Below are 72,089 nucleotides of genomic sequence, written 5' to 3'. Positions count from 1 at the left end.
TATCTTTTGAATCCTCATATTAGTCTTTTTTTTTTTCTTATGTGTATATGTATTTATCAGAATTCTAATTGTGTGGTGTTGTCTTATTATATATATGTATGTATATATTAGGGCTGTCAAAATTTGCGCATTAACGCACGTGATTAATTTTAAATATTTAACGCATAAAAAAATAACGCAAATAACGCAGTTGCAGTTTTTTTTTTTATTCCTGTGTGGCCGACGTGTGTTCAGGGCCGGCGCGAGCATAGAGGCGACCTAGGCGGCCGCCTTGGGCAGCAGAATAGCGAGCGAACCACCCGGTCTTCACTTTCATCCGCTACACCCACCCCCTCCCTTACGGTCCTGGCTAGTTGCCAGTTTAGCTTGCTCCAGCCCTGCATGTATTTAACGCACAAAGAAATTTGGATAAGACCAAGGATGCGCTTTTAGAAGAAAGTTTCAGTATAAATCAATTAATGTCGCATCTTCAGGCTATTCTGCGTTTCCTCCAGAGTTTCATGCAGTTTCTGGTGTTTCATTTTTAATCTTTAGTCTTTTACTGCAGTTCAGCAGTTCACTCTCATTCAGGATGTTTTAATGGAATTTGATAACTCTGTATTTCGGGACTCGCGTGATCCTTTAAGGTAATCAAAAAAATCGCTGTTTACATGGTAGACTCTTAATCAGTGTTATCTTAATCATAAAAGTGGAGTATTGATGTCCATGTAATTGTAGTGAAAGTGGCAGATGAAGTCGCAAACTGTCAAAGACAGCCCTATTCTCTGCCTCTATGCTGCTTCCATGAGCCCCCACATTTCATAAGTTCGACGTCTTTCCCCCCTACACGCAACTTTTGTAAAGCGTCTGCTTCACGTTGCTGTGTCAAAATCCTTGCTTGTAAAATACAGCCATACTTTAGAACGCTTAGTTTAAGCTAATTTAATGAACGCGATTGTGCGTGTTGATGAATGTGAAGGGATCTTTTGTTTGTTATAAGCATGGATTGTTTTGAAATTCAAATGGTACTTACATGCCTGTGTTTTTATTTCTGTAATAAATACGGCGTTTCATGATTAATCATGATTAATCACAAAAAAGTGTGATTAGTTACATTAATTTTTATCATTTGACACCCCTAGTATATATGTATAATATAATCACTTTATTATTTTATTCACTGTTTACGTAATCTGAAATTTTTGGCAATACTTGTCAAGTCATGGCAACAAAGCTCTTTTGAATTTAATTAAAAGAAGACGTTTGCACAGAAAATCTGTATTTAAATGTATTTATTTAAATCTTACTTAAAGCCGAAGATGACCAGTTTGGAGTGGTCATTGTGCCACTCACACACGGTCAGATAGAGATCACTGTAGATATCCTCACCAGCAAATAAACGCACATGATGAACCTGAAAAAGAGAGAAAAATATATATGTACATTATAAAAAGAGGATATATATATATAGAAGAAAATATATATGAAGATATCCAAAAGAGGATAAACAGTTGAAGTCAGCATTATTAGCCTCCCTAAATATTTTCCCCCCAATTTCTGTTTAACAGAGAGAAGTTTTTTTTTTTCAGCACATTTCTAAACATAATAGATTTAATAACTCATCTCTAATAACTGATTTATTTAATCTTTGCCATGATGACGGTAAATAATATTTGACTAGATATTTTTCAAGACACTTCTATACAGCTGAAAGTGACATTTAAAGGCTTAACTAGGTTAATTAGGTTAACTAGGCAGGTTAGGGTAATATGGAAAGTCATTGTGGCCCCGTTTACACTAGTGCGTTTTAGTTTTAAAACGGCGTTGTAGAATGAAAACGATCCGCGTCCACACTCGCGTTTTACCCAGCGTTTCTAAATAGCTCTCCGTCCACACCAAAACGCTGAAAACGCACATCACGTGACCACACACACACTCTCGGGCAAGCGCTCCAGCATTTCTACCCAGATGAGAGCTCTGCTTGTCGGACTGCTCATCACGCATCTCCCGCTGGATCTAATCTCACTATATTTGCTAAACGTGATATTTCATTCATGTTGTTGTCTTTATCTAACGACATAGGGCAATTCCCTGACTTTGGTCATTGGAAACTGTTAAGTTACTTGTTCACGGGTAACATGTTTTGGTTAAGCGCCAAGATAAGTTAATGATTAATCCAGGTACATTGACTGATCGCTTGCCTTTATTTCCTACAATGTATAAACTTATTGTATGTTATACTTTTATAATTATCGATTATTAAAACTGATATTCAGCAAAAGAGAGGGTGCGTTTCTTATTTTCACTGAAATTGAAAGGAGGCAGTTGTTATCGGCTCCGTTTTGTTATAAATATCCACACAGTGAAGATGACGCCCATATATGCAGCACGACGCCTCAACATTTCTGCTGTCTGTTAAGTTGCTAATATTAAAAAGAAAATAGGCAGTTCCTTAAATCATGTTTACATTTTATTGTTGAGAAAGTGAAACAACGTAGCCAAGGTGATGTGAATGAAGTTATAAAGTACACTGTTCCCTTTGAAGATTTACCCGTGTCCTCGGTATGTTTTCCATATCAAACTGAGAAGGGGGAGACTGCAGCCTTGATCAAACTTGCGAAGTCTGAACTTACAAGAAGAGGATGCGAGACTGAACTGTGTGTGGGCTACTTAATATTGAGGAAAAGCCCCAATCAGATAGGCGAACGTTTGCAGCCCCGCCTCCGTTTTCACATGTCTCCGTCTTTCCCCATCCACACTGAGACGGAGCAGCAGCGTTTTAGAATGAAAACGGCCTCTCCAGTGTTTTCGAAACGCTCCGTTTTCGGCGCTCGAGAACTCCGGCGTAGTGTGGACGGATGACATAACCGTAGCAAAACTTATGCGTTTTCAAACTAAAACGCACTAGTGTAAACGGGGCCTGTATAATGATGGTTTGCTCTGTAGACTACTGAAAAAATATATACCCTAAAGCGGCTAATAATATTGACCTTAAAATGTTTTTTAAATTTTTATAGATTTTATTCTAGCTGAAACAAAACAAATAAGACTTTCTCTAGAAGAAAAAATATTATCAGACATACTGTCAAAATTTCCTTGCTCTGTTAAACATCATTTGGCAAATATCTGAGAAAGAAAATACGATTCAAAGAGGAGGCTAATTATTCTGACTTCAACTGTATATACAGCAGATATTTGCAAATCCGCTGATACTTACAGATACATTTTTATCTTTCATTAATAACCATCTGAATCAGCATGAAAAAGATACTGATTTACACCCTATTTGTTATTGCGCATTTGAATTCATTTACCATTTTTTAAACTCTTGCTCTATATAAATGCAAGATTTTATCAGTGCTTTTAGCAGTAAAAAGCATCGCTCAAACAAACCCTTATCATTTAATTAACTTTTTCTTGACAGTCAAATTGCCATTTTAGCTTTTAAATGCCATTTACAATTAAAAAGACACACAAAAACAGAGAAAGTCCTTTAAATTGAAATCCAACGCCCTGTTAGGCTCAGAGTTTGCCCATTTCACCTGTTTGAGGCGGCTGTGCAGGTTAAACTCCCACCAGTACAAGTGATAGGTGTAGAAGGAGAAGTCATCGTCCTCTCCGCAGTCGCTGGTGTAGGACAGAACATACCGGCCACACTTAGTGAAGCCCAAGAAGATGTGCCTGTGACAGCAGAAGAGACAGAACAATCACACACAGCCTTCACATCTCTCGGAGACACTGAGACAGACAGACATACAGAGAGAAAGAGATGGATGGATGGACAGACAGATGATAGGTAGGTAGGTAGGTAGGTAGGTAGGTAGGTAGGTAGGAAGGTAGGAAGGTAGGAAGGTAGGTAGGTAGGTAGGTAGGTAGGTAGGTAGGTAGGTAGGTAGGTAGGTAGGTAGGTAGGTAGGTAGGTAGGTAGGTAGGTAGGTAGATAGATAGATAGATAGATAGATAGATAGATAGATAGATAGATAGATAGATAGATAGATAGATAGATAGATAGATAGATAGATAGATAGATTTTGCATGATTGCAAAAACAAAAGGCAAACACATACAGTGAACAACTGGTTTAAGTTTAAAACCCTCTTCTTAAGAAAACAGACAGACAGACGGACAGAGAGGCAGACGGACACTGCTATAGGACTATGGACGGACAGATAGACAGACGGAAATACAGACAGTTTAACAAAGAGACAGTCAGAAAAAGAGAGAAAGAGAGAAATGGAGAGAGACAGTGAGACAGATGGGCAGACACAGCTAGACAAATAGCTGGACAGACAGTCGGACAGACAGATGCAGAGATGGACAGTCAGAAAAAGACACAGATAGACGAACAGATGGACAGACAGAAAGAGAAGGACAGACAACTGGACAGACACAGATAAACAGATAAATGTACAGACAGAATGACCGACAGACACAGACAGACAGACAGACAGACAGACGCAGAGATGGACAGACAGTCAGAAAAAGAGACAAACAGACAGACAAACAGACAGAAAGAGACAGACAAACGAATGGACAGACAGTTAAACAGACAGACAGACAGACAGTCTGAAAAAGAGACAGACAGACAGACAGATGGACAAGGAAAGACAGAAAAATGGACAGAGATACAGATGGACAGACAGTCAAAAAAAGAGACAGACAGATGGGCGAACAGATGGACAGACAGAAAAAGAGGGACAGATGAATGGACAGACACAGATAAACAGATAAATGTACAGACAGACGGACAGTCGGACAGAAAGACATTTGAGGGAAGGAAAGAGAGGGACAGACAAATGGACAGACACAGATAAACCGATAAATGGACAGACGGACCGACAGTCAGACAGACAGTCTGTCAGACGCAGAGATGGACAGACAGTCAGAAAAAGAGAGAAACAATCAGACAGACAGACAGATAGACGAAACAGATGGACAGACAGACAGAAAGAGAGAGACAGACAAATGAACAGACACAGATAAACAGATAGACAGACAGACAGACAGACAGAGAGACATTTGAGGGAAGGAAAGAGAGGGACAGACAAATGGACAGACAGATAAACTGATAAATGGACAGACGGAATGACAGTCAGACAGACAGACGGACAGACGCAGAGATGGACAGACAGTCAGAAAAAGAGACAATTAGACAGACAGTCAGACAGATGGACGAACAGATAGACAGACAGAAAGAAAGAGACAGAGGAATGGACAGACACAGATAAACAGATAGACAGACAGACAGACAGAGAATGGACAGATAGATGGACAGACAGTCAGACAGACACCGAGATGGTTAGACAGTCATAAAAAGAGAAAGAAAGACAGACAGACAGACAGACAGAAAGACAGACAGACAGACAGACGAACAGACAGAGACACAGATGGACACATAGTTAGTTGGACGGAAGGACAGACAGACAGACGGACAGACATACAAACAGAAAATGAGAAAGACAGAGAGAGAGAAAGAGAGAGAGAGAGAGAGAGAGAGAGAGAGAGAGAGAGAGAGAGAGAGATGAACAGACAGATGTACATACAGACAAAGAGAGATGAACGGACAGATGGACAGGCACAGGGAGAGACAGACAGACAGGCAGATGGACACACAGACAGAGAGCGAGAGACAGACAGACAGACAGGGGGACAAACCAACAAGCAGACAGAGAAAAGACAGACAGAAGGACAGACAGACAGTTGCATGTTCTCCTCACCCGGCTCTGAGAAACTCCTCACTGACGATGGTCTTCAGTGGAACACAAACACGTGGAGGAAGTTTCCGGAAGAGTCGCTGAGAGAGCTGGCCATTCAGCTGACAGACAGACAGGCAGGCATTTCAATACACTTATAAAATAACATTAGCCACAAATACACTTCAATCAGCTTTCAGACTGATTTTGGAGACAGGAATTAAGGTAAGGACTCTGTAATACAATGAACTAAAAAGCCTATTGTGGCACATTAAGCTCTATCAATATACTGTGGTGCAGCACAGTACTCAATTGATGGTCAAACTTTTTTTATCATTTGGATGAGCTCAATCTTATACTAAAGGTAGAAATGTGAGATAAAAGTTGCACGCTTGGAAGTACAGTTGTTTACATTAAGCTTTTTATTTAGCAATATTTTATGTTGGGCCTGTAATCATTAGTTAGACTGGAGAAATATAATCGCATATGAATTGGCAAGCATGAGTATATATTTAAAATGTATTTTTTCCTTTTTAAAAGTCCTTTCCATTTTGGTCAATATATATTAATTATATTATTATATACTAGTTATAATATACTATTAATTAATTGATTGAATTAACAGTAAACATGCTCTATAGTGATATATACAGTCATCAGGAGGTTATGAGACGACTTATTGTGATATTGAGGTAAAGTTTTTATATTCGCACATTCGTTCATTTAACCGTCTCTACATTGTTTACCACGCTGATTTAAATATTCGGTCAGAATTAGCATGTAAATATGACTGCAAAACAACATTAGCACCAATTGACTGTAAACAATGCTGTACTTAGATAATCATTGGATGCTAATATGATTTCCCTATTTAGAATTTGCAAAGAATACTTTTCTAAAATTATATTATTAAGGAGAATGTCTGAATATCTAAATATAAAACCAACTTTACCTCTACTATTGTGATATGATGTTTGTCAGCTCTATTCAAGGGTGTTTTTTTAGTAAATATCACGTCCATGACATTTAGGACAACCAGTTTAAAAACATGTTTGCACTAGTCAACATAACTGAAGCATGTTTAACATTCAGAATATGCATGTTAGTATTAAACGAGATGGCATTTAGCACTGACAGCGCTATGTCATTTGTGAGATAATACTAATTCAATGACATTGATCTTGACAGATTTGTTAACATGACAACTATGTTACTCTCTTGTCATTATTATTGACCTAAAACAAACACATACTTTAAGTAAACGAGAAGTTTTTACAGATACATGTTTAAAATGTGCTTATATACAAATGGTAAACTCTGAAAGACACATAAAGGCGTTTAATGAGGCTCCAGCTAAAATGCTAATAACACACACACAATATTATGTACGTTACGCTATTGGGAAAAGACATTTGACGCTATAAATGTAATTTGCAGCTTGGATTCCCTCGGTGTGCCTACCCGTCCGCGCGTCAGCAGTTTAATGATGTGCTCTTTGTGTTTTTTCGGCTGTTTTTGTTTGTTGTCATCTTTCTCAGATTTCGAGCTGGGCGCCATTTTTGATTTTTGCCAGCTCTTTGGATTTGCCCCCAGTCCAGCCCGAAAAGCTTACCGATTGGCCTCGCTATTTCCTAGGAGAGATTTGATTGGTCAACAGTGTTGTCAATCAAATACATGAGGGCGGGGGTAATATTGATAATATTGTAGTTTCTGATTAGTCAGCTAACTACAACATTACAATGTCAAAGTAGTTTATATTATATTATATTATATTATATTATATTATATTATATTATATTATATTATATTATATTATATTATATTATATTATATTATGTTATATTAATAATAAAGAATAAAACCTCAAAACATTTGAATTAATCAAAGGAATCAATTATTAGTATACCGGTTTCCACCACACTGCAAAGACATGCGCTATAGGTGAATTAAATAAGCTAAATTGTCTGTAGTGTATGTGTGTGAATAAAACCCACCAAACACTAGACGTTGTGCGGACGTGCAGATCACGTATATTTTGCGTCGGTCCGTCCGTGACCATATCTGCACGTCAGTTCGACGTGCAAATCTGGTTGACATATTGACGTCGGACTATGACCACTTTTGGACGTGAATTTAACGTTCAAATCTGACCTATTTTGGACGTATAGCACAAGGTCTAGCGCAGAATACATTTTGTTGAGGAAAAAAAAATCGTCGGCCCACCGGCGTTTTTTTGGGTGGCATGCCACCAGCGGATTACTGTGGGTGGACCGCCGTCTGGACACCAGTGGCTAACCGATGGCCCACCCGGTGATGTTTTTAATGTTGTTGGCTGTTCTGTACCTGATATAAGTACTTTTGTTTAACACTTTTTACATTTTAAACAAATGAGGCACTAAATAAAAATATTATTAATAAAAGCAAAGTTTAGTAAATAAAACTACAAGAGGTTTTAAATATAACAGGTTATTATTAAAACAAAACAAAATTAAGTTTAAAAATCAAGATTTAATATTAAATGTCATTATTTAATATGTTTATGAATTGTTTAAATGTTTATGTAAATGCTGCGTGACTTTAAAGTGTCCATTACAGAGCCCCATTCAAGCACTGCAGCAGAGAGCGTTGTCATGGAAACGGAGCAACGACACGACACCTGACCGTCAACAGCACTTCTCTCATGCGGCAGTTTTCACTAATTTCAGGTAAGTTTAGTCGCTAAAATCACGCAAATGTTACATATAACTGTTTCTGACACTTTTCTTACTGGTAATTGACATATTTCTGTTTAACATGTTTTTTATAGAGACTGTTGTGTCTTTGGAAAAAGTCCGTTAGAGTTTTAGCAGAGGTAACGTTAGCATTAGGCTAGCTATTGTTTATAAAAGTGTTGGCTTTTAATTAACGTTACATTTTATGTGTAGATGAGAGGTTTGACAATGTTTTATTGGAGGTAGTCTACTTTATTAAGCCTAAAATAAGCACTGTACTGTCGACAAGAGCGAATTAAAATGTTAAAGTTAGTACATATGTGTTACTTTGATATTTCACAGTAATGTAAACTAATATTAATTTTAAAAAGTGCTCTGTGGTTTCAGGATTGACAAAATTACCCCAACAACAGAAGAAAAGAGCCAAGATGAAGGGAGCTAATCACAGAGCTGGAAGAAACACAGGTAAGACTATAATTAACTGTTAAATAGATTCATGTGCATTTTTATAAGAAATCCCTACATTATCATGCATCTGATACATGTCTTGATTGCAGTTATTTTAGTTTTGACATCCAAACATAAGTGAGTGGTTTTAAACAATTTTTTACATTGCTTTTCTCAAAGCTGAATTTACAGCGTCAGTGCTCCAGTCCAAAATGTAATATTGTATTCATAATTTGCTGCTGATCAAGCAAGATTTCTTATTTTTATCATGTTTTGTTATTTCAGGATTCATTGTTGAATAGAAAGTTTAAATTGAAAAGTATTTGAATCAGAAATCTTAACTCTCTTCTGATCTGTTTTATGCACCCTTGTTTAATACAAGTATCCATTTCTTAAAATGTGTTAGTAATATATATATATTTTATTACTTCTTTCTAGATTTTGGATCGTCCTCTACTCACTCTACCACTTTGTTTTTCCTTGCCAGACTTCATTCAAGGTAAGTAATATTATAGTGTCACTTAAAAGTGTTCCCAATGATTACTTTTATTAATGTTAATATTAATATCAACTGCATCAAACAAATTAGCCTATTAGAATGATTTCTGAAGGATCATCTGACACTAAAGTAATGATGCTAACAAATCAGCTTTGACCTCACATTAATAAAATATATGGTCACATTTATTTTGATGGTCTGTTTGTTGAATTTAAGCTGCATTGCATCTACATGCCATCTAATTCTCATTAGATTATAAGTAGACTGTTTGGGTTGCGGTTAGGGTTGGTGTAAGTTGACATGTACTTGGTAAATTAAGGGTTAGGGTTAGGGTCAGTTAATGTCTGTTGAAGGAGCAGAATCAACAGATATTAAGCAGACAGTCTATTAATACTCAAATAGACCATTTACAATGTATTGAAATTAAAAATCATTATTTTAAACTGTAAAAATATTTCAGTGTTACTTTTAAACTGTAAATTAATGTTATCGATCAAATCAATGCAGTCTTGATGTCCAATAAAAAGACAATAAAAAATACAAACATTAATGTCCATAATGACCTAGTTACTGATGATGGACAAAAATAATGACTGATGATTCTGTTATTTCAGGATAAGAAAGAAGCCTGCTACAAGAGAGACAGCGGAAGGGAGCCTCAAAGACATTTTTATTAGGATCTGCTAATCATGAGGGGGCAGACAAAAGAACCTGCATTTTCCTTCAGCTTAATATCAGGGGTCGCCACAGCGTAAGGAACTGGATATTACTTTGGCATATGTTTTACATAGCCTTCCAGCTGCAACCCAGCACTGTGAAACACCCATACACTCTCGTATTCACAGACACTTCTACACTATGTTCAAATTCACCTATAGCACAAGTGTTTGGACTGTGGTGGAAACCCACACCAAAACAGGGAGAACATGCAAACTCCACACAGAAATGCCAGCGGACCCAGCCGGGACTCATACCAGCAACCTTTTTGCTGTGAGGTGACAGTCTGAGCCACTGTGCTGCCCCAGTGTAGTTATTAATAACCTCCCAGATGTTTTACAGTTTGATTTTGTAATAATAATGCACGTTTAGATTTATTGTAATATGTTAATATTTATTCGCAATGTAATTTATTCTTATGTTATTTATAATAACGTTAAATGTCATAAGAATGTTATAATTTAATATAATATTATAATAAATAATTATAATAATGTTAAAATATAAACAATACAATTTTTTTAATAGTTTATTTTTATAATGAGAAGTCTCAAAGTTTGTCTTTATTATAGAAAACTCATTGTTGAATGGCTACCACTTTACAATAAGGTTGTATGTATTAGTTAATGTATTTACTAACATATTAAACAATACATTTATTACAGTATTTATTCATCTTTGCTAATGTTGGTAAATGGTAAAAAGTTGTTAATTGTTTATTCATGTTAACTCGCAATGTATTAACTAATGTTAACAAGCATGACTGATTTTATTAATGCATTAGTAAATGCTGTACATAAATTATGCTGTACAGGTATTGTTCATATTAGTTCATATTTAAACCATTAACATTACTTATAAAACTACTGTAAAATGTAACTGTTGTATGTATGTTGTTATATTATATTTGTATGTATTTTATATGTATTTTATATTTATTTTGTTATATTTGTTAACGTATGTGTTTTTGAAACATTTCATTAAGTGTTTAATGTATGTTCGTTATGCAGTATTATAAATAAATGTTATAATGATTAAGTATTTTGTACTTGATTTCATTATTGGACATATTTATATTGAATACAATTGTAAAGGCTAATATAATATTTAAAAATGACATGTGGACTGACCGCGGGCCGCCAGCAGACACTTATTTAAAACCAGCGGTCCGATGGCGGACCACCGTCGGAAAAGCGGCGGGAGCCGATGGTGGGCCGCTGGAATAACGATGAGCAAATTGACGGTGGACCGCGGGCGGCGCCCGCCAGAGGACCGCCGACTTTGCCGCCAGTGGCCCGCTGGTCTTATGTTAGCTGGGATAATACAAATAAATAAAAGTAAATAGACAAAAAAGACGTTAAAAAATACTGTAAAAGGACGTCAAAAAGACGCCGAAAAGACGTCGAAAAAAGACGTTGAAAAGACGTCAATAAAAGACGTCATAAAAACTTTCATTCTGGCTCTTCAGAGGACGTAATTTCAACGTCTGACAGAGACGTAGAAAAGACGTCTTTTGGACGTAACTTTGCTTGGTGGGAACATAAGCTGGAAGTTGGTGGTTCATTCCACTGTGGCGACCCCTGATTAATAAAGGGACTAAGCTGAAACGAAAATGAATGAATGAATGAGTATATATATATATTTTTTTTAATTTTATTATTTATTTTTTTGTGACAATGTTTTTTTTATATATCTTTTCTATCTTCGAGCTTTATCACATAGTGTAGGCAAGATTACCTTAGACCGCTAATCCGATCAGCTCACCGATTGGCCCCGCTATCTCCTAGAAGAGTTTTGATTGGTTAACAGTGTTGTCAATCAAATAAATGTGGGTGGATGTAATGCTACGTTCTCGAAACAAAATCGCTCTTCTTTTTAACGCATACTCACTTTTCGGCTTTGTCCCTTTATTAATCTGGGGTCGCCACAGCTGAATGAACCACCAACTTATCCAGCAAATGTTTTATGCAGCGGATGCCCTTCAAGCTGCAACTCATCACTGGGAAACATCCATACACACTCATTCACACACACTCATACACTCCAGTAAATTTTAGCTTACCCAGTTCACCTGTACCACATATCTTTAGACTTGTGGGGGAAACTGAAGCTCCCAGAAGAAGAAACCCACGGGAACACAGGGAGAACATGCAAACTCCACACAAATATGCCAACTGATCCAGCCAAGGTTTGAACCAGCCACCTGCTTGTTGTGAGGTGAAAGTGCTACCCACTGCTTTCCCTCATTATTTTGTAACAACAGCAATAATAATAATAATAATAATAATAATAATAATAATAATAATAATAATAATAATAATTAACGCATACTCACTGTGTTCAAAATTACAACATATAATTTAATTTCTACTTTTAATTATATACATTTTGTGTTGTATCTTTTACAACGCCCCTTTACACGTGCTGCTGATGATGTGACAATAAAAGTGATTTGATTTTCTTGTACATTTTGCAATAATAATATTCATTCATTAATTTACCTTTGGCTAAGTGTCTTATTTATCAGGGGTCACCACAGTGGAATGAACCACCACAATAATAATTATAAAATAATAATAATAATAATAATAATAATAATAATAATAATAATAATAATAATAACAATAATAACAACAATAACAACAACAATAATAATAATAATAATAATAATAATAATAATAATAATAAAGACCAAACTTCAAACTATTTTAATTAATTAATGTATTTATAATCATTAATATTCACAGTAGTTAAATTCTTTTGTAAAGATCACCATTCTGCGTGTTACAGTTGTTGTTGTCAAGCTTTCACATATTGTAGGCAAGATGACCTTAGACCTCTAATCTGGAGGGTGTGTATGTTGAAATAGCTGATTCATGACGAATGTTTGTGCAAAATCCCTCCCATCCCATTGAATGTGTCATGTTTAGGCATTTACTCTAAATATAAACCTGATATAAACATGCAGAGTTGACAAGTCATTGAGAAGCCTTATTAACATTATTATTGTAAAATAATATTAATATTAATATTAATAAATAATACTATCTAATAATTACATTAGCAATTTAATATAAGAAAAAATACACTTCTAGTGTGATATTTACTCCTCCCCCTAATTATTTACCCAGTGAAGGCGTGTCCACGGGGCGTGTCTTTTACAACGCACAGGCAGGAAACATGGCGTCGCTGGTGGGTCGTCTCTCTCGGGCTTTTTTCGTTAAAAATACAGTAACATTGAGCCGCAATGCTAATCAAAAATCGGTGAATGTGACAGGACCCACTCTCAGCCGAACCGCCGTGTCGTCCACAACAGGACGTGTCCTTCCTAAACCAGATAAGGTACGTTTTTTATATCTAAACACTGCAGCTGGAGGCTCCCAAAGGAGCGCAGTAATTTGAGTTGGCTCTCTTGCTAGCCAATGAAAATTAAGAATGTCTTGATTGACGTGACTGTTGGCCAGTCATATTGTTGGAGCGGCATATAATTTATAAAATGAGGAAGTACTTCGTGTACAGTTGTCGATTTAACGATTGTCAAAAAAAAAAAAAAAACGACAAACGATTGTCAATATTTATTAGTGGAGGATTAAATGTGAATACATAATATTTTTATTATCAGGCATAAATTAATCATTTTTTCTTTAATATTTCTGCAGGTTCCGTTCGGTTTGACCCGTATGACTATAGTAGTGGTCCCGTTCCTCTATGTCGGGACTTTAATCAGTAAAAATTTCGCTGCTCTTTTGGAGGAACATGAAATCTTCGTCCCAGATGATGATGATGATGATGACTGAGTGAAGGTAAATTCAATATAAATAATTCATCTGGTGCTTTACAGTGTAAATGAAGCTTTCAATGTTTGTTGTCCTTTTCTTTCTTCAGTGCATCAGTCTGAAGGTCTTCTGAATGGAGCCTGATGCAGATAAACAGGATATATATATATATATATATATTTATGCAATAATGAAGATTGTCAACACATATTTTTGTGTGTTTACATTCCTGCATTACACTAACCATGTCCACAAGCCAATGTTAAATGCTGTTTTTATGTTTCCAAATATTGTCGACAATATATTTTGAGGCTAACCTCAACTTTTGCCTCTCTTCTATTTAATAAATTGCTCGACTGTTAAGTTTGTAGTGTGTTTTTTCTTGTAATATATGTAACATAAATGTGACCCTGGAGACTTGTGTTGCGCGGGTATATGTGTGGCAATAGCCAAAATGCATTGTACAATATTTTCAATTTTCTTTTATGCCCAAAACCATTACAATATCAAGATCTTATTCAAATAAGATTTTTTATACATTTCCAACAGTATATTCGTTTTTGATTCGTAATTTTCATTGCGAACAGCTAAATTTGCACAACTTTAAAGGTGATTTTCTCAATGTTTACCTATTTTAAACCCTCAGAATACATATTTATATCAAACAGTCGTATCTCAATCAAATATTGTCCTATTCCAACAATGAAAAGCTTATTTAATCAGCTTCCATGTAATTCAAAACTCTAAATTCCCCCAAAAATGGTCTGGATTTGTGTTTATTTTCACATAACGATCAAAATACATACTCTCAACAGAGGCATGTTTATATACATATTTTGCTTTAAGAGTTTCCGATATTTAGCACCATTGTAGTTTCTAACAAAAATGAATTCCTCATAACAGAAAGCGTCCCAGTGCTAATGTTTGCATGTGAAGTGATGCTGCGTTCTCATTGGTTGTCGCTGTTGCCCAGGAGACGGCCCTCCTCCAGAGCCGCGTCAGTGAGTTTGAGGTGTTGTTTGAGTGCGTTGATGTCTCTCTCACTGCGGCCTCTTAACTCGCTCAGCTCCACATAGACCTCTTTATAGCGCTCGCCCAACGCTTCATTCTCCTGCAGGTACAAATATCACATTTATATTGTGTATATAAGATATTTATGTGCGCACAGACTAATCATTTTCAGTAAGCAAGCTCGAGCACTTCAGGTGAAGGGGGGATGCAGTAGTAGGAACAAATGAAAAATACTGTGCAAGTCAAAGGCTGATTTTTTTCTAACATCCTTCATAATATCGTCCTTTGTGTTCCACATTTTTGGATGAACTATCTCTTTAAAATTCAGTAGTTGGGGATCAAAAATATAGTGAAAAGAAATTTTTCTGGTTTTGTTGTAATTGTGGACAGCAGTGCCACTAAGCATGGGTAAGTGAGGATGATCTTAAGGGCCCACACACTTTAGGGGCCCACAGAGAACGGCTTTATTAGTCTTAACAGTACTATAAGGGTGCCCAACCTCAAATATACTCTCATAGAACACAAAATTGCACCCTTGCTTGCGGTCCCCACAATGTAAGGAATATAAGATAGCTCACACACACATAATTTGTACCTTAGTGAGAGTCTGGACCTCTTTCCTGAGACAGCTGATCTCCTTGTGCAGAAACTCCACCTCGCTCTCCTTCACCTTCAGTAACATCTGCACACACACAAACACACACACTTCAGCACTCAATGTGATCAAACGATCCATTCACAACTATATTAGACAACACCTTTATCATTCTGATACATTTACTCATTCATTTTTGACCGCATATTAACCCTTTTTAGGGCACCCTGGAGTGTCAATGGGGGTTATGACAAGACTGAACCTTTCACGACTATATATATTTATATAAAACTTTATATAAAAAAAAATTTGCCTATATATACAGTTGAAGTCAGAATTATTAGCCCCTCTGAATTATTAGCCCCCCCCCCTGTTTTTTCTCCAAATTTCTGTTTAACGGAGAGCAGATTTTTTTTAACACATTTCTAAACATAATATTTATAATAATTAATTTCTAATAACTGTTTTATTTATCTTTGCCATGATGACAGTAAATAATATTTGACTTGATATTTTTTAAGACACTTCTATACAGCTTAAAGTGAGATTTAAAGGCTTAACTAGGTTAATTAAGTGAACTAGGCAGGTTAGGGTAATTAGGCAAGTTACTGTACAACAGTGGTTTGTTCTGTAGATTATCGAGAAAAAATAGCTTAAAGGGGCTAATAATTTTGTCCCTAAAATGGTTCATAAAAAAATCAAAACTGCTTTTATTCTAGCTGAAATAAAACAAATAAGACTTTCTCTAGAAGAAAAATTATTATCAGACATACTGTAAAAATTTCCTTGCTCTGTTAAACATCATTTGGGAAATATTTAAAAAAGAAGAGAAAAAATTGAAGGGGGCTAATAATTCTGACTTCGACTATATGTATGTATATAGAGGCAAACTTTATATTATTTCCTGTCATCATAGCAAGGATAAAATAAATCAGTTATCAGATATTATTAAACTATAATGTAAAAAAATAAACAAGCGGTTTAATAATTTAGGGGGGCTAATAATTCTGACTTCAACTATATATATATATATATATATATATATATATATATATATATATATAGATTAATATTAATAAAGGTACCATATATTGTCCAATAAAGGCCTAAATAAAACCACAACAGCATGTTTGTTGAATAAATAAATAATTTTTTAATTAGTGGCAAAGATTAATCAGATCCAAAATAAGTTCTCGTTTTGACATATATACAGTATATTTATTATGTATCTGTGATATACACACACTTGCATAAAACAACATATAACATAAAAACAACTATAACATTCATTATTTTTCAGCTTAGTGACTATATTCAGCTCAGTGCCTTATTTATCAGCGGAATGAACCAGCAACTTTTTCAAACCGGAGCACCCGGAGGAAACCCAAGCCAACACAGGGAGAACATGCAAACTCCACACAGAAACACCAACTGACCCAGCTAGGACTTGAACTAGCGACCTTCTTGCTGTGAGGTGACAGCGCTAACCACTTAGCCGCCATGTCGCCTAGTTTTTTTGTGACATAGATATTTCAATTTAAATATAATTTGTTTTTTCTATGTAAATATAAACAAACCTTTTCCTAAATATATGCATGCATGTTAATTTATATATATATATATATATATATATATATATATATATATATATATATATATATATATATATATATATATATATAAACACACACACACACACACACACACACACACATAATAAATATATATAGTACATACTTAAATTATGTCAAAACAAACATTTTTATTTTAGATGAATCTAATAGTGATTATTTTACTCAGCAATAAATTTAAAAAATAATTAATTTCCGGGATATTTAAATGATAAAAACAAACAGAAGCTAAGCACTTTATATATACTCTTTCATGGTATACACGGACAAAACAATCCACGTCAACACCCACACAAATGTCATCATTAATCATTTATGAACCACCCACACAAATGATCTTAGACACAAATACAGTTCAGTGCAACACAGGATGGCCAATCCAGTCATTATTAATAAAAAAAATAAATAATAATAATAACAATACAGTATATATATTTAAAGACTAGAGCCTCATTTTGGCTTCTGCATCAAATTAAATACACTAAAACGATTTTGTATACATTAAAAACCTATAATATAATATAATATATTATAATATTAATATAATAAAATTTTATATAATTATATATATATATATATATATATATATATATATATATATATATATATATATATATATATATATATATATATATAAATACAAGTATAATACAAGTTTTCCCAGAGATGGGTTGCAGCTGGAAGGGCATCCGCTGCATAAAACATGTGCTGGATAAGTTGGCAGTTCATTCCGCTGTGGCAACCCCGGATTAATAAAGGGACTAAGCCGTAAAAGAAAATGAATGAATAATCTAATAGTATACATTAATGTGTTTGTCTAAATAAAATTTGGTTGAAATAAAGTTCTATTGTCATTTGGCATAACTTTTAGGGATACATAATTACAGCTGATTGTGCTATATTTAAAATGATCAAAACTTTTTGCTGGAAAATGAACAGAAACCTAGTGTTTTAAAGAATAGGGACAAAGATTAAGGCTTAAGATAAAGACTGTGATCCTTAAATAGAGACTTTTATTATGTCATCAATACAGGATAGCCAATCCAGCCATTATTGATAATAAAAAATGTAACTAAAAAAATAATAATAATAACAACAACAATAAAGTAAATATATTCAAAGATTAAAGCCTCATTTTGGTTTCTGTATCAAATGAAATATACTAAAACAATTTTATATATATGGAAAACATATTAAATATAAGAGTATATATTAATGTGCTTGTCAAAATGAAACGTGGGTGAAATAACTTTTAGAAATAGGTAAATATAGTAGATTGTGCTATAATTTAAATGGTTTAAACTATTTGCTGATATTTTAAATGTATAAAAGTTTTGTTAACTTAGAAGTATAACCGCGGCAAAGATTAAGACTTAAGATTAAGACTGTGATCCTAAAGCAGAGACGTTTGTTGTCAAGATATCTGTTTTAAATGTCTGACAAGATTGTAGTTATTTATTTATTGGTGTGTATGTAAACTAAAACTACTCGAAATAACATTTCAGTGTGCGTCATCTGTAAATCCTGGTTAATAAAAATATATATTATTGATTGTTATTAATAATTATTTTTATTAAAATGCACTATAATGTATGGATAAAAAAAGTGTTACAGTTATTGTTTTGCAGTTTGAAAGCCTCTCTTCATCTCCATCTCGGGCCCACATTTAGCAGCGAGCAGCAGATGGCAGTATTTATCCACATAACACGGTAAAGTCTAGAAGGGATACAGCTACGGATACGCTCAGTATATCATACTTTTTATGACACACTACAACAATAATTAATATTTTAACATTACTGTGAGGTTTAGTGTAGTGGATAGACGTTAATAAAATACAATTTAATGGGTAATTTAATATAATAATGTAAATAAATATCGTTTAAGTTCCTTCCGCTACTGTATCCCTTAAACCCAAACACCTATTGGCATGAGCCGATTAGCCTCTGCTGGTTGTAGTTGAAATTACACCACGTGGACACGAATCAACAACCATTATTACACAATTATAGAGGTTAGATCTTTTTAGACTCTCAAGAGGACTTTTAGAGGTCAGTTCTCAGCATTGTTTGATGTTGTTGTAGATTTATCAATTAGATAATTTATTTTTGGACACTAAATGGTGGATTACAATGGGAAAACCTGTTTTGCTTGTTTCTTTGTTTACTAATTACAGCTTGTGAATCAATTAGTTATTTACCCATTCCAGTAATGAACATCTAATTACAGAGAAATACTGCTAAGATTTCATTTCATTTAATGTTTTTGAGGGGTTTTATCCACTACTTAATATCTAACAACAGAAAAATCTTAATAAGTTTTAATCAATTATATATAATTGATATATATATATATATATATATATATATATATATATATATATATATATATATATATATATATATTTCCCAGTGTTGGGATGCAGCTGGAAGGGCATTCACTGTGTAAAACTTGCTGACAAGTTGGCGGCTCATTCCACTGTGGCGACCCCTGATTACTAAAGACGAAAAGAGGATGAATTAATGAATATATACAAATATGCTTTCAGTTTATTTACTCTGCATTATTTCATTTAAACGTTTAATTACAAATCTGTTCAGAAATGCTAATTAGTGTATAAATGATCAGTGAGATCAAGGGGATTCAGCATCCAGTGTCCCAAATTCTTTGCATGCATTGCACTATAAAGACATGATGCCTTCCTCTATAGCAGTGGTTCTCAAACTGTGGTACACATGTGGAGGAATCGATGAATAATTAAAGTAAAAAAACACTTTTTAACCCTTTTTTAAGTGTATGATAACACTGATGTGATCAGTAAATGGATTTTAATAGGCTAAACCTTTCATTTTATTTTAAATTTTCTAATGTGTTATGTATTCTACCATTTGAAGCTAATTTCCTCTCCATATTTGTAACAGTTGTTGGGGGCGTATCCCGTATTTTTATATCCCAATGTTGACAGGTCACTTGCTTTTCTGACACACTAAGGGCCCTATCATACACCCAGCGCAATGTGGCGCAAGGCGTGACGCAATAGTTGTTTGCTAGTTTCAGCTTGGCGCAAGAGTCGTTTTGAGGCGTTGTGCCACGCTGTTTAAATAGCAAATGTATTTGCGCTCATATGTGCGCCCATAGGCGTTCTGGTCTAAAAAGGAAGGCGCTCTGAGGCGGACCGCTGGCGCGTTGCAATTTTGAGAAACTAAAATAGATTTTTCAATAGACCAAAACTAACCCGGTCTAAAGACTAAAGTTGCGCCTAGCTTAAACACTGCTTAAGATGTAGAGCAATACGCAAATATCTTTACATATGAAAAAAATTAAAATATTAAGGATAGATATAGAATATAAATATAAAGGATTAAAATATTACAAAACATATTATTTTCTAGCCTACATAAATATGAAAAACCGCTGCTTTTATGTCTTCTTCGTCTCGGGAGGCTTTTTCAGTTCATTCAGAACAATTTGCTTTTGTATAATGTTATTATTATTAGCAGTATTATTTATTATATCCATATGTATATTTGTTTTATTAAAAACAAGCTTAGATTTGCCCACCTGCAGGTTTTAGACAGCACAGCATGTGTTCTAGGATATAACTCAGGTTTTTGAACACACTTCGTTATTGTTGTTCATTTATTTGTTTGCTGGAAATTAGAACTGAATTTAGAAATAGTTTTAAAACAAATGTTTGCGCTTAACAAACAAAATTAAATATGTATAGGCTAATTGATGGCAAAGCAGTGGCGCAGTAGGTAGTGCTGTTGCCTCACAGCAAGATGGTCGCTGGTTTGAGCCTCAGCTCAGTTGGCGTTTCTGTGTGGAGTTTGCATGTTCTCCCTGCCTTTGCGTGGGTTTCCTTCGGGTGCTCTGGTTTCCCCCACAGTCCAAAGACATGCGGTAAAGGTGAATTGGGTAGGCTAAATTGTCCGTAGTGTATGAGTGTGTGTGTGAATGTGTGTGTGGATGTTTCCCAGAGATGGGTTGCGGCTGGAAGGGCATCCGCTGTGTAAAAACTTGCTGGATAAGTTGGCAGTTCATTCCGCTGTGGCGACCCCGGATTAATAAAGGGATAAGCTGACAAGTAAATGAATGAATAGGCTAATTGATGTCTGTGCGTAAAGGTTTCCCTATCCAGGAGAGCGAAAGTGAAAGTAGATCATTTGTCTGTCATTCTCGTGCCGTAGATGTTCTGTTTAACTGTTTTCTTGCTAGTGAAATGCTCAGTTTTTCCACCTACAATTACTTTACGTCATGTAAATAGCAAATGCGGTATGGGGCGACGCAACTGACTTTTAAAGGGAATGGGAGAGGAGACTCTGATTGGTTTATTCTCAAAACACACCTATAACTCATTAAGAAAATAAACTCAACCCTTTTAGACCATGAGCCACGGCGCAAAGCAGAAAAAATGCATTCTGACACGCCCTGAAAGCGTTTGCGCCCTGCGTTTTGCGCTCTGCGCATGGGACATCAAAATAGAGCCCAAAATAGAGCCTTTAAATTCTAATGTAAATAGTAAATCCAATTCACATCCATGACGCAAGGTGTATGATGGGTCCCAATAAGAGAATTTTCAGAGCTCACCTCCAATTCGGAGGTGCTTCTTTCGTAGCTGCCAAGGGGAACAACGCCTGACCTTTGACCTGTGATGAAGGATCGCATGAGGCTTATCTCCTCCGTCAGACGCGCCTGCAGTTCCTGTGTGAACAGGAAGAGGAAATGTCATTCTCACACATACAGACTGAAAAACCACACATGAGGTTTTTATCTCATTCAGACACTGACAATGAGTTGATCATTCGTGCTGCATGTCAAACTGAAACATTTGTTTAATGGCAGAGCCGGCCCAAGCCTTCAGGGGACCCTAAGCAGGATTTTATTTGGGGCCCTCTTGGTGCAAACTATATTACAAATTATCATCAATCCTTGATTATTTGTACACTATAATTATTTTTGTTTTTTTAGTGAAAGACTTTCCACTTTTAAACCTTTGTGACAAAACAATAAAACATTTATATATATAAAAAAATGATAAATAGCATGACAATAATAACAGCAACAATATTAAATAAAAAGGAGTAAATAAAATAATAATAAAAAAATAAATAAATAAATAAAAACAAGATAAAAGTAGGGGGGAAGGGGGGGAGGAGGTGATGTCAATGAACTGGAAAAATACAATGAGTGGACAAACTTAGAAGCGACTGGAAGTAAGTTATGAGGGGTTGCCATTTATCATAAAAAGCAAGAGCATCTGATCTTTTCTACTTTCAGAAAGTACATGGTGTCCACAAGCCACTGGTGCACTATATTTCTAAAACATGCGTTACTTAATTTGTGAAGCAAGCACTCAAGCACATCAAATGAGAAGCATTGGGAAGCGGGCAGGGCATGGCATATACTAGAGAGCATTTGATTGGTCAGAAAAATCAATGAGAAACTGAAGTATGAGGTAGTTTTTGAGCACACTAGCTTATAGATTTTTTTTAGACTAACATACTGATATAGACTAACATCTAAATAACTTGATTTTAATTTTACAGGATCTTTAAATACACCTGAAATTTACATACACTCCTCTAATCAGCTTCATCAGTCTACCTGGTTCTCCATGCGGAGCTGCTCCATGTCTCTCTCCTTCTGTCGGATCTGTCCGTCTCTCTCGTCAGTGCCGCTCTGGATGCGGTTGAGCTCCACACACTGCTGCGAGTAACGCTGCGACAGACCATCCAGCTCACGCTGCAGAGACAGAGACTCATGCCTGCCACACACACACACAAATGTATTGATAAACTGAATTACCTACTGATTGATTTAACCGTCCTGTTGTCCTATAGTTCTGTATACTTCATCCTTTGGGACAAAATGACTCGCCTTCACTAAACCTCTAGAATAAAGCAGATTATTTCTTACTGCATGTATCAAGTACATTGTTTGATTAGTAATATGCACTGCTGGCGGCACGGTGGCTCAGTGGTTAGCACTGTCACCTCACAGCAAGAAGGTCGCTGGTTCGAGTCCCGGCTGGGTCACTTGGCCTTTCTGTGTGGAGTTTGCATGTTCTCCCAGTGTTGGCGTGGGTTTCCTCCGGCTGCTCCGGTTTCCCCCACAGTCCAAACACTATGGGTGAATTGGATGAACTAAAGTGCTTTAGTGTATGCAGGTGAATGTGAGTGTGTATGTGTGTAAGTTGGCGGTTCATTGCGCTGTGGCGACCCCTGATATATAAGTGACTAAGGAAATAAATGAATATGTACATGCATTTTGCAACCCAAGCTCATTCTGAAAACGTAGTCCCGCAGACGTTTCTGGAGACAGCGGAATACGTCCCGGGGGGTACGTACGGCCGCGTTTATTTTTTTTCAAGCGAACGCTTCGGGGCGGTGTGACGCTGTTCCCTTTCGCACTTGCCTTACCTCCTTGTAGAGGGCTTCCCCGCTGCAACCTGTTCGTCCACTCAGCTCAGCGTGTACGTCGGCAGGCTCGAGATGCAGAGAAGGGGTCGACCACGGCGACCGGTTTCGAGTCCGGGGAAGAGCAGTTCCAGCAATCAGGTAAGACAAAAACAGAATCCCAAAAATTAAGTGAACGAGTTTCGTGACAGGGTAAGAATGCGGCGAAATCCGAAAACGCGGTAGAATAAAAAAAAAAAATCAGGGCTTTCATTTTTTTGTACGGCTTTTGTGAACTGTTGCTCGGGTTTAGGGAAGCGAGCGGGCGGACGGGTCGATCGGTAAGATTGGTTGGGTTCGGGGAAGGAGGAGGGCGAGTCGGCCGATTGGCCAGTCGAGCAGTCAATCATCCGGTCAGTCGGACATCGGCCTCCGGCGGGTTCACGCGAGAACAGTGCGGGCGCGAACCGCGCTTGCGAGAGGCGTCTGAGGTGCGAAAAAGCGCGCAACAGCGGCCTCTCGCGGATTCGCGAAAACAAAAACTGCAGCCGTACGTACCCGCCGGGACGTATTCCGCGGTTTCCAGAAACGTCCGCGGGACTAGGTTTCCACAATGAGCCTGGGTTGGCATTTTATGTAGTCTGCTGTGCTGTTACAAACATATTATTACTTATACTTATTATACTTATTAATTATAAGTACATTAAGAAAATTGTATATCTTTTTACCAATATAATTACTAACAACTACATCAAATTGCATAGTTTGCTGCACTTTATACTGTTTGAATCCCTGATTTTTCTGTGTCACACACCTCACACACCTCCATACAAATTCCCCTGCACAGTTTTGGGGCTCGCTGCTTGTATTTGAACGCAGCTACAGCCTCTCACATGACAGCAGGGAAAGGCTCAGCCAATCACAATGTTCATTTGTGTTTGGGGGGTGGTGCCAATTAAATTATTGGTGAGGACATTTCATTAGTTGATGGATATTAGTGGGGACGTGTCCCCTCCGTCCATGCTAAATCTACACCCCTGACATAACAACAGTGTGAGTGTAAAAATAATTACATTTAAAACAGCTGGTTTAAAATATAAAAGGTAATGTGAATTTCTGTTTAGATTGTGTTTTAATAAGGAAGCTACATTCCTTGATGTTATTTTATTTTAACCAGTTAAATCAGCTGGATTGATTGAGACCTTCTAAAAATAAAGTGTTTGTGAACAACATGCATCGATTATGATTTGATCTTAATAAGTGAAATCTGCTTCATTATTGTATGGTTTTCAAAAACAGTCTGCATTGCACAAGATTGTTGATGCACAAGTTGCTGAACGGGGATATGTCGACATGTTTTCGCAATGTTCTGAATGTTACGCACCTCAGAAATGTGCTTGGAGCTGTTTTAGTGGCGTTTCCTTGTGTGTATCCTCACATGACAAAAACATTGTAGTATTTTAGAATAGTATTTTTGAACCATGCTATAGTAAAGTATAATATAGCATTAACTCTTTATAAGGGCGACGCAGTGGCTCAGTGGTCACAGCAAGAAGATCGCTGGTTCGAGTCCCAACTGGGCCAGCTGAGATTTCTGTGTGGAGTTTGCATGTTCTTCCCGTGTTGGCGTGGGTCTCCTGCGGATACTCCGGTTTCCCCAACAGTCCAAACACATGCGCTATAGAGGAATTGGATGAACCAAATTGGCCATAGTATGTGTGTGAAAGGGAGTGAATAGGTGTTTCCCAGAACTGGGTTGCAGCTGGAAGGGCATCCGCTGTGTAAAACATATGTTGTACACTGTGGTGATCTCTAATAAATAAAGCAACTAAGTTAAAGGAAAATTAATAAATGAATGAACCCCATAGTTAAACAACAGTATTGGATTATTTGCTTATATTACTAAAGTTGTAAAGTTGTGTTATCATTGTGTAACTATACTGTAGAATTACCACAACCGAATAATTCAAGCACATTAGTATAGTGTGTTTATAGTATTTACTGTAGATTACTATATTGTTTAATGTTTGTTGGCTTGAGTTCTGTGTGTGTGTGTTTGTGTGTGTATGTGTGTGCGTGTGTGTATACATACAGCTGTTGTTTGATGGACGGGTCTGTTAACTCTTCTCCTCCGTGACCCTTCAGCCTCTCGATCTCCTCCTGGTGTGTTTTCCTCAGAGCCTCCATAGCTGGACAATGAAGATGAAAATATTGTAGACACTTATGACGCAGGAGCAGAAAAGTTCATGTTATTAAATACATTAACTTGTTGTAAAGTGTGTTACCAAATATCATATGAAACTGAACCAAATGGAATGTCACTTTTGTTGAATTTTATGCTTCCTTGTTGAATAAAATCCCTCATTTATTAGTATATTTCCCCTTGTTTTTGTCCCTTACTGACCCTGGAGTGTGTTTTTGGCCTCCTCCTGCAGCAGCCTCTGTTTTTCAGTCTCCATGTCTCTGCGCTCTCGCTCATGTTGCTCATGAATCTCCTTCAGTCTCTCTCTGTGCTCTTCCTCCATCTGCTGCAGTCTGAGAGCGCAGGGAGCTTCAGGACCACAGAGAGCTCCGACACGCACCTGACGGAGAGACTCGATCTGCTGCCTCAGAGACAACACCTGACCAATGCAACACATCCACAATGAGCAATACGAACACTGAGGGACAGATTTACTAGTCATGGGAAAATCAAATAAACCATTTAATTGCAAATGCTTTTATATTTTTTATATTTGTTAGTTGTACAGTTATAATGGTGAACAACGGCGTCTGCTGTTCAAAACTGGCCTAGAGCGCCATCTACGGTTCAAAACTAGCCTAGAGCGACGTTTGCTGTTCAAAACTAGCCTAGAGCACCATCTGCTGTTCAAAACTAGCCTAGAGCACCATCTGCTGTTCAAAACTAGCCTAGAGCAGCATCTGCTGTTCAAAACTAGCCTAGAGCAGCATCTGCTGTTCAAAACTAGTCTAAAGCGCCGTCTTCTGTTTAAAACTAGCCTAGAGCATCATCTGCTGTTCAAAACTAGCCTAGAGCATCATCTGCTGTTCAAAACTAGCCTAGAGCACCATCTGCTGTTCAAAACTAGCCTAGAGCGCCGTTTGCTGTTCAAAACTAGCCTAGAGCACCATCTGCTGTTCAAAACTAGTCTAAAGTGCCGTCTTCTGTTTAAAACTAGCCTAGAGCATCATCTGTTGTTTAAAACTAGCCTAGAGCACCGTCTGCTGTTCAAAATTAGTCTAAAGCGATATCTGCTGTTCAAAACTAGCCTAGAGCAACATCTGCTATTCAAAACTAACCGAGAGCGTATGTTCAAAACTAGCCTAGAGCACCATCAGCTGTTTAAAACTAGCCTAGAGCACCGTCTAATGTTCAAAACTAGCCTAGAGCACCTTCTGCTGTTCAAAACTAGCCTAGAGCACCGTCTGCTGTTCAAAATTAGTCTAAAGTGCCATCTTCTGTTTAAAAACTAGCCTAGAGCTTGATCTGCTGTTCAAAACTAGCCTAGAGGGTCTGTTCAAAACTAGCCTAGAGTACCATCAGCTGTTTAAAAATAGCCTAGAGCACCTTCTGATGTTCATAACTAGCATAGAGCTTCACCTGCTGTTCAAAAGTAGTCAAGATCACTATCAGCTGCTTAAAACTAACCTAGAGCGCCGTCCGCTGTTCAAAACTAGCTTAGAGCACCATCTGCTGTTCAAAACTAGCCCAGAGTGCATTTGCTGTTTAAAACTAGCCTAGAGCGCGCTCTGCTGTTCAAAACTAGCCTAGAGCATCAACACTTGTTTAAAACCAGTCTAGACTGCCGTCAGCTGTTCAAAACTAGCCTAGAACTCCACCTGCTGGTAAAAACTAGCCGAAAGGACCTGCTCAAAACTAGCCTAGAGCACCATCTACTGTTCAAAACTAGCCTAGAGCACCATCAGCTGTTTAAAGCTAGCCTAGAGCGCTGTCTGCTGTTCAAAACTAGCCTTGAGCCCTGTCTGCTGTTCAAAACTAGCCTAAAGCACTTGTTTAAAACTAACATAGAGCAAAAAAATCATTATTATTATTGATAACTTGATAACTATGTTTCGTTTTTAACACTGTAAAATGATTTGAGCTGCTGTAAGAGTTAATCTGATCCCAAAAGTTGTTAAATTTTACATTATTACATCGACCAGAAAACAAAGCCCACACCTCTCTCTGAAGGGCCTCATTTGCCGCTTGTGGATTCTGGGAACCGACCAGTGACCTTTTCTCTCCAATTGGAAGCTGCTCAAAGTCTTCCCACTTCTTCTCGATGTCGGGCCCCGTCTTGGCTTTAGGAACCTGCAGCTGGGTCAAAACCACTGGAGTGCCCCCTTTCTTCAGCTCCACTTTATCCCACGGATCGTCGCCCTCCCTGTCGGAAACCCCCTCCTGGAACCACTTGGTTCGGTCCTCCAGACGCCGCTCATGCTCTCGGTCCCGACCCTCGCCTGCTTCTCTACGATTGGTTAAAGGAGAGCAAGTGATGTCGGGTTCATCTTCATACAAACCACCATCATCTGAGCACGGCTCACGAGGCGCAGGAGAGGTTTGTGATGGTGCATTCTGGGAACTGGAGTTTTCTCTGTCACTGATGTCACTGTTGTCTAGGTGTCTGAGAATGGAGACTTCAGATTAATACTTGGAGAAAAAAAGGAGCATGAGTCAAACCTAGGCTCTAGTTAATCATCATGGTTATTTCCATGCTTTTATAACTTCCCGCTTGGACTACTGTAATGCCCTTTATTTTGGGGTGAGTCAGTCTTTGATCTCTCGACTGCAACTGGTTCAGAATGCAGCTGCACGTCTTTTAACTGGCACACGCAAATACGAGCACATCACCCCGATTTTATCTTCACTTCACTGGCTGCCCGTGCACTTCAGCATCCATTTTAAGGTACTTTTATTTGTTTTTAAGTGTCTAAATGGTGCTGCACCCCTTTACCTCTCTGAGCTTCTCTGTCCCTACACACCTTATCGTTCGCTCAGGTCAGCCGACCAGCTCCTCCTGGGTGTGCCCAGGACCAGTCGAAAGCTCAGAGGGGATCGGGCTTTTGCTGTGGCTGCACCAAAATTGTGGAATGAGCTACCGTTGTACATTAGACAAGCCTCTTCCATCACTGTTTTTAAATCCCTTCTTAAAACCCACCTGTTCAATTTTAGCACAGCTTGAGATGTTAACATTTTATGTTTATTTATTTGTATTTTAAAGTTTGTTTTACTCTTTGTTGTCAGCACTTTGGTCAACTGTGTTGTTTTAAAGTGCTTTATAAATAAATTGAATTGAATTGAATTTTAGTTTAAAAGTCCAAAATCTTGCTGATGATTATAGAAATGTCTTATGTATGAATAAATACGTAAAATTATATGTGTTTTATAATTCAACCTGAAACCTAAATAAAAATAAACAGTTGTTCAAAAGTATATTCATAATCCAATCAAAAAAGACTCATTCACTACATGCGTGAAAACAGGAACATGAGTCAGAAATGCTCAAGTTAAACTTCATGGTAAATATTCAGCCATATTCAGAATAGTTATTTTCATGAAATCATCCCAGATTGCTTTTCAGTTGTTGTCTTACTGTATGCTGTCCGCTGAATCCCTGAAGGAGATTTTCCTCCTCAAAGTGTCGATCCAGTTCCTCCTGATTCTGGAGGTCATCGCCGACAGCGTCACCAGTCCATCGCGCATCTGCAGGCCGCAGGTTTATCACTCAGGAATGCATTCAGAATATTATTACAATTACACAATCTGATGCTTTCTTGACCCTTGTAAGTTATTGGGGAGGTTTTCATCCACTATGGGGTGATTTTGAGTCTTCATTTGACCACAACTTTCGCTGTGTTTCAGCAAATGGATTGATTGATTTATTCATTCATTTTCTTGTCGGCTTAGTCCCTTTATTAATCTGGGGTCACCACAGCGGAATGAACCCCCAACTTATCCAGCAAATTTTTTACGCAGCGGATGCCCTTCCAGCCGCAACCCATCTCTGGGAAACATCCACACACACACACTCATACACCACTGACAATTTAGCCTACCCAATTCACCTGTACCACATGTCTTTGGACTGTGGGGGAAACCGGAGTACCCGGAGGAAACCCACGCGAACGCAGGGAGAACATGCAAACTCCACACAGAAACGCCAACTAAGCCGAGGATCAAACCAGCGACCCAGCGACCTTCTTGCTGTGAGGCGAACGTGCTACCCACTGCGCCACTGCGTCGCCTAAGGATTAATTTTTGGTCACAAATCTTATTTTGACACATATTATGGGCAAATGCTTTGGAAATTAAAAAATAAAATCTCAAGAATACACAGCGGGAAAATTTACTACCCTTTTATTACTTTAGAGACTGTTTTTGCCCCAATGAGTTCTATTATAATCACATTTTTATGACAACATATAATTATTTATTTGTGATTGTTGGTGGTTTTCCCTGTTGTGAAGAGGTCTATTAGTAATTATTTCTGTAGATCATCAGTTGCAGTGCAAAAAAAAGCTAAGTTTGTGGCTTTTATGTGGAGTTATATGGAGTATAGTGTTTGTGTGTCTCTGTGCGTGTGTGAGAAAGACCTTTGCACACTTCTAAATAAATCTAAATAAGCACCTCAGATCTCAAAACATAGTAAACATAGTAGGTGTATTTATGCACACTATCATTATGCTGTTATCAGTGACAGATTTAGGCATGGGCAGTATAGGCGTTCGCCCAGGGCAGCATGGGGAGATGGTGCAAAAAAAGTGCCCCAGTTAAAGCTTTAGGATTAGATTTACTTTATGCAAGTGCATTAATTTAAAGTGTTTATTATCCCAGAATAAAGATGTTAGGGTCTATTTACATTTGGCGTCTTTTGTATGCGCAAGTTTGTTATTCTTTATATGCAATGGTGCAACCAAAACAACGCTAGTGAAAGCAAATTGACGATGTCAGAAAGCCATTCACACTCGCTGCTCCTGATCCCGGTTGTTAACTGTACATGCACGCCGATATGTGTCGACATGCAAGTCGACAAAACTAAAGTTTATATCATATGATGATGATGTTTCTTTGACTAAGCATGGCTATGAAGCAGAAAGGAGGAATAATCAGTCAGGGAGTTAGCTAAGACTTCATAACATTAGTTCTCGGCCATGAGTCGGGTCTAAGAGAAAAGATAATTCTATAAAACATATTTTTTTGTATTCTATACAACCGTCATAATTAATATTCATGAAAAAGTCTTAGAATATTATTCTAGTTGTGTCTTTACATTGTTTTTTTACATTGTGTTCCATTTAGGATTGATTTCTGTTATTCATTTAGAATAATAATTGCATAATAATAATAATAATAATTGCATAATAATAATAATAATAATTGCATAATAATAATAATAATAATTGCATAATAATAATAATAATAATTGTATAATAATAATAATAATAATATTAATAATAATTGTATAATAATAATAATCATAATAATTGTATAATAATAATAATTGCATAATAATAATAATAATAATAATAATTGTATAATAATAATAATAATTGTATAATAATAATAATAATTGCATAATAATAATAATAATAATAATAATAATGGCATAATAATAATAATAATAATAATAATAAACAAATTGTTATTTTTATTGAAAATAAATAAATATATTTAAATGTATTTATAATTATTATTTGAAATGTATATATTTAAAATATATATAGAAATATTTAAAATATACATAAAGTCAACCACATAGTGTCTTTATTTCTTGGGGGATGGGGGAGGTTTGGGGTGGTTTAGCCCAGGGTGCCATTTAAACTAGAACCGCCACTGGCTGTTATACTCCATAGAACTCCATATAAATACAGAAACTCTTTTGCACAGGCCTACCTAAAGGGTTAATATTGCCTACTGATGATTAACAGTAAAAATTACCAATTTTACCTCTTCCCAAAAGGGAAACCAAAACCACCAACAATCAAGAATGCATGATTATATGTGATCATGGCTTTGCAGTCAAAAAATGTCATTATAATGATAGTCAATGTGGCAAAACAGCCCGTAATCAAAAATGTCATTATAATAGAAGTCAATGGGGTTAAAACAGCCCCCAACATAACAAACGGGTAGAAGATTTGAACAATACACAAATATTAAAACATTTTCTCACATGCAACTGAAGTCCATAGTTTTTGTCTGCATCAAATTCCTCCACTCGCAAACAATGGCGCAAGTAAACCTCACCATCTGCTTCATCTCTCTATCAAGCAGAAACACACAGAGAATTAAAGACCACTATTATTAATTATTGAACATGTTTGAGCTTTCTGATTTTTGAAATATTTTAACTGCATGAAAAGTGTATTGATTTTAGCTCACCTCTTCAGCCTCAGAGTCCCTATAGTATCTTAATCCAGAGTCAGTGATCACAAACCAGAACTTTCTCCACTGCAAATAACCAAAACTCAGGTGTTATAGGTGTTTATAGTGTTCATTTGCATAAACATTTGCATGACAGTAAATTCATACTCACATCAAACCTTTACATTTATGTTTATCTAACTTTCCACATGAAAAAATACTATAGGAATTTACTGTAAATACTAAAGTATTATTGACCCATACTAAATTGTATCATACTGAATATATTATAATATTTACCACACTTTCCAAATGACTGCCACAGAATAATGGAGTATTAACTGTAGTGAACTAATAAATTGTACTATATATTGAAGTATACTATAGTTTTTACTTCGGTAAACTGTGTTGTATTGTAGTATAATCAACCTAGAGTTGCAGAAAGCTACAGTATTGGGTTGCTTATGTCTCTATAATTGTTGTATTACTGTAGTAACTACATAATTATCACAACAGATTCATTTTAAGCTGGTACAGATCAAAAACACTATAGTATTTATTAAGTTTGTTCCTCTTTTTTTCAACAAACACTTTTTAGGTAGCTTGGAGCAAAATCAAATATATTAATTAATATTAGATTATAAATCTGCAAGTGTAACAATTAAAATTATGAAATAAGTGTTCAAATTAAATATATGAAGCAAAGTTATGGCAACTAGCCTGATAAACAGTCATAGAAATAAATAAGGGTCAGCAAATCTGTCTCCTTACCTCCTCATCTTCATCCAGCAAATACATCCATCCCTTTTTACCGTTCAGAAGGTCAACCTTTTAATGAAACAGATACAAAACAAGTGAATGTAGCCGAAATGCAGCTCAATAAATCACGTATACACGATATCTAAGTGTATGAATTAATCCAAAACAAGACATGACATTCCAGAGCAGATCGAGTAAATCCAGAGCACGAGACATGCCAGTCCAGAACGCGCACTCACGCAACCGTGAGCGCGCATTTATACGCGCGTCAACGAATCATTTACTCAAACATTTTAAGTAAACACAAAAATATAAACGACTTACCGACATGTGTGTATCCGGATGTTGGCATGAAAGAAGGAAGAAACTGGTTTAGTTGCTCAATTCCTGCAAGTATGTTGTCATAGAACTGCTCGACGATCTAGTCGTATATTGAATACATACATATTCGCGGTCATTTAAGCAGTTTCCGCATTGAAATAGTGCTTTTATAAATATCTATGAATACAAACTGGTTAAATTATCCCTGCGTGACTAAACTAGCATCTCTAACCGTTGGTCATGTGACTGGAGCTTCCGTGAAGCTGCTCGCGGTTTGACACATTAACACTGACAGTACTGAATTGTGCAGCTTCTCTCAGCACAACTTACGCTTCAAATCATCTCTTAACTTTACTAAAACTTCGATATCTTGCGTTAGATGTGAATTATGTTCTGTCTGGATGCTCAAAAGTCCGTTCTGCGAAGATAAATACCTGCCTCTGAGCTAGAAACCTAATACCTCAGTGTTGGTTGGTAAACTAGTGGTGTTTGTAGGTGAGTGTTACCTGCATAGGAGGGGGCTTTTCTTGACCTCTGTGTCCTCCGTTTGTCATCCTAATGTCTCCATTTTTATTGGACTTCTAAGAACATATTCAGAAAGATACTAAAAAATTAAGTTATATAAAAATATAAAGTAGTCAACATTTGAAGTGGATCACCTTGAACTCCATCCCATACTTGTAGGATAGTTTGGTACGTTCAATAGTTTAGCCATGTAGTAAAACTGGTAAAACATATTCACAAATATACTTTAAAGTTAGTTAAACTAGTTTAAACTGAATTATATATATATATATATATATATATATATATATATATATATATATATATATATATATATATATATCACCTTTCATCAAAGTATTGATCTACATCCATTGTTTTTGGACAGTTTGGTAAAAGTTTTTCGATCCACTTCAAGCGTTTACTTATGTATGATGAGCTATATGTCAGTGTGTAGTTCTGTATAAGTGGTATGTGTACAACATAAGTGTTTATGTTATCTGTTTTGTGTGGGTTGTTAAAGGGTTACATGGGAAGATTTTTTTAATAATCTAAGATAATATTGCGCTAGGATGTTTTTAGCTGTTTGCTATGTTATTGTACTTGATTGCTAAGAGTTTTCTTATAAAAATTGACCATAGTTTTACTGTAGAAAAGGTGTAGTAACCATGATTTTTGGGTGCATTGACTACCATTTGTACTACCATTGCAGTTTAATTACAAATACCATGGTTTTGTAGCACACATGGTTTAGCCATGTCGTAAAACTGATAAGTTTCATCAAGGCTGCTAGATTATTGAAATGTGTTTTAGTGTCTTGCAAGCATGTTTTAGCATGTGACATGATTTTCGTGTGTTACAGAATGTTGTTAGTGTGCTTTTGAACATTATTGTTGTTAGCATATTTAGCACATTTCATCATTTGTCCCGATATATGACTGTTTTCATCTTTTATTTTGACAGGTTTCAGGTCTATCAAGGCATATTCAACAGAATAAATTCCTCTATTGAACTTCTTCACATATGAGTATACACAGCCATTAGAATCTTTTTGATATATAGATGTTAAAAACATCTTAAAAACAGTCTTTTTCTTATTATATTATTCTACTTTTTATGTATATTCATGAACACACTTGTTTGTTGAGCAGGAGTTTAAGCATTTTCTTGCATTTAATATTCCTATTTATTTCTCCCATAGGAAACTTAATCGGAAGTTCTGAAACAATCACAAAAGCGAGCGCACTTCGACATTGCAGAAGTCAGAAGGTCAGTATAAAACTCTGGCACCTGTGAATGGCCTGACGTGGTGCTGTTGGCTTTTGACGACCCTCCCATCTCTTTGTCTAGACGTCTCCGCTCTTTCTCTCTGCGGTCTCTTCCTCGCTCTCTTTCCCTTCCTCTGCCACGCTCTTCAGAAACCTCATGCTCATAGCCATATCTCCCATCCTCATAACTTTAACCACAGAAAGGAGAAGCATGACTGAATGGCAGACGTTTTGTTCTCATTCTCTTTCTCTCACACATGATCACGTATGCCAATGAAATGGTATTGGTGCTTTGATGGGAATATGTGAACCGCTCTCTGTATTTGGCTTGAGAGCATAAAGGAAGGCAAGGCAATTTGGGAAGGATACTGCAGGGATTTTTATACTTATAAAGATGTTTTTGTAACCATATATTCTATTTATTATACCTAGTACATTCATTTTTTAATAATTTTACAGATTTTTTGTGTGAAAAAAATGCATTAAAATACTAAAGGTGCAATGGGTGATGGTCTTTAGAAGCAATTGTTGTTATGCTGGTTGTCAAAGTCTCTACATCCATATAGCAATAATTAAAAAAGTGATTTAAATGTGTTTATATGTTCTGTAGAAAGTGTAGGACCAAGAAAATTTTGTCCAATCAAAATGTTAAGTCCGAATGTTACAATAGGCCGTCCTACCTGCCTGTCAAATTATGTAGACGAGTGAATGCAGGTCAATGTGGGACACTGGCTGTTTCTCAATTCCAAGAACGCAGCGAACAGACTTGCATTCTTGTGAAGACCGGTCTTGCTAGGTCACCTCAGAAGAACGAGCAAGTGAGACCAGGAGGACAGAGAAAGCGTCCTGTTAGAAATAAGATGCTGCGTTCTTTCTAATGGTCACATGACCCTTACACATCTTTAACCCAAACATTATTTAAACATTACAGCATTCATACAACGATTTATTGTTTTTCCCTTTTTCACAATATTTACTCTGCATAAAAACCTACAAATATACGTTGCACAATACAAATAAAACGATTTAAATAATAATTTTAGCAAATAAACACCCTTAATGTGTTTATTTATTTATTAAGATTATCATGGTAATGTTTATATTCACCGTGTCATTTTGGGAAACTCCTGAGGTAAATAAGTCATATCTCTGAACTTTTAAAATAAATCTATATTAAATGCTGCGTTTCCCACCTCCAGTTGCAATGACTTCTGGGACTTCTAGAGCGAGGTCGGTGCTAAGTGCATTGGTTTGTCCTCGATATCAAGAACACATTCGGGAAGTTTCACGCACAAGACTTTTGGCCAGCGGAGAAATTAAAATGGTCGTGCCCAACTGAGTCTGGTTCTCTCAAGGTTTTTTTTCTTCACTCCCATCAGGTGAAGTTTTTTCTCCCTCTCCGCTGTCGCCACTGCCTCGCATGGTTCAGGATTGGTAGAGCTACTCATCGATGAATTGGCTCTTCAGTGTTTGAACTCTCAGTAATGATTAAATCACACTGAACTGAGCTAAACTGAATTGAACTTAAACACTAAAAACTGAACTAAACTGTTCCAGTTACTATGACCATTTATGTGAAGCTGCTTTGACACAATCTACATAGTAAAAGCGCTATACAAATAAAGCTGAATTGAATTGAATTGAATCCTCCGTTCTTGCGGTCTTGAGTATTGGAACTGAACTTAGGCAGTTGATAATGACATAACACGAGGATGCAAAATCGCCGAAGAACGCATATTGAGAAACAGCCAGTGAGATGACCAACTAACCTCAATTCATCCTAATACATGTGCACACTTCAGACAGAGAATTGCTGGCAAACATCAAGACTATACCTAATTATGCTTATATTATTAACTGTACTATAACGTTTTCTCTCCGGTGAATTTAAGGTGATGTATTGTAGTGATGTCGTCTAGTGTGTGTTGTTCATATGTTTAGGAGACGTGACTTTGGATGGAGATTTGCAGGGTAGGATGTAGGCTTTCAGTGCTATTAGGCTAAGGTTAGCAGTTTCTATTACACCTTTCGCCAAGCTGATTTCACCAAAGTAGGACATGTTGCTGGATTAACATCTATGTCGATCCTGGAACAACATTACAATCAGAATTAAGGGATATGTTTACCGTTTATGTTATGTTTTGGCTTATGGTTAGGTTTACACACTTCTACATGAGTGTTATCCAACTATTATTCCCCTCTGATTTTGGAAATAACTCACAGTTGCATCCTGCTTTTCTCTTAAAGCTCGTAAACATTTGGTGTTTTGCAAAATGTTTACCATTGATTGATTATGGTGATGTTATATATATATATATATATATATATATATATATATATATATATATATATATATATATATATATATATATATATATATATATATATATATATAAATATATATATATATATATATATATATATATATATATATATATATATATATATATATATATATATATATATATATATATGAATGCTTCCAAATGACTTAAGTCTTTAAACTTTGTTTATCACAGCGCTCTGAGGTTTGTTACAGGCTGTCAGAGACTCACGCGTACTCACACTATGCTATCCCGACCGTGCCCAGGCCCATTTCCTGGATTGTATGAGAAGTGTGAGTGCTCTGAATCGGGCTCAGGCATGGTTCACTTTGCTGACCCTGGCCCGGTTGAAAAAGGTGTGCCAGAGCGTGATTCACTTGGGCAAAGTGCGCCTGAGCCCGAAACTGAAGAGGAGACGTGACTTTAACGAGACTGTTTGATATGGATTTATTCATCATTCTTACTGATTAATGAACGCAAACTGTCGTAGATTATTAAAGACTGCACGGCAGCCGCACATTTAGCAAACCTCCTAATTCCTGACTTTATGATTGTTTATGAGCATCAAAAGTGGCTGATTTGTTCGGCGAAATATTTGACTGCGTGTCACCGCATCCCAAACGACTAAAACGATATAACTAAAGCAGTCTGCACTGTGCTGAGCGAGAGCGCTTCTTACTAGACAGCATCATCATTGATGACGTAAGGGTGCGATGTAAGTGCGGGCTGTCGGGGGAGACGAGAGGGGGGGCAAGCGTCCTTCGTCCCGCTTCAAGGCAACTGTACATAGTGTGAGTACGCCCTCACCATTGTGAACTGTATGCCAAAGCTGACTGGCCTTCTCTTATACAAGACGGTACACCCACTAGATGACTCTGGTCTACAAGGCTCTCCTGTGTCTGGTGGCTTTATACCCAAGTTCCCTTCTTCATAAGTCAAAAAGCAGTATGCATATGTTCAAGTAAATCTTATCATTTGACTGTTGCCCGGGTTCAAACTGAAATAGGAAGGCGAGCCTTTAGTCATGCCACCCCCTCATCCTGGAATACTCTTCTGTCTGAACTAAATGTCTGCGCTCATCTCAATCAAGTCTTTTCGCTCTATCCTTTATAACGAACAACAACAGTCCATTTCTCAATGCATGTGATTTAAAAAATATTGTAATGTGGTATAGCTGAACAACTAAACTGGATTTTTTATTATCTTAACTTTTTGTTTATTATTATGTTTTCTTAAGTTGTGTGTTGCAGACCTTTTGGCCAGGTCACCCTTGTAAATGAGATCTTAATCTCTTGTTTTTATCTGGTTAAAAGAAACATATATGCCTGGATTAAGGGGTAGGGACTAGGTATGGATTACATTTTCAAACAAAAATGATGTTCCACAATCAACATAGATGTTAATTCAGGATTGCGTCGTACTTGGCAAAATCACGAGAAAAAATTTGAGAAAGGGATCCATAAATAGTACATCCTCACTTTTTTCTAGTGAAAATGCTAGAAGTCATACAAAGCATTCACTCTCACATCAGCCACAGAACCATAACGGTGGAAAAATGCTATCATAACATTCGGCTAATTGTTTGTTTGTAGTCTCTGACCTGTGCTGATTGTCTCTGCGTGGGCTCCGGCTCTGTGGCCTCCTCCTCACTATTATTGCTTCCTCTTCTTCAGGGTACAGCTTTGATCTGGGAATATCTGCTATGATCACATAGTCCTCGATGGTCATTTCTGGCACTGCTGGTTGGCTGGAAGACCTGGGGTTTTCTGAAAGGATTAGCGCCTCTAAGCCACGCCTGATGTTGCTTCTGCTCCGATCAATAGCTGGCTTGTCCGTCTCTGGAGTTAAGGTTTGTGATTTGGTCAAATCTGGCGTCGGTGCCTGATTTCGACTCCGCCTTGATTGAGCAATGCTTGGTGTTGATGCTGGGGAGGTGGGGCTTAGAGGAGAGTGGGTGGGACTTAGTGATTGACGCGAATCAGATTTGGATTGTTTGTCCGAGATATCCGAGTAAACCTCATTCCTGCGACTCTTATTTTTTGACGTACTATTTTTCACAGTATCACGTTCATCGTAATTTCGATGAGGTGTCGAGGCACCACTATTTCTGCTGTTGCGACCAGTATTTCGACTTTTAATTGTGTCACAATTGCTTCCGGTTGGTGAGAAATCCCGGCTGTTGTAGCCAGATCTGTGACTACCACTTTTTCGACTACTGCGACCGCTGTGGTTGCGTTCGTTATAACCACCGTCATCAGACTGTATTCTTTTTGACCAGCCATTTCTTTCATCATATCCGTCTGATTCTGCCGAACTCACAATTGATTTGAGATTCTTATACAGCTTTTCTGAATCCAAGCTGTGCCCGTAGGAGCTCTGGGAGGGGCTTCTTTTGTGGGCGGGGCTATAGGAATCTGCATATTTATTTGTACCTGAGCTTCGTGAAGGCGATGAGGTGCGCGTGGCTATCGAATCCCGTCTTCGTGATGGCGTGCATTTACCTGAAGCCTGCTGAGAGGACATACGATGACCGTGTGTAGAAGAGCCTCTCCGATAAGACGAACTTCGCGATTCCCCTCGCCTCTGTGGAGAGATGTTTGTAGATCTCGGGCTGCCAGAGCGAGGGCTTGCACGTGATTGGCTGTCTCCACGTCTGAAATTTGAATAACTCATGTGTCGCTGGGGGGAGAGGCCACTTATTGCCTGCTCACTGAGATTGTCATAGCGCCTCCTATAGGATGGGAGGCCCAGATCAGGATTTCGGAAGGGGATGGCGGCTTTGCGCTCAGGACTGTGGTTGGCTGGAAGTGCATGCCCTCTTTCATAATGGCGCACTGGAGATGAAGAACTGCCGTCGTCCTGTTCACGGTCTTGTGAGAGGAAGCGATTGGCTCGCTTAAAAATGCCACGACCGTTGCTTTGTTCTGTTTCTCTTCTTGTCTCTGTTTTGAGGAAGACAGTATCGACACACACAAAATAAATGTATAATTGATTTTAAATTATTATTCAAATAAATTCAAGTTGATTTGTAAAGGACTTTTCGCAATAATCATTCTCTAAAAGCAGCACTATTGCAATACAATCAAATTCGGAAAAGTTAAAGTTATTAGTTATCATAACTTAGTTGATAATAACTTTAACTAATTAACTAGCTGGTAATAACTTTTAACACTAAACATAAACTGTAAATAAATCTGTAAATTTATGGTTTATTTTCGGCAGCTGGGGTGCCGAAAAACACCCGTAAAATAACGGCCCTTAAATTACAGAAATTTACTGTAAAATAACAGAGGTTGAATTACAGAGATTTAAATGTTAGGAAATTTCTGTAATTTAACGGCCGTTATTTTACGTTAAATTTCTGTAATTTTAACTGCTGTTATTTTACATAAAATTTCTGTAATTTAACCGCTGTTATTTTATGTAAAATAACTGTAATTTAACTGCCATTATTTTACGTTAAATTTCTGTAATTTAACTGCTGATATTTTTTGTTAAATTTCTGTAATTTAATGGCCGTTATTTTACATTAAATTTCTGTAATTTAACGGTCGTTATTTGACATTAAATTTCTGTAATTTAACGGCTGTTATTTTACGTTAAATTTTGGTAATTTAACAGCCATTATTTTCCTTTTTTTCCAGCACCACAGCTACTGGAAATAAACCGTACAATTACAGATTTTTTTTACAGTCTAGTTAACCTGCAGTTATGTAGTATATAGGTGGTGTATCTATGTGTACATGTTCGATAAAGTGTATTAAGTCTATATTGTGTATTTATTGTTTATTGCATAAACGCAACAAAACGCTATATTCTTAGGGCCCATTGACATCAAGAATAATGTCTATTTAAAGGCACAACATGTGAAAAAAACACTAAAATATTAAACAATTATTATAACAATATGTTTTACTGACTTATGTACTTTCGTTTTCACAAATGTTTCAAAGAATTTTTTAATTCAGCTATTTTAATTAGTGTTCGGAGTGTGTGCTGTGCATTGATGGATTTGCTCTTCAGTGTTTGGACTCTCAGCAGTGAATATAAAACCACACTGAACTGAGCTAAACTGAACTTATAGTTTCAAATCACTATAATCTTTCATGTGAAGCTGCTTTGATACAATCTACACCGTAAAAGCGCTATAGAAATAAAGGTGAATTGAATTGAATATTTAAAGCGGTTTCCACATTATTATAACAACATCTGAGATCTTGCATACAGTCATTGCATAAAATTTATAATTGCTTGACATTGCAGCCCGCCGTTATCAATGGAAAAATGTATTCAAACAAACATCTATACCAGCAGTGGGCGAAATAAGTATTGAACATGTCATGTTTTCTCCTGGGAATAATATTTCTAAAGAAGCTGTGGACGTGGAATTGAACCAGGTTTTGGTAAAAACCCAAATAATACAAACATAAAAATAATTTTTTTTTAAATTGAGTTATGTATAATAACTATGAAATGAGACAAGTAGAAAGTACTGAACTACTGAAATGTATTTAATACTTCATTTGAAAGGCTTTTTTTGTTGATGGCAGCTTAAAGACGCCTTTCATAGGGAGAATAAAGTCACATCTGTTGCTCAGAGTTTTTACAGACTTCATCACAGTGACAAAATCTGGATGCTTCTGTGGGTCTCTTCTATCAAATCGGATCTTTAATTTGTATTTTCTATTGGATTCGGCTCAGGTGATTGGCTGGGCCATTCTACAGCTTGATTTTCTTTCTCTAAGAGCATTAGAGAGTTTCCTTGGCTGTGTTTTGTGTCATTATCTTGCTGAAATGTCCACTCTGGTTTCATCTTTACCCTCCTGCTAATGTAGATGTTGGACTGAAGCTGCTGATATTCATTTACATTGAGGAAGGGCTGAGCTGCTGAAGAACTACTGAGAGATTTCAGCTGCTGTCTGGGCTTTCTCTGCTTTTCTTCACCTCCCTTTCTTCATGTGTTTCATACCTTTTCCCTGTGTCATTTCATTTTATTATACATAACTTATTTTGTAAGCTAATTAGATTTGTTTTCTTTGCATTTTTGGATTTCTTTGGTTGTTACCAACATCTAGGGGAAAATTCAAGTCAACGGCCCTTTTAGAAATTTGTTTTCTGCAAAGTTCACTACTTTTTCCCCCCGCTGTATGAAAAGTGACCCTGCTGTATTTAACAAATGCTCAGGTTAGTGTGAATGGTAAACCTCACCTGAGTGTTGTTGGCTGACACTTTCTCTTCTGCTCATGCTAATGCTTCCTCGTCTGCTAGCGTTGGCGCTTTCTCGTCTGCTCGGCATTTCTATAACAGAGCGGCTTTCTGAGCGCTGGAGAGACGCTTCCAGTCGAGTCATGCTTTAGATCTGACACAGAGAAACGTACAGGTTCAGTAAGGATTGTTTCTAGATCGTAGGTCTGATTTCCAGGAGCACTTTCAGAGGAAACACTTTGCTCTAGAGCTGTTTCTTGGCTAGTGATATTCATCTTTATTATCAGTCCTTTTGTGAAATTCTTAAGTGATGTTTAATAGAGCAAGGAGATTTTTCCCACATTATTTCATATAATTTTTTTTCCTCTGGTCTAAAAGTCTTTTAGTTTGGCTGGATTAAAAAAAATAGTTTTAAATGATAAAAAATCTGTTAAGGTCAATATTATTAGTTATTATATGTTACTAATATTGGATATCAATATCATATTTAAATCATGCTCCTGTTTTGTAACTAAACAATTACCTATTTGCCCAAATTGTTCTCAACTTGTCAACAATTACATAAATTCTCATTCAGTCGACATGTTTACTACTGCAAAGAGGTTTATTAGTAGTCGATTAAAGCAGATGGCGCAACACTCTCTAATGAGTGTCTATCTTTGTCCATTTTCTGAATTAGACACGCTCAAATAACATATTGACGTATTTCCAATAGTGTTCGGCTCCACTGCAGCTCCAGGACATTGATACTAATCTGAAGAAACTGATGTGTGCCAGTGTGTGAGCTATTATCAGCGTACTACATTAATCAAGGAACGTTTTAACCAACTAAATGATATGTACCCTTGAGGTATTAATAAGGACCATTTAGGTACAAATTTGTACCTTTTAAAAGGTACCACCGGAGTGACAGCTCCGATTTCTTTATTTATGAGACTGTACAAACCATTAGGTTTTATTCTTATGAACTATAATACAATTTACTATATTTCCTTATGTTTTTATATTTTAATAAGTCAAAATTAATGTTGCTTTATTTGATGAACAACTTCTGTAACATACTATGTCAAATGTTTTTGTTTTATCATTTTTATTTTAAGGCCATTTTTTGTAATTGAAGTTAAACTACATGAAAATTAAACAATGTATTAAATAACTGAATATAGGTATATACTGTATAGACCCTTTTAATGCAGGGATGTCATTGGCCCGTGAACATTTCTTGCTTGTCGTCAAACTGTTTTATAACTGAGGTGACTCAATCATAATGTAAAATTAAAACAGCTATCATAACATTATTTATCAATATGTGGACCTTTTGGGATTCTGGGAAGCTATAAAAATGAAAAATGAAAAAAAAAACTACGTTGGGACTGTTGTTACTGTTTACATCCCTCAAAATGGTCTTTGCATACATTTTAAACGCGACTATCTGATTTACTTAAATAAATAAATAAACCTGTTATTATTATCACCATTATTATAATTATAAAGTAAATGAACTAGGTGTAGGCGTGTCACGGTGGCTCAATGGGAATCACGATCGCCACCGTGACACAAGAAAGTGGCTGATTCAAGTCTTGGAAGGGCATCCGCTGTGTAAAGCATATGCTGGATAAGTTCATTCCGCTGTGGCGACCCCTAATTAATAAAGGGACGAAGCTGAAAAAAAGAAAATGAATAAATGATAGAATGAACTATGTGTTTAACAATAAAAATTAAGTTGAGTCTCTTTTTTTTAGCAAGGTAACTTTTTTTAAGCTATATATATATATATATATATATATATATATATATATATATATATATATATATATATTTACACACACACTGTATGACGCAAGTTTAATTACTTGTTTATTTTATATGCTTTTTTATTAGTAATTTTTAAAGTACTTTTAATTTCAGCTACACTATAATCTTAATTTGTAGCAAAAAAAAAAAAACACGTTCTGACACACACAGATTGTCTTTTTGCCATTAGTGAACTTCGTCTTTCCATCTAAATCACTTTTATTTGCATGTGAAGCTATAAATTCACTTAAAAGATATATAATTATAATAATCTGGTTTTGTTTTCTTGTAGATCTGCTCTCCAAACCTACAGCGCATCCTCCAGACTGACGCACACGTGCTCCCGAATGTCAAGCGGCCAAAATACCGGCGGACAAATTGGCATCTCATCGACTATACTACTATGTTCAGCACACGTCGCCTTAATTTCCCTGATTGGCAGATTGTGACAGAATCCAAGCGCCCCTGAATAATTTACACCCCCGAGGTGAAGGTAGAGACTTTTAACTCCTAAATACAGCGATAAGTGCAATCTTAGCAGGATCTGTACCAGAAACAGGATATTTTAATGTAGCTTGTGGGTTAAACAAGTTCCTCCAGGCTTAAAGGTTAGATGGATGTTATGCCATCAGAGCTCAAGCAACTAATCAAGCCGTGTTATGTAGTCAATTATTTCGGATGGAAGTTAGAAACCGTACATTTGCATGCGTGCTTAGCAAGACACAATGTTGGTATAAGCAAAAAAACAATCAGTATAGAATACAACAAAGCATAAATCAAGCTGGAAGTCATCAAACAAAGCACAAACCTTCTCCCGAGACTTTCCTAATGGCCTTGCCGGCGTCTTGTATCTCTGTCTTCTGTCCATCTCTGTGGCGTTCCTGCTCTTGCTCTTTCCTTCATTACTTTAGCGCCGGCTGCTGTAATTCAAGCTAGACTCTGCCTCTCCTCATGACTATTTCATCACACCTGGACTGTTGCACCTGAGTCCTGTTCCTTGCTCTCCTGTTCCCAGATCACATGTTCTTCTCCTTCAGCACATATCGGCGTTCATTTATTTCCCGCTCTTCCTGTACAATCCTCTAGTCAGTTTGCTAGCAAGCTGGTATAGCCTAGTACAATGCACATGAATGGCTAGCATCCATGCTAAGTTGGACTTGACTTATGCGTTTTGAGTTGTATTTTAGCAACTACGATGTGCTTGAATATAGTGTTACCGTGTCCGTTCCCTGAGGACTCTACGTGATCGGCTCATTAAAATGCAAAGGGATCACAGAGCAAACCTCTTATTCCCTTCTTTGTTTTCCATGAAGTCACGCCGATGCCAGCTCAAGATCTGGTGCTAATTGAAGTGCAGAACACTTAGCCAGTTTGATCTTGGGTTGCTCGCGTAAAGCTACGTCTCTGAGTTTGGCAGAGGCCTTCCTATGAAAGAGATCCTAAGACTGCTTACTTGAGTCTTCTTTGCATTTAAAAAAAAAGCTGGGTTGTTGTAACTTGAGGTTGGGTCAAACATGGACAAACCCAACCATTGGGTTAAAAATGTCACTTTAAATTAAATGGAATAAATGTTAACACTTTATTTCTACAGCAGCAGTTCGCCAGTGACTTACTGTAAATCAATTACAGCAATAATACCATATTTACATTCACAGCATCATTTATCTTGCTGTATATGTATTTACAGTACTGTATATCTTTACTGTAAAATATATTGTAATTTTCACAATGCAACTTTAAAGTGCAGTAACACACTGCATAGCTGCCCTGCAGTAAATTTCTGTGCATGTTACAGTTCAGTTCACCAATAACTTACTGTAAATCAATTACAACAAGAATACTGTATTTTCATTTAAAGCACCATTTACCTTGCAGTGTATGTATTTACAGTATTATACATATGTACTGTGAAATACAGTAATTTTCATAATGCAGCTTTAAAATACAGTAACATACTGTATAACTGCCCTACAGTAAATTTCTGTTCATGTTACAGTTCAGTTTACCAGTAACCTACTGTAAATCAATTACCGCAAAAATACCATATTTACATTTAAAGCACCATTTACCTTGCTGTATATGTATTTACATTATTTTATATCTTTACTGTACATATACAGTAATTTTAGCAATGCAGGTTTAAAATTACAGTAACATGCTGTATAACTGTCCTACAGTAAAATTCAGTTCATATTACAGTTCAGTTCACCAGTAACTTACTGTAAATCAGTTACAGCAAGAGTACTGTATTGACATTTACATCACTGTTTATCTTGCTTTATATGTATTTACAGTATTGTATATCTTTACTGTAATATATACAGTCATTTTCACAATGTAGTTTTAAAATACAGTAACACACTGCATAGCTGTCCTAAAGTAAAATACTGTTCATATTACAGTTCAGTTCGCCATTCACTTACTATAAATCAATTACAGCAAAAATACAGCACCATCTACCTTGCTAAATGTTTATTTACAGTACTGTATATTTGTAATGTAAAAATACAGTAATTTTGACAATGCAACTTTAAAATATAAAAACACACTGAATAACTGTCCTACAGTAACATTCAGGTCATATTACAGTTTAGTTCAACAATAACTTACTGCAAAAATACAGTATTTATATTTACAGCACAATTAATCTTGCTGTAATGTATTTACAGTGCTGTATATTTGCACTGTATAAATGTAAAATTTATAAAAATCTAGTAATTTTTACAATGCAGCTTTAAAATACTGCTACATTCCTACAGTTCAACTCAGTTCATATTACAGTTCAGTTCGCCGGTAACTTACTATAAATCAGTTACAGCAAAAATATTGTACTTGCATTTATAGCACCATTTATCTTTCAGTATATCTATTTACGGTAATGTATATTGTTACTGTAAGATATACAGAAATATTCGCAATGCAGTTTTTAAATACAGTGACACACTGTATAGCTGTCCTACAGTAAAATACAGTTCAGTTTGCTAGTAACTCACTGTAAATCAATTACAACACAAATACAAATTTATATACAGTATATATATATATATATATATATATATATATATATATATATATATATATATATATATACTTTATAAATACAGTAATTTTTTACAATGCAGCTTTAAAATACAGTAACACGCTGCATAGCTGTCCTACAGTAAAATTCAGCTGATATTACAGTTCAGTTCACGCGTAACTGAATCAATCACAGCAAAAATACTGTATTCACATTTACAGCACGATTTACCTTACTGTACAGTATATATCTATTTACAGGATTGTATATTTTTACTGTAAAATATGCAGTAATTTTCACAAATCAACTTTAAAATACAGTAACACACTGCAAAATTGTCCTACAGTAAAAGTGATTAGTAACTTACTGTAAATCAATAAAAGTAAAAATGCCATATTCACATTAAAAGCACCTTTTTCCTTGATATGTGTGTACTGGTTTATATGTTTTTACGGAATTGTTTATTGTTTCTGTAAATTTTACAGTAATATTCGCAATGCAGTTTTAAAATAAAGTAACGCACTGCATTGATGTCCTACAGTAAAATACAGTTCATATTATAGTTCAGTTTGCCAGTAACTTACTGTAAATCAATTACAGCAAAAATACAGTATTTCTATTTACAGTACCATTTACCTTGCTATGTGTGTATTTACAGTACAGTATACATGTACTGTAAAAATACAGTAATTTTCACAATTAAGCTTTAAATACAGTAACACGCTGGATAGCTCTTCTACAGTAAAACTCTGTTTATATTACAGTTCAGTTCACCGGTAACTTACTGTAAATCAATTACAGCAAGAATACTATATTTACATTTACAGCATAATTTACCTTGCTGTATATGTATTGACAGTATTGTATATATTTATGTAAAATATACAGTCATTTTCACAATGCATCTCTAAAATACAGTACCATACTGCATAGCTGTCCTACAGTGAAAATACTTTTCTTATTACAGTTCAGTTCACCAGTAACTTACTGTAAAGCAATTACAGCAAAAATATTGTATTGGCATTTACAGCATCATTTATCTTGCTGTATATGTATTTACAGTATTGTATATATTTACAGTAAAATATTCTGTCATTTTTACAGTGCATCCTTAAAATACAGTAACACTGCATAGCTGTTTTACAGTAAAATACAGTTCATATTACTGTTCAGTTCTCCAGTAACTTACTGTAAATCACTTTAACTTACTTTACTTTAACTAACTTACTGTAAATCAATTACAGGAAGATTACCCTTTATATAACGGCCTTATATGGTCAGCAGTGGAAATTAAATGACACCTGGTGGTCATCTTTGGTACTGCAGCCAAGATTTTTGAGATATCAACTTCATATTTGCAATATAAGTTGTTTAGATATTTAGCTTTAATTTCTGTCGATTATAGGCTAAAATGGGTTTAGCAAAATACTTGTTTTACTTTAAAATATATTTATTAAAAGTATTAAAGTTTTTTAAAATTATTAAAAAAAAATTTACATTTTAAAATTTATTTAAGCTAGAGTCTGACAAGTGTCTTCTTTAAAATGAGACCAAGCTTAAATCTCTGCATCAGCGTTGAATAATTTAAGCTGAACAAGTTATTTTCGCATTTATGTTCAAAAAATGGGACCGTCGAGAGTAAAGGGGTTAAAAAATGAACCATGTTAAATTTAAAACTAATAATGTGAAGGCTCTAGTCTTGGTATTAAAAGTGCAAAACTCGTCAAACTAAAGTACTTTGTTGTTGATTTCAGGAAAAGTATTTTGATTGAAAGTTCAAAACGAAGTAGTTTAAAGTTACGTTCAGATGTGAAAGAGCTGAAGGGTGTCCATTGTGCGTCTCATCCATGGCCATGTGGGGTCTAGCTGGTGTTTTCTGCCCGCAGGACGCTTTGACTCAGGAGGACAGACAACATCTGTCGTTCTTTGCCCCCTCCCTTTCCTCCATTCATAGGCACACACTGCCTCTCCCAAATGGTGCCCTTTTGTATTGGCTATTGTCCGCCACTACATTGTGTGACTCTGCCTGTTCCCCAGAGCTCCATTGATGAGTGTTGTAAGAGACCTCAGCCAGAACTCCTCTGAACTTCTCCTCCAGCTTAATGTTTAGCCATAAAAGCTCAACAAAAGACGTTTTGTTCTCTGGAGCACATTAATGTTAGGATACGAAATCCCTTGCAAATTGTGTTTCCTGAATGAAACTTTTATCAGACAAGAAAAGCACTGAAATTCGAAAAAAATTTGCTGTTGTTTTGATGATGTCTCTAATCATGGACGACTTTCCCGCCAAAAACACCTGCCAAATAGTTTAGTCTATTTGGAAATCTGCCAACTATTTCACGTTTTGTTTTGGGGGTTTTTTCACCCCCAAAGCCTTAAATTTCCCCCTCTAGTCTGGTTGGAAAAGTTGTAAACATCCTGACGGCGTTTCTCAAAGGCGTTTCTTCTCTTGAGCGATGCACCCGCGGCAGGCACAGAATGAGGGGTAAAGCCATGAATAGCCCAGTATGGGGTGAGCAAGAGGCCAGAGCAGATGTTAATGATTAGCTGCGTTCTCATCCCTATAAAGAACCAGCATCCCAATCTATTCCCCATTTTCTAAACCCTTACATAGAAGTCATAAATCCAGCAGCCAGAAAAGAAAATGGGAATCGCCACAAAAGAGGCTTTAAAGAAAAAGAGGCACCAATTTAGTTACGTCTAGTAGGTTTCGTAGTTTGTTTTTAAGAGTTTGGGTGAGTTTATCGTAATGATGTAACTGTGTTCGTATCTAAATTTGAATATTTTAAGATTTGTTTTTTAAAAATTGTAAAATTGTCTGTTATTTTTTAATATATAGTATTGGAATTTGAATATTCTTTGCTTTGTTTTTGAAATTTTGAAAATTGTCTGTTATTTTTTTATAAATTAGAATTTGAATATTTTAAGCTTTGTTTTGAAATTCGAAATTTGAAAATTGCACGTTATATTTGAATGCATAGTATTGGAGTTTGAAAGCGTGAAGTTTTGATTTTGAAATTCAAAATTTAAAAGTTTTCCGTTATATTTGAATTTGTAGTATTGAAATTTGAATACTCTAAGTTTTGTTTTTGAAATTTGAGAATTGCCTGTTATATTTGAATATATAGTATTGGAATTTGATTATTTTAAGCTTTGTTATGAAATTCGAAACTTGAAAATTGTCTGTTATATTTAAATGTATAGTATTGGAACTTGAATGTTCGAAGTTTTGTTTTTTAAATTCAAAGTTTGTAAATTGTCCGTTATATTTGAATGTATACTATTGGAATTTGAATATTCTAAGTTTTGTTTTTGAAAATTGTCTCTTATATTTGAATGTATAGTATTGGAATTTGATTATTCTAAGTTTTGTTTTTGAAATTTGAAAATTGTCCGTTATATTCGAATGTATAGTATTGGAATTTTAATATTCCAACATTCGAAATTTGACAATTATATTTGAATATATTATTGGAATTTACATATTCAAAGTTTTGAAATGTAAAAATTGTTTGTTATATTTGAATGTGTAATATTGGAATTTGAATATTCTACGTTTTGTTTGTTCGTTATTTTCGAATAATAGTAGTGCCTAGTGCAGGGTTGATGAAACAACGACAACGTGTTTTCAATAGTTCATAATCTTTATTTGGAAAAATAATTTAAGCTAAACTTCATTCAGAGAAAGAAAACAATCAAACGAAAAGCCTGTTAATGACATCATTAATAACATTTTTTTTACAATCCTTCTTTAAATAACATTTTCTCAAAACAATCCCAGCAACCCGAAGTGCCTTTGCAAGTAACAGGAGCAACTTAGGAACAAAAAAAACTTAAATAATCTTAAAAACATTACAAATATTTAGAAATACAACTTAAATAAAAATAAATTAACTTAAATCATACAACTCTTGTTATAAAAAGCAAAACAAGAAACATAGAGACAAAGGATATTATTCAGCATCAACACAAACTCAACAAATCATTACGTACATTTTCTAAACCATAATGCAAAAAAAGCGGAGGCTTGGAAGACTTTGAGATTTTTTTCTTTTTCTTTTTTTTTTTGAGCACTTATTTTCCCATTTACACAGTGATCAAGTAACACACATAGTTTTCACTGGTCATGTGACAGGATATGACATCATGTGACATTTTAACCCAGTGCAAGTTAGGCCAGTATGGCTGAATATCCACCGTTTTGATGTAGTCCCTTGTACACTGACTTGTGGGGCCAGCAAATGTTGCCAAAATATTGCTAAAATGATATCACAAATTGGTCCGTCGACGGCAAATTGCGACACATTTTTATTTATTTATTTTTTTTAACTACGTCCATAACATCATTCATGTTTGGTGCAGTCTCTGGGCACAGTTAAAAGCCTGTGGGAATTATTATTGGCGGAAAAAAACAGCAAATGTTGCCAAAATATTGCTAAAACATTGCCACAATGCTGACACAGTATTGGACATCGCATGGCGTAAAACTTTTAGGTTCCTTGTGTTCCCTTCTCTTTCGTTTGCCATTGCCAAATGCCATTGTCGTGTGATGAGAATGTTTTTTTTTTTTTTTTTTAATGGACACACACTGTCCAACACCCTTTAAAAATGGCTTTACAGGTAAATTTTACAACTACATTTGAAATGTTAATGACACTCATGATCATTTCCACAAGTTTCCAAGCCTACAGGCCACCACTGCCTGCGCCTCTTTCAGTACAGAGAACCAGCTCATCCTGAATATCAGTTAATCAGTCTTAGTTTCTCAGCAGCAGTAGTCACGAGGTGGGACGTTTCCACCTAAGGTTTCGAGCAGCAGCATTTTCTCCGGGAGTTCAAAATGTCTCCCATAGGACACAATGAGCATCGGCATCCTGCAGGCCCATTACACCTGTGATCGGGAAGAGGAAAAACACTCTGTTAGTTCTCAGATTCAATGTAAGGACGCATTTTTATATATACAGTGGGCAGCATAAATGAGTACACCCCTCACAGATCTCTTTTAAATGTATATTTTCTTGTAATTTGTTTTATAATATTAATATTTTTGATTCAGAGAGGAAAAAAATGTCAACAATTTTTTTCCCAGCAAAACAATTGATGTCTTACTGATTCTTTATGCATCTTTCTGACTAAAAAGCAGTACATATTTAATGCATTAAACTCAATAGTCACTATCAAAGTCAAAACTAATTTAATAAAGTAGCTCTAAAAATAGTGCAACTGCATTAATATGTATTAAAAATATCAATACAAATCTTAATAAAGAGGAAAAATCAAAAGAAACATACAAAATATTAAATATAGTTAAAAATTTGTAGTTGTATTTCTTTTTTGCAATACCTAATTTAAATTTATATGAATATTTTTTCTATACCTAATGATATACTGTGTCAAAATTATTATTTTAACAAATATAATTGCTGATTATAACTGTTTTGCTTAAATACACCAAAATGTATTGTCTATATTCATTGAAAAATTTATAAAAAGTACTCTCGTTTATGTTGGGCACTGTATATGAGCATTTTGAGCTGACGTGTGTGACTACTACTCACCTCAGTTGCAATTACACATTCATCTTTTTCCTCCGACATCACCATGACGGATTTGTATTTGGTGTCGACACAAGCCGACGTGGATGCCGATGCACATGCCGACGCACATGCTGACTCGGAATACAGCGATACATCGGAGTACTTTGATTCCGAATACTTTGATTCTGAGTACTTTGATTCGGAATACCTTGACTCTGAATATTTTGACTTTTCTGATGCGTCACTGTAAAGAAAAGAAAAAATCAACATATTAGCAGTGAGTACATTTCAGAGGAAATAATTGAAGAAATAATTAATTAAAATAATTGATCGAAGAAATCGTTATTCTAAAGTAATTAAAGAACTCGATTGTCTCATATAACTGAAGAAATCACTATTCGTAAATAATTAAGAAATCGTTATTTTCAAATAATTAAAAATTGCTATTCGTAAATAATTCAAGAAATCGTTTGTCCCAGATAACTGAAGAAATCGATATTCATACATATTTGAAGAAATCAATATTTTCAAGCAATTGAAGAAATCGGTATTCTCAAATATTTAAAAAAAATATTCTCAAATAATATAATAAATTGCTATTCGTAAATAATTCAAGAAATCGCTATTCTCCAAATAATTAAAGAAAACGCTATTCGTAAATAATTGAAGAAATAATTTGTCTTAGATAATTAAAGAAATTGCTACTCTCAAAAAATTGAAGATCTCGCTATTTGTGAATTATTAAAGAAATCTCTATTCGTAAATAACTGAAGAAATTTTTTGTCTCAGATAATTGAAGAAACCGCTACTTGTAAATAATTGAAGAAGTCGCTATTCGTAAAAAATTTTTAAGAAATTATTTGTCTCAGATAATTAAAGAAATCGCTATTCGTAAATAAATAAATAAAAATATTTGATTGAAAAAATTGTTATTTACAAGTAATTGAAGAAATCGCTATTCTCAAATAATTGAAGAAATCGCTATTCTCAAATAATTGAAGAAATCGCTATTCTGAAATAATTGAAGAAATCGCTATTCATAAATAATTGAAGAAATCGCTATTCGTAAATAATTGAGGAAATCGCTATTCTTAAATAATTTAAGTAATCACTATTCGTAAATAATTGAAAAAATCGCTATTCGTAAATAATTGAAGAAATCGCTATTCTCCAGTAATTGAAGAAATTGCTATTCTTAAATAATTTAAGAAATCGATGTTCGTAAAAAAAATTAAGAAATCACTATTCTCAAGTAATTGAAGAAATTGCTTTTTGTAAATAATTGAAGAAACCGCTTTTCTCAGGTAATTGAAGAAATTGCTATTCTGAAATGATCGAAGATATCATTATTCTTAAACATTTTTTTGTTTGTTTACCTTTTCAGACGTTTCCTGCGCTTCTCCTCTGTACACTCGGAAGAGTCCTGCTGGGATTGGCACTTTATATCCTCGCAGCTATCGGACAGCTCGTTTGCCATCGTCGTCTCCTTCCCAGCATGCTCCAGTTTCACCTCGTGCTTGACTTCGAATTTAACCTCATGCACCAGGTTGTAGTCTGCAGGCGCATGCCGCGTCTTATAGCTCCGCTTCTCCGTCGTCATACTCAAATCGTCGTGATCGCTGCTGAAGTCGATCTTCTTGTTGATATTCTTAACCGGCGCCACTCCCACAACACTAACAGCCAGATCTTTATCCCGGTGGCAGTTGTTTGTGAGATTATTAATGGTTTCGTTTTCTCCATTGGCGACTTCATCCTCTCTATCCCGTCGTCGCTGCTGAACCTTTGAACGAACACAAACTACGACTACTGCACACGCCACGACCAACAATAACACCAGCAACACTCCCGATCCCACAGCAGTCCAGGGAACGTCGCTGCCAATTTGGGAAGCTCTGTCCGGAAGCAAAAATTGACAATTGCGTCCTCCATATCCCGAAACGCAGGCGCACACGTAACGATTGTTCCTTTCGTGGCAAGTGGCGCCATTGTGGCATGGGTTGTGTTGGCAGCGGCTCACAGGAGAGCTGCAGTTGCGTCCGGTGTAACCAGGCGGGCATGTGCACATATAACCGCTGGCGCCTTCCTGGCAGGTCCCGCCGTTTTGGCAAGGGTACATCGAACACTCATCTCCGGCGCGATCACAGTTCATGCCTGTAAACCCGTCCGGACACTGGCACAGGTAAGAGTTGACCAAGTCGACACAGCGTGCACCTGTGGATCAAACATTGCACATGCATGAGGTTCTAGATCACAGAGATTCAATTAAAGTCACTTGTTTTGATGTTAGTATCAGTGTGCTATTGCTATTGGCTGTTATTTTAAAGAGGAGGAGCTACTCTATGTCCCGCCCTGTCTTCATGTTTTAGTTGAAATCATATCACATTGAATAAGCACGGATCAGAAGGTGAAGTTCTCACGGCTAAAAGTGCATACCGTTTGAGCATGGGCTGGAAGAGCAGTGGTCGATCTTCTTTTCACAGTTGAACCCAGCATATCCAGTGGGACACTGGCAGAAGTAACCACCATCTGGGTTGTCAGCACAGCGTCCACCATTAAAGCATGGCCCATCCGCGCATGTCATGGCACTAAGTTCACAATTCTTCCCATAGAAGCCAGGTGGACAGGTACAGCTGTAGGTGTTCTCCATGTCCTGGGAAAGCATAAGGAATAGCGTGCTTAGAAACAGATTGACACTGAAGGTGCGTCCCAAATGGCATACTTCAATTCAATTCAAGTTCATTTGTGTAGTGCTTGTCATAATAAGTATAGTTTCAAAGCAGTTTTACAAAAGGTGAACATTACTGCATTACAAGGGCATAGAATTGGCATGGACGTAGGGGACGTGTCCCCACCAATATCCACCAATGTTGAAGTGTCCCTACCAGAATTTAATCGACTTCAAAATAAAATAATGCTCAACCCTTAGTAACCTGTGCACAAAGGGTTAAAGTCAAGATTGCTCTGCGTTCCCTATAATACTATTAACCAAGGCTGTGCAATTAATCAAAATTCAGTTTCGATTTTGGCCTCCATGATTATGAAAAACAATAATTGGGGTTAAAACAGTTAAATTGCGTCTTACACCTCTCTAAATTTCTCTACATTCATACCTTCTCAAAGCCAGATTGCAGTAAAATCATGTAAATTTACTTTTGCAGCATGGAACGTGATTCATTAATTGTTATTTGTATTATTAAGTGTTTATTTTTATATTATTAAGTACTTTATTTAAGTTTTTAAAAGCGCAAAAACATATGCAATGCATGCGCTCTAGGGATGTATGTCCCCACCAATGTCAAGAGCCAATCTACTCCCTGGCTGCATTACAGTCTAATTAATGAAGTTAAGGTTATTAGTTATCCATTACTATGTTACTATGCAATACTTATGCACTACTTACTGCATTTTATAGTATAAATAGTCGTGTATTGACATCGGAAATTTAAATAAGAGTAAGTGCACTTTTGACTTTGCCCGGATGATGCACTTATTCAACCAATCAAAAAGAAGCTGCAGTGTTGAACACTTCATGCACTCATTGGTGGCTGTTTGCATGTGTTGCGAAGCTATGAGGAGGCCCACACGGAATCTGTGCGTGCAGAATTCCGCAGATTTTCCGCAGATTTTTCACAGAATTCTGCAGATTTCTGCCGATTTTTAGAACATCATTAATTCTGTTTATTTACTTAAGTAAATGTGTAAATCTGTGTAAATTATTACTTTTTATTTCATATATTAAGGTTTTAGTTATGATACTCCCAAAATAATTCCGCAGAAATCTGCATATTTTTAACAAAATTCTCCGCAGAAATAGCAAAAAATGTTTGCAGATTCCGTCTGGCCCTAGCTATGAGGTGCTGAGGTTGGATTACTTCATTTACTTTAGATTGTGTAAGCAAAATGATCCTGTATAAGTGATTTCACTAGTTTTTGGATTTTTCGTATTGTAACACAGCTCCTAGAGAAACTAAATATTAAATAAGAAAACAGTGGGAGTGGCTTGTTTTTTCTGCTGCGAGCTGATTGGTTGTAGTAAAGTAGGCATTACATTCGGAAAGATGGGGAAAAGGGTTTGAGAAGTTATTACACCATAACAGACTCCTCCTGCTCACCATTTCTGTTTGTTGTCAAAACTGACAGCAGGAGGGGTGTGGTTAGATGTGTTTGCCACGCCCACTACCTTACACAGACCTAATCTGAGAATTTCGCTGAAAACGGGAAGCGCACTTTCAGATTTCAATTAAGTACAAGAGCAAGTAATAGAGGTGATATTGTATTCTGATGTAAAATACTGAGAAGCCTTTTGTTTTGTTTTGTTTGTTCATTTGTTTGTTTGTTTGTGTTGGATCTGACACATGGAAATGTGCATGTACATGTTACTTAAAATATAATAAAAAGGAATTGAAAAAAAAGAATTACAACAGCAAACTATTATTTTTATCTTAATGACTCGCACTGATGAATTGTTCACCACAAAACTAGCAAGCTAGCTAACAAAATCCTACGGTTAGTTTTAATTTAATTTGTACTTTAAACATTGACTAGGACACTCATTAGTGTTCCATTTGACACTAAACTCATTGACTACACGGCTGAGTGTATACGTGAATAGTGTTTAAATGCATACAGTGTGTTATCTGCTAACTGTCTTGTACGTCATTGTAAACATTTACACTTACAGTGCAGCTTCCTCCGTTGCGGCAGGGGTTTCCAGTGCATTCGTTGACCTCGATCTCACAGCTGGCTCCTGAGAATCCTGGCCGACAGGAACAGGTGTAGCTGCCCTGGCCCGTGTTACTACAAGTGGCTCCATTCAGACAGGGCTTATGATGTGTGCAGTAGTTCAGATCTGTAACAGAGGCGGACATATGTTGAGCACATGTGGATTAATCCGACAGAAAGCAGAGACACATGGCTGGGCTGCAGCTGGACAGCTGTTGCTCGCTCTTTCTTTGTTGTATGTGTGTATTTGAACATCCTTCTGTTGCTTAGGCTTTTAAAGGGATAGTTCACCCAAAAATGAAAATGAGCTTGTCGTTTACTGTCCTATCATGTGGTTTTAAGCCTGTCTCCTGGTACCCATTGACTTCCACAGTAGGAAAAACAACCATTTAAAGGGACAGTTCACCCATAACTTAGTCATCATTTAGTCACACAAACCTGATTGATTCTTTCTTCTGTTGAATTCAAGAGAAGATATTTAGAAAAATGTTGAAAACCTGTAACCAATGACATCCATATTATTAGTTTTTCCTACTATGGGAGTCAGTAATTACAAGTTTTAAGCTTTCTTAAGAAGATCTTCTCTTGTTTTGGACAGAATAAAGGTTTGGAACAACTTTAGTGAGAGTAAATTGTGAATAAACTGGGGTGAACTATCCCTTTAAACAGCTTTCCCTTAATCTTCCCTGTGTTTCTGATCACTTTCTTACCTTGGTTGCAGAAGAGCCCACCCCAGCCTTCCTGGCAGTTGCATTGCCATGGCTGTTGGCAGGTACCGTGAAGGCATCCTGGGTAGCGTATACACTCATCACAGTAGCGCCCTTTAAAGCCCACTCTGCACCTGATGCACAGGTAAACAAATCACCTCATAAGTAAATCAATCCTGAACATGACTTCAACAGCTTAACAATTGTGATCAACCTACTTGCACTCGCCAGGTTTCTCACAGAATCCATGCTCCTCGTCGCACCCTGGCAGGCAGATAGCTGTAAATGACGACAAACAGGAGAAGCATTAAAACAAAAGAAGTGGACCGCTGTGTGTAAGTGTTTCACTTGTGTTTGTTGTGATCTATGTGTTTCAAGAGTTCACACTTAGCTGATGATTGATTATAAAGCTTGTTTGGCATGCTGTCCTGGAAGAGAGCCCTGAGCTCATAAGATCCTCGAGCCTGGGGCTCCCTCCCGTTTGCAAGGCGAGAGGGGAGTTTAAGCTTAGGTAGATCTCGAGAACTATTATTATAAATAGTATTAGTAAATTTACAGATAGTAATTGCTCTTAAGAGATAACTACTTACTAGGAGCATGTCTATGATGGTGATTTAGATTAGTCAATTCAAGTTGCATGTTTTTGGACGGTGAGAGGAAACCGGGGAACCCGGGGGAAACCTATGTGAGCATGGGGAGAACGTGTAAACTCTGCACAGAAATGTCAGCTGGCTTAATAAGAATTAGAACCAGTGATGTTCTTGCTGTGAGGCGACAGTGCTAACCACTGGGCCAACATGTCACCCATCTAGGAAAGGAGCAGGAGTAGGGGTGGAAGGGGGGGTTCTTCAAAATGAAGATGGCTGTGATATGGAACTTAGAGTATTTATAGTGGCTTTGGAATCGTCTGATTGGTTGAATCATAAATTGGATAATGCATGACCAGCCGCAAGCAATCTCAAGCATCCTCTCGAAATTAGTTTATAAATAAACCTCACTTGGTATAAGCGTGTTTGGATTGTGTTGACCACTTGAGCTAGTGCTAAAGAGGGCGCTTTAGCTGTATTTACAAGATGGTTATCATTTTATAGGAGGAATATGTTGCGAAATCATTAGCTGACAGATTTGAAGAGGACAGCAGATGTTGGAGAATGCTTTGAAGAGCAGGTGAGAGTTCATTTTATTATGATAGAAGGATGTTTTAGTATTAGTTAAATTTTTTATTGGTCAATTTATACCACACTCTCTCCACAGCCTTAAGTTTCGACTTGTAGATATCAGACTTGTAGTTTAAGCAACTAAGATTCATCCCAGCAAACAATTTCGTATTTAATAGACACCTAATGGACATCTAAACTTAGACCGCTTGGCTAAAACAAGGCTAAGTGAAAATCTAATAGACATCTAAAAATAGGCCAAAACTAGACTAGTCGTCAAATAAACAGATTAGACAGACTTTACATGTGTAGTCATTTGTTTCTGTTTATTTGATGACTAGTCTAGTTTTGGCCTGTTTTTAAATGTCTATTAGATTTTCCCAAATTTAGCCTTATTTTAGCCAAGTCAACTGTTTAGACGTCTATTAGACATCTATTAGTCTTCTATTAGACATCTATTAGTCATCTATTAGACATCTATTAGTTATCTATTAGTCATCTATTAGACATCTATTAGTCATCTATTAGTTATCTATTAGACATCTATTAGTATTCTATTAGACATCTATTAGACATCTATTATTCATCTATTAGACGTCTATTAGTCGTCTATTAGACATCTATTATTCATCTATTAGTTATCTATTAGTCATCTATTATTCATTTATTAGACATCTATAATTCATCTATTAGTTATCTATTAGTCATCTATTATTCATTTATTAGACATCTATTAGTTATCTATTAGTCATCTATTATTCATTTATTAGACATCTATAATTCATCTATTAGTTATCTTTTAGTCATCTATTAGTTATCTATTAGACATCTATTAGTCATCTATTAGACATCTATTAGACATCTATTAGTTATCTATTAGTCATCTATTAGTCATCTATTAGACATCTATAATTCATCTATTAGTTATCTTTTAGTCATCTATTAGTTATCTATTAGTCATCTATTAGACATCTATAATTCATCTATTAGTTATCTTTTAGTCATCTATTAGTTATCTATTAGTCATCTATTAGTTATCTATTAGACATCTATTAGTCATCTATTAGACATCTATTAGTCATCTATTAGACATCTATTAGACATTTATTAGTCATCTATTAGTCATCAATTAGTCATCTATTAGACATCTATAATTCATCTATTAGTTATCTTTTAGTCATCTATTAGTTATCTATTAGTCATCTATTAGTTATCTATTAGACATCTATTAGTCATCTATTAGACATCTATTAGACATCTATTAGTTATCTATTAGTCATCTATTAGACATCTATTAGACATCTATTAGTCATCTATTAGTCATCTATTAGTTATCTATTAGACATCTATTAGTCATCTATTAGACATCTATTAGACATCTATTAGTTATCTATTAGTCATCTATTAGACATCTATTAGACATCTATTAGTCATCTATTAGTCATCAATTAGTCATCTATTAGACATCTATTATTCATCTATTAGTTATCTTTTAGTCATCTATTATTCATCTATTAGTCATCTATTATTCATCTATTAGTTATCTTTTAGTCATCTATTAGTCATCAATTAGTCATCTATTATTCATCTATTAGTAATCTATTAGTCATCTTTAAAAAACAAAATGCTTGCTGGGATCCTTGCGGATGGCACGGTGCCTCAGTGTTTAGCACTGTCGCCTCACAGCAAGATGGTTGCTGGTTTGAGTCCCGGCTGGACCAGTTGGCATTTCTGTGTGGAGTTTGCATGTCCTCCCCATGTTGCGTGGGTTTCCTCCAGTCACCCTTTAGTCCAGACACGTGCGCTAGAGGTTGAATTGGATAAGTTAAATTTGCCGTAGTGTATAAGTGTGTGTTTGAATGAGTATATATGGGTGTTTCCCAATACTGGGTTGCAGCTGGAATGGCATCTGCTGTGTAAAAACATATGCTAGAATAGTTGGTGGTTCATTCCGCTATGGCGACCTTTAAAATTCAGACTAAGCCGAAGGAAAATCTTTTATCCTCACTTGTACGTCACTTTAGATGGTGTAAATGTAAAAACACCTGCATTAGGGTACACATTTTTACGTAAATCCTAACTAACACGTGAAGAAGGACATGGGGGTCACTTAAACCTATTAGCGCTCTCCCTCTTTCTGGAAAACGCTCCTAATCACCACTGGAGAATTTCTGCTTAACACATGACAACAATAGGGCGCTCACAAACAAGGGGACCCTTCTTTCCTCTCCCTCTCTTCACTGCGGGTCAAAACTTTTTTTCTCTCCCTCTCTCTCCTCCCCTGTGCTCTCAATGTCTCCGGGTAGGGAAGATAAGAGTGGACAGCTGGTGTATGCGCGGCCAGCGGGCGACAGCTGCTCCATTGTCTGCGCACTCCCGGCAGCTGCCCACTTCAAACAATACCTCCCCTCCGCCAGCCAATCAGCAGCCGGCCCACTCCAGGAGCGGCCAATCGGACGGCAGCATGTAAATTTATGGCACGCGTGAGATTATTCCTAAAAACTTTCCTCCTCCCGACTGGAATAAATCAAGTGGTGTGTTGTGAGAGTGGGCTGGAGGGGGGGAGTGGGAGTGTGGGGGGCGGGGGTATTAGTTACAAGTTGTTCGTAACCGTTAACTTTGTTTTTTTGTTTGTTTGTTTGTTTTTTCTCTCCCTCGCTTTTCCAAATAAGTCTAAATGAGTCGATCCAACAAGTGAAATACTGATAATGTAATGATGATGGTATTTAGGGGATAGCACACCCAATAATTCAAATTCTTCCACTATTTACTCAGTGTTATTTGGTTATAATTAAGTCCTCCATTAAACATGAAAGAAGATATTTTGAAGAATGCTGAAAACCTTTGACATCCTTAGTAGATAAAAGCAAATACTATAGAAGTCAATGCTTATAACAGAATATTTTCTTTAGTGTAAATGAGTAAATGATGCCAGAATATAGATTTTTGGGTGAACTATCCCTTTAATATGCAATGATTGTTATATTAAATATAAGTACTCACGTTCTGTGCAGTATTGGCCTTTCCACCCAGCATCGCAGATGATTTCTCCACGTTCTCCACAGGTGAAGTGACCGAATGCATCGTCTCTGGGCCGGCAGAACACTGAGCATCCTTCACCATAGTAGTGTTCGTCGCACACAAAACGGTAGGAGTACTTGAGCTCGGTTCGTCCCACACTGTGCAGGTCCTGAGACCAATCCTCACCCACAGTCAAGTGCCTCTGTGTGGTCATGGTACTGATGATGCGCTCTGGGTTTTCTGTACAGAACATTCATGCATTCAGTCGACTATAATCTATATAATATGAACTAATGCATCATTCTGCTATCAGATCACATACCTGTTGTCAGATCCTCTTTGGAGTCAGCATGCAGTGCTTCGATTATAAGAGAAAAAGTTCCCTAAAATAGCAAAAACAGCAATCAGGAATTGTGCAAAACATCGCTTTAGGATTAATTTCCCCAAGTCAATGCATCAGCATTACTCACCGGCCACGTGAAACCGAAATTCATCCTGATGGGATTGGTGAAAGAGCCATCCGGTAAGGTATCTGGCACTTGGAAAGAGTTGGAGCCCAGCACAGGGGTGACGGTGCCTCCATAAGTGCAGGGCGGCTCTGGAGACGCATTGGGCTGATAATGCTTTAAGCAGATGCGGAAAAAAGTCTTGCACTCGCACTGCTGGTAAGAGGTAGTCAGTCCACCTTTACAGCAGTTCTTGTTTCCTTGCACGCCCTTCTTGTTTAAAAACTCCTGCAACTTGAGCTCGAAGACGCCTGAGGAGGACGCCTGGAGAATAACCAATGTGTGAATATTAGATCTAATAATGCCAATAACCTACAAGGACTTTAATCTGACTTGAGTGCTTACCTGGCAGAGCAGCATGTAGAGGATGGAGAAGAGGAGCAACAGTAAGTGGCGTCCCATGATGAATAAATAAATAAATAGGATTTTGTGAAAGTCTCTGAGCAACTTGGCTGATCTCAGATCAGTCAGGGGATCCCTTGTATTAAAAGCCTTCTCTTTTCGCCGACTGATTCATTGGTGGAGACTTGCATTCAGTACAGACTGAGCGTGAACGCAGTTCCCATTCATGTCAAGTGCGCACAATGCAACAGTTCTTCCCCGGGAGAAAAAAAAAAGAGTCCAGAAAGTCCTGAAGTAAAACGGACTTGTTGAATTCCGTGATATATAATCCTCAAATGTCGGAGAAGAAAAGTAGGACAGATGCTCGTCGTGTATAGTTCCTTCTTCGTCTGATATTAAACCAGGGTTCGTCACTGGTCCAACATCCCTCCTCACGTCCTTCTCCCGCCGACACTGTGCGTTTGTATCTGGAGCGAGGCCGCCTGCCGCCAGTTTTATACGGAGTGCCACATGCCGGGGTAATAATATGCTAATGAACCACTACCCCCAATCTGTCCCACGCTTTACAATGCAACCAGCCCCTACCAACAACCAACCAACCTCAACGCATCCGCGCTACTGTGTGTGCGTAAAAGTGACGGTAATTTACAACTTCACGTCTTAGATTATGTATTATACAAAACTCTTATTAATAAGTAAAAACGCGAAGTTTTACTCTGTTTACATTTTCCACGCTCAGACTTTGAGTAGCTGAACGCGTGTTTATTCTGTGTGTGTGTCAAGAAGAAAAATGCGTATTTAAAACTAAAGTTTACAAAGCAAACAATCTCAGTTTTCAACAAATGCCCACACTTCCCTTGGCGCTTCCTGCTTCTGGGAGTCTCCTGATTTGTGTGTTAAAAAAGCATTCCTCAGGCAAACACTGTGTGTGTTTGTGTGTGTGTGTGTGTGTGTGTGTGTGTGTGTGTGTGTGTGTGTGTGTGTGTGCGCGTCAGGCAAACTCACAAAAGAATACGCATCATTTGTATGGAGGCCAAATTCTCCACTTGCTTTCCCCTTTTCCGCTGTGTGTGTGCGCGTTTGTGTGTGTGTACGCGTGCACTGAAAGAGTCCGAAGCGCGCGCGCGCGCGTGTGTGTGTGTGTATGTGTGTAGCTTGCATGTGTGTGTGTGTTGCTCGCGTGGCCATCCCCGGGGCGCTCCGCTATTGTGTGCAGGCGGAATAAGTTTGCTCTCAGCTGTATGGTAATTCGGGGAGCACCTGCGCCACCGTTCTCATAATCGGCCGATCCGAGGAGCCCCACAAAAACAAGCAAATCGCCTCCTTATCGTCTCTTTCTCAGGAGCCCATTCAAACAAATATATGTTTGTTTTTCCTCGTCTTTTGAAACTCTTCGATGCCCGACTGTTGTCTTACATTACAACCAGCGACGCTGTTTTTGTCCAATCCAGTATGCGCTGTGTGGAAAAACAAAGTGTGTGTGTAAGATTTTTGCGCGTGTGTAATGGGGGTGGTGGCGAGGAGGGGGTCTTAATTTGGTCGTTCATTTAAGTGCGATTTTCTTAAGCACAAAAGCTTTTCGCCTGCGGTCCATAGTAACCAAACACAAGTGAGACAAATTACATCACTGTGTTAAGATATGCTTTGAGCTCTTTCTGGGATATCCAGTCCAATTCACCAACCTTTAAATGAGCCAACTTTTCTGACATCATAGAGTGGGGAAAAGATGGATTCGGGGGGCTGGTGTACTTGGTACATTGCTGGGCATGAGTTGGATAAAAGATGGCATTCCTGTTTTTTTCTGTCTTGTGATTTAGTTAAGCAGATTTACTTATTTATACTGTTTTTATTTCCTATCTTTCTCCTGTTTAGGATTCGTGAAGTTAGCTTATTAGATTTTAAACTTCATATCTTATCAAATGCATACGCCATTAAACACAATAATATAAAAATACCACTTCAGTTTATTTAGACTGTAAATCACTCTTAAAATGAGCTTTAGTCAAGAGGTTAATATAATTACCAATATAAACAGTGTAATACACAGTGTAATATGCATTTACTAATATGAACCGGTGGCTCAGTGGTTAGCACTGTCGCCTCACAGTAAGAAGGTCGCTGGTCCGAGTACCGGCTGGGTCAGTTGGCGCTTCTGTGCGGAGTTTGCATGTTCTCCACGTTCGCGTGGGTTTCTCCGGGTGCTCCGGTTTTCCCCAGTCCAAACACAAGAGCTATAGGGGAATTGAGTAAGCTAAATTGGGCGTAGTGTATGTTTATGAATGAGTGTGTGGGTGTTGCAGCTAGTAGGGCGTCCACTGTGTAAAAACATATGCTGGAATAGTTTCCAACATAGCAAAATTCTCTGGCCCAATCAGCTTTTGCCTGGCCCACATGCTGCAGTGAACTATGATACATAATTGGACCAAGTCTGGCTTCCATACAATGGCCAAACTTGCACCATATCTGGGCCAAGTCTCAGCCAAGTTAATAACCCATAACTGGGCCAGATATGTTGGTGTGTCACGACTGCAATGAATTTGATAAACTCATGAAGCATTTCACTTTATGGCTGGACTGTTAGAATAATGTTCTTTACTCAAAAATAATAATGCATTTTAAAAGTGGGTCAAGATTTTACGTGGCCCACATATACAGTTTTTAACATCTGGGCCAAATACTTCATTTGAAGTCTGGTGTGCCGCTTTAAAGATGCTGCCACCTCTGCCAAACCCGGGCCATGTTTGCAGGTTGCAGCTGGAAGGGCATCCGCTGCGTAAAAATGTGCTGGATAAGTTGGCGGTTCATTCCGCTGTTGCGACCCCGGATTAATAAAGAGACTAAGCCGACAAGAAAATAAATGAATGAATGAATTATTGGCAAATTCATTAGAACGTTGATAAAGGATCAGTACAGTAAATATATCCTATTACTGTCCTACAGTAGATATATATTAAAAAATGAGTTATATGCGCTGCATGCTAAGCACTTTATTTGCACAACTTCAAAGGCTTTTTTTTTTTAAACCTTCAGATTCAGGATTTTCAAATTGTTGAATCTCAGCCAAATATTGTCCAATCATAGCTAATCAAACATCAATGGAAAGCTTCATTCATTCATTCATTCATTCATTTTCCTTCAGCTTAGTCCCTTATTTATCAGGGGTCATCACAGCGGAATGAACCACCAACTTATCCAGCATATGTTTTACACAGCGGATGCCCTTCCAGCTGCAACCCAGTAGTAGGAAACACCCATACACCTTTAGTCACACTTTTACACTAAAGCCAATTTAGCTTATTCAATACACCTATAGCGCATGTGTTTGGACTGTGGGGGAAACCGGAGCACCCGGAGGAAACCCACGCCAACATGGGGAGAACATGCAAACTCCATACAGAAATGCCAATTGGCCCAGCCTGGACTCGAACCAGCAACCTTCTTGCTGTAAGGCGATAGTGCTAACCCCTGAGCCACCGTGTTGCCTCATTTACACAAATTTAAAGGCAAATAGTTTTTTTACTGTTTAGTTGAATCTCAGCCAAATATTGTCCAAAATCAAACATCAATGGAAAGATTATTTGTTCAGTTGTGTGGTCATATTTTATACAGGATGGTGCTGTTTTATTTCAACCATTAGAATTATATATGTATGAAGAGTTTAGATGCACCTCTAAATGCTATCTAATATTTTCCTCTAAAATGAGCATTTTTATCAGTCTTCTGTGTGTGTGTGTGTTCATTAACATCCCTTTTATGACAAAGAATAAGTCATTTTCCTGGTCTTTAAAGTGAAATATCTCAACATAAACAAAGGAGGCTGAGAAAAATGTTCATTTTCGATGGATCTTTCAGACGACTCTTCATGTTCAAATATGTTATAATTATTCAGCTTTCAGCCTTTAGATTATGTATAAATCTCAGTTTCCAAAATTGACACTTATGACTCATTCTGTGGTCATTTATTTCTTAATAAAATTAGGAATAATAATAAGAAAATTTGAATTAGAAAGTTCGACTTCTTGGTATATATATATATATATAATGATGCAAGTAATGGTTTGCTATATACTGTCTCAAAAAAAAAATCCAATGAATTCACAGGTTGCAGTGGGCTGTATTTTCACACTGCACCCCTCTTTTAAATACTTTTACAAGGCAAAAAAATTGCCTGACCACAGCAAATCAAACATCAATGTAAAACTTATTTATTCAGCAAATTTCAATTTTCAAAAATATGTGGACATATTGTGCTTAATATTAGGGATTTTCTAAAAATCTTTACTTTTTTTTTTTCTTAATTTCCAAAAATGGACACTTACGACTGATTTTATGCGCCCATATTCACTAAGAAATGTTTTTTTTGCTTGTTCAAACTACTTATTTAAAATGAGTTGGAACAACCTAACAATAACCTAATTTACTATTGAATCCATTTAAATTAGTATAAATGATTAACCCAACCTCAATCAATAATCCAGACAACATGATGGAGTTGTGTGGAGCCCTGCATGTTTTACATTCATTCATTCATTCATTTTATTTTCGGCTTAGTCCCTTTATTAATCTGGGGTCACCACAGCGGAATGAACCGCCAACTTATCCAGCATATGCTTTACACAGGGGATGCAGTTTCAGCTGCAACCCATCTCTGGGAAACATCCATACACTCTCATTCACATTCACACACTACAAACAATTTAGCGTAATTCAGCTGTACTGCATGTGTTTGGACTGTGGGGAAACCGGAGCACCCGGAGGAAACCCACGCGAACTCGGGGAGAACATGCAAACTCCACACAGAAACTTGAACTAGAGACCTACTGCATCACCGCGTCACCTGCATGTTTTACAGTGTTGCATTAAAGTAGGAGTATTCACAAGAAATGTAATAAAACAAAATGAATAATGAAATTAATAAGGACATTTTGCATTTTGAAAATATTTTACAGAAAAATATTTGATCAAAATACATGCAGAGTTTTGCTCTAACCAACTGAAATGTATAATTCAACCTAAAATTGAAACTTAACTATAACTAAACTAAAATTGAAACGTAACTTACTATGTACTACCCTCAAGTGTTGTGAGTTTTTTTCTTCTGTTAAACACAAAAGAAGATATTTTGAAGAATGTTGAAATCTGACTTCCATAGTAGGGAATAACAATGTGGAAGTCAATGGTTACAGGTTTTCATATGTTAATAATAATGGTGTTTTTAAAAAGAAGGAATGGATTCAAACAGGTTTGGAACAAGAGTGAGTAAATGCATTTTTGGGTGAACTGTCCCTTTAATTGACAAGTTGCAGTAGCTATCTCACCCTTTTTAAACACGTTTACAGAACATATACAGTAACACGGGCCAAAATGAGTCTAGTCCAGTAGTTTTTGCAGCTTCATTCACTCTCTCAGTGGACTGCAGTATATCTCAAGCCATATTATAAGTCTTTATCACAACTTAATCTGTTTCTTTCTTCTGTTAAACACAAAAGAAGTTATTTTGAAGAATGTTGAAAACCTGTAACCATTCACTTCCATAGTATGAAAAAACAAACATGGAAGTCAAGGGTTACAGGTTTCCATATGTCTGTCATAATTGTGTTTTTAAAATGAAGAAAGGAACTCAAACAGCTTTGGAACAAGAGTGAGCAAATGCATTTGGATAAAGATAAGAAGAAGATGTTTTGAAGAATGCTAAAAACACCATTGACTTACATTGTAGGATAGACAAATATGGAAGTCAGTGCTTAAAGGTTTCCAATGTTCTTCAGAATTTTGTGCCTAAATTAAGAAACTCAACCAGTTTTGGAACAGGAGAAGAGTGGGTAAATGATGACACAATTTTCATTTTTGGCTGAGCTACCCCTTTAACCAATTCACAGGTTGCAGAATAGGTTTTCACAACACAAGGGCCAAAATAAGTCAAGTAGTATTTGCAGCTTCATTCATTCTCCCAGTGGACTTCAGTAATAGTGCTGAAGACTGTATAACTCAAGCCCCTCAGCTATATCACACTGCATTACATCAGTGAGACTTGCTCAGGGGTTTCCAAACCTTTATGATTTTTTTTTTCTTTTGTTAAACACAAAGGAAGAAATTTTGAACAATGCTGAAAACCTGTAACCATTGACTTTTATAGTGTGGTAAAAAAAACATGGAAGTCAATGGTTACAGGTTTCCATACATTCTTCTTAAATGTGTTTTAAAAAGAGGAAAGGAACTCAAACAACTTTAGAACAAGCGTGAGAATATGCATTTTTGGGTGAAGATAAAAAGAAGATATTTTGTAGAATGCTAAAAACACCATTGACTTACATATTTGTTTGTCAGTCTATGGTTACAGGTTTCCTACGTTCTTCAGAATTTTGTGCTTAAAAATAAAAAACTCAGCTCAGTTTTGGAACAAGTGTGAGTAAATGATGACACAATGGTAATTTTTGGCTGAACTACGTAGTTTTGGCAGCTTCATTCATTCTCCCAGTGGACTGCAGTAACAGTGCTGAAGCCTGTATAACTCAAGCCCCTCAGCTATATCACATCAGAGTTACTTGCTCAAGTGTTTCCAAACCTTTATGAGTGTCTTTCTTCTATTAAACACAAAAGAAGATATTTTGAAGAATGCTGTAAACTGACTGCCATAGTAGGAAAGAACAATATGGAAGTCAATGGTTACAGGTTTTCATATGTGGATAGTAATGTTTTTTTTTTAAAGAAGGAATGAATTCAAACAGGTTTGGAACAAGTGAGTGAGTAAATGCATTTTGGGTGAACTGTCCCATTAATTAACAAGTTGCAGTAGCTATCCTGCTCTTTTTGAACTTGTACAGTGCAACAGTTTATAGCCAACAAGGACCAAAATGAGTCTAGTCCAGTAGTTTTTGCAGCTTCATTCACTCTCCCAGTAGTCTGCAGAATAACTCAAGCCAAATTATTAGTCTTTATCACAACTTTATCTGTTTCTTTCTTCTAGTAAACACTAAAGAGGATATTTTGAAGAATGTTGAAAACCTGTAACCATTCACTTCCATAGTATAAAAAAACAAAACATGGAAGTCAATGGTTACAGGTTTCCATGTGACATAATTGTATTTTTAAAAAGAAGAAAGGAACTCATACAGGTTTGGACCGAGTAAGGAGTGAGTAAATGCATTTGTGGGTGAACTATCCCTTTAAACAAGTCCCAGGTTGCAGTATCCCGCCTTTTTAAATCAAGATTACAGTGCATAGAGCCAAAATGAGTGCAGTCCAATAGTTTTTGCATCTTCATTCACTCTCCCAGTGGACTGTAGCAGTAGTAAACTCCTGCAGTAACTTAAGCCCCTCAGCTATATCACGTCAGTGGGACTCGCTCGCTTCTTCTTGCCTTTCTTTGCGCTTTCGTTTTTCATTGATTGTGAAGCCCCTCGGGGGACACTCACTGAAGGGGGTCTACGGTACGCCTTCAGACGCGACCAGACCCTTACACACCATCTGCCACTGACTAAACGCCTGTCTCCTCCCTCCCTCTGCCCGAGTGTGTGTGTGTGTGTGTGTGCTCACTGCCCTTCGTCTAAATTGAACTAGAAGCATGTTAAAGAACCTGTAACGGTATGGGCCGGCAGGGGCCAGATGGCGCAGGCGAAGCCAGAAGTGTTGCAGTCCCAGCGGAGTTAGACAGCACATGGGCGGCCGTGGGAACCTAAGCTGGGCTCGCATCACACGGGATCGATCATATGAAGTCGTGTGGGGATCACAATTAGGGGCTATAATGTTGTTTGCGACCTATCGATCGGCGATGGGGCTGGGGAATCTGATTTGATACGCCACGGTGTGTCTTACCAAAAACGTGGCAGTAGATTGAAGAAGGTGATAGAGCAAGGAGAGAGAGAAAGATGAGGCTGCGCGCGCATCCTCCTGAGTTCGATTTATACCCTTACATTTAAGGCGATTTTAAACATCTGCTTAAAGGGATAGTTCGCCCAAAACTGTCATCATTTAGCCTGCTCACTTGTCCCAAACCAGTTTGATGATGCTCTTATGTTGAACATATTTTGAAGGAAGCTGGATACCTGTAAACATTGACTTCCATTACTTTTCACACTACTGTAGAAATGCTTAATTCTACACAGTTTCTTAAAGCTGTCCCAACACAAATGGATTAAGTTAAGTTAATTGTTTAACACATTTAAGTGGATTTAACAACAAATAATTAAGTTGTCCATTTAAAAAGCTCCTTCTTAAATAAGTAGTTTTAACATTTCTATACTTTAAACACACTTAAAACGACAGCATTGGATCATGTCAAAGCGAGTGGAGTTTTTTTTAAAGAGATAGCTCACTCAAAACTTTTGTCATCATTTACTCACCATTAACTGGTCACAAACCTGTTAGAGTTTTTTTTGTTGTTGTTGTCTTTGAACACAAAATTATTTTAATGTTAACACATGGCCTAGTTCTAATTACTGGTTTTAAACAGTTATGTTGTAGTTACATTCCACTTCCATTGTATATTCCAGGGTATTTAGTTCATATTGATGATTTTAAAATGAAAACTGTAATTCTAAAGAACAAATACTTAATTTTCAAATAAAGAAGTTCCGAATGGGAAGTTTGATTCCACATGAAAGAATCATTTTGAGTTCCTCAAAGTAGAACATTTCAGTGAATGCTTCTTAAAAGATATTAAAAAAACAAGGACATTGTCGTAATATATTTTCTACTAAATACTTTTTGTCACCTGTTGCGGTGCAGAATGTAATGTTTCAACACAATTCTTAAGTTTTTTGGGGACAACTTAATTGTTTTATGTTCAATCCAAAAAAAGTTAACTTATTCAATTTGTATTGGGAAAACATGAAGAAATTGTGTGGAACAATGTAAACATTCAAAAATATTCTAAAAGACTCTAACATTCAAAATAAAATTCTAGATACACGAGACATTCTAAAATATTTCAAAACATTCTAACAATCTAAATGAAATTCTAAAGACATTCTCAAATATTCGAAAGCATTCTAACATTCTTAAAGACATTCTAAAACATTCTAAAAGACATTCTAAAACATTTTAACATTTAAAAAAATATTCTAAAACATTCTACGATTCT

General features: G+C 36.6%; 4 protein-coding genes and 1 long non-coding RNA gene across 10 annotated transcripts in view; 2 read left to right on the top strand and 3 right to left on the bottom strand.

Moving 5' to 3' along the window:
- The window catches only part of dcaf15 (DDB1 and CUL4 associated factor 15), a 15,278-nt gene extending 8,039 nt beyond the window's left edge, over positions 1-7,239 (bottom strand). Inside the window, exons 1-4 of the mRNA XM_677708.11 lie at positions 7,133-7,239; positions 5,696-5,793; positions 3,522-3,660; positions 1,287-1,393 (exon numbers count right to left, since the gene is read on the bottom strand). Of these exons, the coding sequence (XP_682800.2) occupies positions 1,287-1,393; positions 3,522-3,660; positions 5,696-5,793; positions 7,133-7,228 (440 nt within the window). The 5' untranslated portion in view covers positions 7,229-7,239. The remainder of the gene's footprint in view (positions 1-1,286; positions 1,394-3,521; positions 3,661-5,695; positions 5,794-7,132) is intronic.
- Positions 7,240-13,180: 5,941 nt separating this feature from the next.
- Positions 13,181-14,184, top strand: smdt1b (single-pass membrane protein with aspartate-rich tail 1b). The gene is made up of 3 exons (NM_001326522.1): positions 13,181-13,387; positions 13,705-13,848; positions 13,931-14,184. Exons 1-2 carry the CDS (start codon positions 13,226-13,228, stop codon positions 13,840-13,842), a joined length of 300 nt encoding a protein of 99 aa, NP_001313451.1. The 5' UTR covers positions 13,181-13,225; the 3' UTR covers positions 13,843-13,848; positions 13,931-14,184.
- A 395-nt stretch (positions 14,185-14,579) lies between these two features.
- Positions 14,580-45,479, bottom strand: triobpa (TRIO and F-actin binding protein a). 3 transcript variants are annotated; one of them, XM_009298625.5, is made up of 16 exons: positions 44,805-45,479; positions 42,206-42,356; positions 38,598-39,939; positions 34,696-34,861; positions 33,408-33,482; positions 32,593-32,625; positions 31,840-31,908; positions 31,631-31,720; positions 29,051-29,160; positions 27,637-28,081; positions 25,861-26,077; positions 25,549-25,645; positions 22,666-22,825; positions 21,649-21,762; positions 15,428-15,514; positions 14,580-14,932 (listed from the first exon to the last, which is right to left on the bottom strand). In XM_009298625.5, exons 2-16 carry the CDS (start codon positions 42,345-42,347, stop codon positions 14,771-14,773), a joined length of 3,309 nt encoding a protein of 1,102 aa, XP_009296900.1. In that variant the 5' UTR covers positions 42,348-42,356; positions 44,805-45,479; the 3' UTR covers positions 14,580-14,770. The 3 variants fall into 3 exon arrangements, with proteins under 3 accessions (XP_009296900.1, XP_005160218.1, XP_073762300.1); XM_005160161.5 differs by lacking the exons at positions 33,408-33,482; positions 34,696-34,861; positions 38,598-39,939; positions 42,206-42,356; positions 44,805-45,479 and adding an exon at positions 32,905-33,149 and having other exon boundaries at positions 32,593-32,649; XM_073906199.1 differs by lacking the exons at positions 33,408-33,482; positions 34,696-34,861; positions 38,598-39,939; positions 42,206-42,356; positions 44,805-45,479 and adding an exon at positions 32,758-32,816 and having other exon boundaries at positions 32,593-32,649.
- LOC141375095 (uncharacterized) lies at positions 32,783-63,272 on the top strand. Of its 4 annotated transcripts, none has more exons than XR_012382347.1 (8): positions 32,783-33,396; positions 34,369-34,432; positions 34,607-34,674; positions 44,289-44,489; positions 57,996-58,126; positions 58,213-58,316; positions 59,073-59,148; positions 62,204-63,176. It is a non-coding gene; the product is annotated as an uncharacterized lncRNA (long non-coding RNA). The 4 variants fall into 4 exon arrangements; XR_012382346.1 differs by lacking the exon at positions 59,073-59,148 and adding an exon at positions 38,671-38,846 and having other exon boundaries at positions 32,795-33,396; positions 62,204-63,168; XR_012382348.1 differs by lacking the exon at positions 59,073-59,148 and having other exon boundaries at positions 62,204-63,272.
- Positions 50,641-63,476, bottom strand: dla (deltaA). Its single transcript, NM_130954.2, has 11 exons — positions 63,011-63,476; positions 62,630-62,929; positions 62,482-62,542; positions 62,142-62,399; positions 58,200-58,260; positions 57,985-58,115; positions 57,232-57,401; positions 54,986-55,202; positions 53,929-54,763; positions 52,574-52,796; positions 50,641-51,906 (listed from the first exon to the last, which is right to left on the bottom strand). Exons 1-11 carry the CDS (start codon positions 63,065-63,067, stop codon positions 51,901-51,903), a joined length of 2,319 nt encoding a protein of 772 aa, NP_571029.2. The 5' UTR covers positions 63,068-63,476; the 3' UTR covers positions 50,641-51,900.
- Positions 63,477-72,089: the final 8,613 nt, after the last annotated feature.

This window comes from Danio rerio, chromosome 1 (genome assembly GCF_049306965.1).
Source record: "Danio rerio strain Tuebingen ecotype United States chromosome 1, GRCz12tu, whole genome shotgun sequence".
Lineage (NCBI taxonomy): Eukaryota > Metazoa > Chordata > Actinopteri > Cypriniformes > Danionidae > Danio > Danio rerio.
This window is presented reverse-complemented; position numbering and strand designations above follow the sequence as displayed.

What these genes read in the sequence shown, in the direction of transcription:
- smdt1b (NM_001326522.1), top strand. Translation starts at nt 13,226, where the DNA reads ATGGCGTCGCTGGTGGGTCGTCTCTCTCGGGCTTTTTTCGTTAAAAAT. An exon ending in TCCTTCCTAAACCAGATAAG is followed by an intron (nt 13,388 to 13,704) that starts GTACGTTTTTTA and finishes ATATTTCTGCAG; the next exon opens with GTTCCGTTCGGTTTGACCCG.
- triobpa (XM_009298625.5), bottom strand. Translation starts at nt 42,347, where the DNA reads ATGACTCGACTGGAAGCGTCTCTCCAGCGCTCAGAAAGCCGCTCTGTT. An exon ending in TGCTGGATGAAGATGAGGAG is followed by an intron (nt 31,909 to 32,592) that starts GTAAGGAGACAG and finishes GGTTATTTGCAG; the next exon opens with TGGAGAAAGTTCTGGTTTGT. An exon ending in GATTCAGCGGACAGCATACA is followed by an intron (nt 28,082 to 29,050) that starts GTAAGACAACAA and finishes CTCCATTCTCAG; the next exon opens with ACACCTAGACAACAGTGACA.
- dla (NM_130954.2), bottom strand. Translation starts at nt 63,067, where the DNA reads ATGGGACGCCACTTACTGTTGCTCCTCTTCTCCATCCTCTACATGCTG. An exon ending in CAAAGAGGATCTGACAACAG is followed by an intron (nt 62,400 to 62,481) that starts GTATGTGATCTG and finishes TGTTCTGTACAG; the next exon opens with AAAACCCAGAGCGCATCATC. An exon ending in AGGCCAATACTGCACAGAAC is followed by an intron (nt 58,261 to 62,141) that starts GTGAGTACTTAT and finishes CGTCATTTACAG; the next exon opens with CTATCTGCCTGCCAGGGTGC.